The 71,016-nt window shown below is 53.8% G+C and overlaps 1 protein-coding gene across 2 annotated transcripts; it reads right to left on the bottom strand.

The window, feature by feature from the left end:
* Positions 1-23,775: 23,775 nt before the first annotated feature.
* Positions 23,776-56,117, bottom strand: Tent4a (terminal nucleotidyltransferase 4A). Of its 2 annotated transcripts, XM_005000103.4 has the most exons (13): positions 55,261-56,117; positions 38,184-38,307; positions 37,319-37,365; positions 36,004-36,124; positions 34,862-34,969; positions 33,989-34,117; positions 32,546-32,759; positions 30,748-30,874; positions 29,833-29,933; positions 29,029-29,201; positions 28,500-28,658; positions 26,908-27,072; positions 23,776-25,803 (listed from the first exon to the last, which is right to left on the bottom strand). In XM_005000103.4, exons 1-13 carry the CDS (start codon positions 55,968-55,970, stop codon positions 25,609-25,611), a joined length of 2,373 nt encoding a protein of 790 aa, XP_005000160.2. In that variant the 5' UTR covers positions 55,971-56,117; the 3' UTR covers positions 23,776-25,608. The 2 variants fall into 2 exon arrangements, with proteins under 2 accessions (XP_005000160.2, XP_063114018.1); XM_063257948.1 differs by lacking the exon at positions 26,908-27,072.
* Positions 56,118-71,016: the final 14,899 nt, after the last annotated feature.

Genomic DNA, 71,016 nt, shown 5'->3' with positions numbered 1-71,016 from the left:
CCGCTCAGAATAGATTGTTCTTTATTTGCTTAGTCAGAGTCCTATGAGCTCCACACAAAAGGAGAACAATGTCTTGAGATCATGAAAATCAATGTGTACCAAACAGGTGAGTCCTAGGAGATCTTTTACTGTGAATCCTAAGGATGGACATCAGGGCTCAGAGAAGCCGTCAGGGCTCAGGGCTTCATGGGTGGGGAGCCCTACCTCCCAGGATTCTGTGGTTCTCATTGCATGTAGTCTCCCAGGGCCCACATAGTACCTGGGTCAGTGAAAGCCTGAGGCAGGCATGTGTCCAAAGTCAGGAACTTTCCTATTTTTAAATAAATTAGCTACAGCCACAGGGCTTAGCACAGTGTGACAAGCACACCTTCATTCTGAAGAGTAGCACTGAACACTCTTGCCCAATGCGCTAACAACATCTCAGAACCAACATCAAGATAGTTTCAGCCCCACCACTCACGTGGGCATCCCTAGGAAAAAAGTACAGAGGACTGGAGAGACCTCCCAGAGCAATCGGCAGGGCGCCTGGAGGAGGGCTTCTAGGCCTCCCTAGGGCTGCAAAGCCTCCCAAACCCACCTTGGCTTGCGTCCACTGCAGATGTATGTGAGAGGGCTCACAGGGGAATTTGACACCCAAAGACAGACGTCTCAGGTCCTGAAACCTGGGCAAGGGGTGGCCCAACCAGCTTCCTCAGGACAAAGCACAAGCACGGTGCATGCCCCCATCTCTTCCAGTTTTGACCCCATGTCACTGTGTGATGCATATGTGCTGTGTGAGTGGTCAGTGCCTACAAGAGCTTGTAGGGCCAGGGCAAGGCTCTGAACCAGCAGATTTAATGCAGGACACAGAAAGTCACAAGCTGGCCTCCGGTGGCCCCTCACAGAGTCAAATGTAGATGAGTGCAAAAGATCTGCCTGCTCTGTAAAAAATACCCCATCTTTTTTATCCATTCTGGGGCTGCTGGGCATTTGGGTTTTTTCCAAGATCTGGCTATTACAAACTGTGCTGCTATAAACATGGGTGCACATACATCACTGTGGCATGACATTTTCAGTTTTTCTGGGAAAATAGCCAGAAAGGGAATAGCTGGATTGAATGAGATTTCCAGTCCTACATGCTAGAGATACAAAGAACCTGGCCAAAGGCCTGGCTCCTCTAGCAATGTCCCATATGAGCCCACATCAGGAAGCCAAAGGATCCGTGCTGGAGGTCAAAGGGTCTGCACTCAAAGCTGGACTTGCGTGAATGTGTCATCTCATGTGCCAAACAACTGTTATAACCCCTACCGTCCAGACTGTACGCAGCCCTCGCTGTCATTCTAAGCAATGTTCCCGGCTGTTGAGAAAACAGTTTTAAAAGTCTTGGAGGCAGACTAAGGCAGAAAAAAAAGAATGCAGCTGAAAAATATTTGGCTGACTCGGTACTTAGAGGAATAGCAAGTAGATGATAGGGATAGGAGAGGAAGAGAGATGAACAGAAAAAACTTAATTCTGTTCAGCACACTTCTTGAGAAGGGAGTCATTTAACGTTTTAAGAAAATGACCAATAAACCATTCTGATAGATGGAGATATGGTGGAGGGAAAATTAATATTCCCAATTACAGTATCCATTTCCCCCTAGTAATGAATGGACTTGTGGTTGCCCAAAATAATTTTTCAAGTCCCCTTAAAACTATTGTGGGGTGACGTGAACATTACTTGGCAAATAGAGTTAAGTAGATACAGCCGCTGTGTTCTGTCCTGCCTGTGGCCAGGCTCGTGCTGCAGGGTGCACGGCTTTCCCTACTTTTACTTCTCTTACTTTAAAAACGTTGCTATTGTTTAAAGAGAGAGCGAGAAAGAGAGAGACAGAGAGAGAGAGAGAGACAGAGAGACAGACAGAGACAGAGAGACAGAGAGACAGAGTACATGCTGGCAGGTGGAAGGCTGGTGCTGAAAACTGAGGAATCTGCACCCAAAGCCAGAAGACAATGCCCAGGGCAAAGGGGAAAGCCAGAGCTCCTCCAAAGAGAGCAGTGAGAATCATCTCCGAGGAAAATCAGCTGAATCCTTCCTGCCCGCTCTCCTTTAATACCATCCCAACCACCACTGCCCTGAAGGTGGGTCTTCCACACCACACCCAAGCTGACAATAGATTGCCCATCACAGGCGCTCTCTGGCTCTGCCCTGCTCTGCACACAGGTGTGCAGCAGCTTTCATGTTCCCCCCCAAGCAGCCAACAGCCCCCGACACTGGGAAGAGCATGTGCGAGAAGGGAGACCCTGGGCCCCTCGGATTCTGGGGAGCTGACCTATGATTGCGCGGCTCCAGCTGCTCTTTCCGTGCACTGTGGTTTGCCATCACCCCCTGTCTCGAATATTGTGCTCTGCCTCACTCCTTTGCTGACATCTCTGCTTAAGTTACACCGCCGAGAAATTGCAATAACTCCAGCATCAAGGGAGACAAAGGAAGTGAGAAACTACCATGCATTTTTTTGGTTCCAGGAATCGAACTCAGGACCTCACGCTGGCCAGACAGGCACTGCGTTGCTGAGCTATATCCCAGGCCTATCGCGTATTTTTAAATGATCTGCAAACCAAAAGTCACCCATACATTCATAGAATGGGTCTAAATTAGTGAAGTCGCTCGTCATGGGAAGAGACCTGGAGGAATTTTACTTGAGCCTGATTTCATCCCGATACCTCTGACATTTGCTTTCTTTATTTAATAAATAGGGTGAGTTATGAATTCGAGCCAGAAATGTTGACAAAAGATTAAAAGTTCAAGCATCTGTGCATAATTTCCCCCCCAAAAATAATTAAATCATCGTAATTAAAATCTGGCCTTTCTTGTCGCCATTTTTAATCCTTACCGGTTTGTGTATCTCTCCAGAACAATTTTACTAGTTCCAAAAATAGTCTTTCATAGGACAAAAAAACTAGTTAATAAATTCTTGCCTATGAAAGAGCCTGGCATCTTATACATATTTTATGAATGTTTGCCAGTTTATTTGTTTTTCCAGAGGAGTTTTTAATTATTTCTTTGTTTAAAAAGTGCTGAACTGTGAACACATTGTATCCTGCACTACAAGATAAGAGTGTGTTCTTTGTCTTTAGTCTCACAGCTCCATGAGTGGTTTGCTCTCCACGACGTTCAAGTCTTTAGGCTGCAGGAACACTGGCTCCAGCCAGCTGCTCTGAGCAGATTGCATCTGACCACCCAAGGCTCGGCCTCCAGCCCTTTGGACACAGTTCTCTGTGGAACTGGTCAACAGAGAAGTCTACAGTGTGATGGACAGGGAGGCAGCACCCTAAAGAGTTAGGTCCATTTCAAAGAAGTGAGTGGAAGGCAGCGCCCCCACCCCTGGTTTGCAGCGGGAGGGGGTCCAGGCAAGGGCATCTCCTAAGAGCCTGAGGCAGCCTGGCTGCCTGGCTCATCCTAAGAGGATCCCTGGGCTCCTACACATGGATCTGCAGCCGGGGTCCGGCAAGGTGCCAACCAGCAAAGTGACAGCACCCAGCATGACACACACAGACTGTAAGTGAGACCTGGAGCCATCGCCATTAACACTAATGTCATGGCACCATTCACGAAGTCCCCCTTGATGTTGTCCCGTCCACTAACTAAGTGCCCAGGGCTCTCTCTAAATGCCACAACAGCATCCTGGGCTGTGAAAAGGACCCAGCTCCCACGGCCAGAGCTGACAGTCTCATCAGAAAGCTGCACTGTTTCGGCAAAGTATAGCACATTCCAAGGCCTGTGTGTGCTGAGTAAACTAATTAAACTAGTGACGTAAAAGCAGCTAGCATTAGTGTGCTGGAAGTGCTTTGTATGTGGTAATCAAATCTAACAACTTGTTCTATCTTCTGGAAGCTCATGGAGCTGTTAGCAAAATCTCGGTTTCACAGATGGGAAAAGAACTTTTCTCCGGATATCACTCATGAAACGAATTTGGGATTTTGGGGCTGAAGGAATCCAAATCCAGAGCCCACAGCCATTGCTAACTAATTGTCCTCTTGAAACTGTAACTCACATGCCCAGTTTGTTTCTCTAATGAATTTTTTATTTCTGTGAACACCTACAGGTACCCTAACAGCTAGAGCAACGTCCAAATGCCGTCCTGTACTTGAACCACACAGAGGCCAGACACCTTGCTCCTGGCAGAGGTGCAGAGGGGGTTTTATGACATGGGCCCTGTGCACCAAGCTACGTGCAACAGTAGTCCTGATGGCAGGCAGTGCGTGCAGGGCACTGTCACTCCCGGGCAGATGGCAGCCACTGCACCTCCTGCTCCAACCTCCACCCACTGCAGCCCACAGCATCCACCTGGGTTTCTTTGCCTTCTCTCCCACAGGGACAGCACGCTTCCCCTTTCCAAAAATGAAGCCACTTTTCCATGCCTTCCTGGGGCCACCACAACCATCAGAGAGCAGGCGTGATCAAGACACAGGGTGAGTCTTTAATTATTTTACAATTATTACCATGAAAGACATGGCCAGGAATGCCCCTCAAAACACTCCCCTCCCCTTGCTTTAAACACACCTGTATCCTATCGTATCTGCCACTTTCCAAGTCAGTCCTGCAAGTCCTCTTTTGCGATTATCTTTTGTCGTGCTGTCATGGCAGCCTTGACGTCTTAAATACATTCATGACATTTCCAACCTAGCCCAGGAACTCAGATTAGCGGAATTTTGGCAACAGAGAAGCCTAAAGCATGACAGACAAGAAGGAAATATACTAAACAGTCAAAATCCAATTGGGGAAGCGGGAAGAAAGGCATGGTCTAAGAGATTCCTGACCCCCTGGTCTGGGATTTAGGTACCCGTGCAGGAAGCGAAGTCCCATTATTGGCCAGGATTGCAGTCTAACACCTACTGATGGGGAGAAATCAGTATCACCAAGACATCCCTGAATATCACTGAGGGAAACACTAGCAAAAACAAAACCACCAAAACCCACCTCTCAGTAATTCCAGATTTCAGGAAACACACAGGATAGAAGAACAAGTTAAGGAACCCAATGAAGGAACAAGAAAAATTCAGAATATGGGACATTCTACAAGATAACTAACTGTACTGGTCTCCTAAGAAAAGAATTGTCATTAAGAAGTAGGGCAACTGATCTACGTCGCAGAGACTAAAAACATCATCACAACTCAGGAAGTTAATTGGATCTTGATTCCAAATACAGTGCCATCAAAGGAAGCTTCATTAGGATATGGAATCTGAATACAGCCTCGATATTATATAAGATCTCCAACCATCACCTGCATGAAATCTGTGACTGCACTTGGATTATGCAATCATGGTATCTCCAGTTTTCTCGATGTGACCACACTCCTAGAGAAACTTAGAGAATATAATAATTAGCTTTCACTAGGCAGTTCTCAAAACTCACCTGTGCAAACTCATTATTTCAAAGAGAAAGAACTGCTCTGAGCCAGAATCACTGTCCAGGATCTGGGGCAGGAGCTTTGCCATTAGGGGGCACAGGTGCTCAGTCCATGAGATGTCCAGGTGAGGAATGCACTTCAGCTCGCATCCCATCTACATGTGGCCATTCCTCCATCCCCCCCCCCATCTCCTGGGACGTGAGGGAAGAGAACAAGGCCAGTCAATGCCTCCGCTTCTCCTGCCCAGCACAAACTCTTTGTGTCTAGCTTTAGAGAATTCAATGGTCACCAAGCATATTTTTAAGACCTAACAGCATATTTAAATATGAGTGCAATGATCATGTTTTGTTCTGCATGTTGCATCAAAACCCAATAGATTTCCCGTGGGACCACTCCCTCTACAATGTCCATGATGTTTGCTATAAACTGGAGATGAGCAAACGAATGTTTCTAGCAGCTTTCAACTAGAAATGACCTGAATTTACATCAGCAACAGGACAGCTCTATTGATTTTGATGTATTCACGCAAGAGAGTGTGACCCAGTGTCCTGGTTTGGGCTGCTGCAGTAGAATGTCCTCAACTGCATGGCTGAAATAACCAACATTTGTCCATCATGGTTCCACACACAAGGAAGTCTGAAGTGGCAGAAAAGCTGGTGTCCAGTGTGTGCACACTTCCTGGGTTGCAGATGGCATCTTCTCCATGTGTCCCCACAGGATAGAAAGCAGAGTGAGTTTGGGGGGCCCTATTGGATAAGGGCACTAACCCCACCCAGGAGGGATCCACCCTCCTGACCTTTTCATGACCTCCCAGATGTCCCACCTCCAGAATCATGCATGGAAGAGTTAGCCTTCAACATCCGGATCCAGAGAGACACAAGTATTACCCAAAAGAGAAAGAAATGCACTATGGACAGCAATGAGGAGAGTGAGTTTCAAAGACACGATACCGTACAAAAAGAACAGACTCTGCAAGATGCAGTTATGTCAAGTTCAATGTCAACCAAAGCCCTGTGGTGCCGGAGGTCAGAACAGACAATGCCCTGGGCACCAGGGGGTGGGAATGGAAAAGCAGCATGAGGAGGACATGAGAGGCTGGTAAAGGGTCGTGTCCTGAAGATGTGTGGTACTGGAAACTGTGTGGTGCTTATGCCCGATAAATAGGTAAATAAGGAAGCAAATAAATGAGCTCAGCGGGAATTTGGAATTTCCCTTGCCAGAGTGTTGCTTAGATGCAGATATAACACAACCAAAATCGCAACATCATTCTAGAAGCGTCTATGATTTGGGGAATGGTTAGGAACTCTGCAACCTGAAAAAAGTGGGCTCAAAGCCTTTGAACACCAGGACCATGAAAAATTGGGACCAGTGGATTTTAGAGCTCATGGAAGCCAAGCCGCTCGATTTGCAGATTCACATATGAGGCCGCTTGGTTCATGGTCACCAGCAGTGTCACCTGGGACCACAATGCTTTTGATCAGTAGTGCTCAGCCCTGGTTGCTCAGCCAAGCTGCCAAAAGCGCTCTGGGCATGGTGCTGCCCAGGCTGCGTGCGCAGCCTAATGGAACCCTAATCCCTGGAAGGCGCCCCCACAGCAGAATTTCTACAGTGAATCCGACAAGCAGCCAGGGCTGGAAGACGAGTGCAGCAAATCCTCGCTGTGCTCGCGTGTGAAATTTGTTCCATATGCAGCAAGGGGTCCGGCAGGGCTGCGTGTGCTGCACCCCAAGAAGGCTGAGAAGAAACAAAGCCCACATGCAAGCCCCAGCCTCCAGGATGAGGGTGTGCCACCCTCTCCCCCACCTTGCCTGGCAGTCGCCAGCACCACCTGCCTTGGAGCAGGAAAAACTGCTTTTCCGTTCTTTTTGCACGATTTCCTGTGGCTTCCTCCCGGCTCACATTCACAGTGGTGCCAGTTACATAACTCGGGGAGCCGTTTTCATAAAGTTCAAAGTCAGATTGGATCTGGCACGGCAGCAGCAGGATAAATTTAGCCAGGCACTTGGCTCTGGCAGCAGAGCAGGCTCTGGGCCCCAACATTCATGTATGGCCACACCTGCCTACCAGCTACACCACCCCAGCCAGAGACAGGCCTGCTGCGTCTGGGCCACCTGCTCCCAGGAAGGGGTACACAGCTGCTGCAGGCATCGCCAAGCAATGTAGCCAACAGAATGGAGGATTTGCCATCGAGTATGCAAATGACAGTCCCCTGGGAGGGAGGCAGAAGAAATACCTCAGGCCCCTCTGCATGTCACCTGAACCCTTGTATGTAGAACTTGCAAGTCACCTGCTAGGATGTTACCGTCTCCACACCCTGGGCTGACCTTACCCTCCAGGGACACTGCCCAGGAGGCTGGTGATGATGGCTACTGGGCTCCCGAGACTGTGTATCCTCGTGGCCTTCTGGGCGGTCTTTCACCAGCACCTTGCAAGCTTCAGGAGTGAACTGAAGATTGTTTTATTTGACTCACTGACTCTTTTCAGCCAGCTTTCTGTGAGAACCTGCCATGCACGCATGCCACACAGTCAGGAGCTGTGACTGACAGTGCCAGATGTGAAAGCTGAAGGCCCTGCTTTGAAACTGAATGGATCCGCAAATCAGCAAACTGCCCTTTAGGGAAACATCTGCCCTACTTTGTGAAAAAGCAAGCATGAAAGTGATGGCTCCCTGCAGCCCGAGTGTGGGTGAGACATCTGGAAGAGGCTCATTCAGAGACTGGAAGAGCTTTGAGGTTGTCAAAAGGAGGGAGGAGGAACAAACAGGAAGTTGTGGCCTGTAGAGTAGAGCCTCAGCTTGGGACAAGGAAAAGGTTTTGGGTACAGCAGCGAAGGCTGATTACCCAATACTGTGAGTGTATTTGTTATGAATGAATTGGCAATTAAAATAGCAAACTTTATATGCTTTTTACCATAATGAGAAGTTTCCTCACAAGGGTGTAGTGGTGCAAGGTCATCACACCAGCACCGAAGATGCTGAGGCTGTTCAAGTTCTCCTTACTTGGCCACAAGTTTAAGGCCAGCCGAACCACATAGTGAGAGCCATAAAACATAGTAATAATCTCAAGGGAAATAGTCTGCAGCCACTCCTTCGCCCAGGCAACTGATGTAATTCTTTCAATAACAATAGAGCTGCCAGGTGTCTGAAAGGGTGACAACAATCTGCCTTCTCAACCAGATCAGAGATCCTTTGCTCCCAACACTGGAACCACAGGGCCAAGAGCACAAGGCAGGGTGCTGGGGATGCTGAGCAGAAAGGACAGGGTAGCCTACTGCTAACCCTAACCCTAACCCTAACCCTAACCCTAACCCTAACCCTAACCCTAACCCTAACTCTACGCTACCCTAACCCTAACCCTGTAAAGTGACAATTGCCCAGCTCCGGAGACCATTAGCTCTCAAAAGCCATGGTAACAACAACACAAACTGGGGAAGGAAGAGCTGCCTGAGCTCCCTCACTGTTCTGGAGGCCAAATCAGAGATCAAGGTGTCTGCAGAGCTGGTCCCTTCTGGAGGCTCCTCGGGATGACCATGCCAGGTCTCTCGTCCAGCTCATGGTGGCTGCTGCAATCCTAGCATCGTGAGCTCAAGGTCAGGTCCCCAGGCTCTGCCTCCACTGTCATAGAGCGCACCTCCTGCATCTCTGTGTCACTGCATGTGTGACCCCTGAATCCAGCCTGACCTCTTACCTGGAGACATCCGCAAAGAGCTGCCTTATTTCCAAACAGTTGTGCCCACAGGAGCAGAGGTGGCACAGCCTACCCTTTGGGGACACAATCCCATGTGTGACAGATCAGAGATGACATCAAGAGAATCCCAAGAAGAAAAACAAAACTATTTCCAGCCAGAGCATCAAAGAAATCTTAGAGGCACTTGAGGGGCAGATGGGCCCTGAACACCCACATCATCCTCAGTCTCATAGCACAGCCATGGCACACTTTCTTTCCCACAGGATCCCTCATCAATGAAAACCAAGGGACACACATATAAGCAGGGTTGGAGGCACAAGCACCCCTGCCTGCTTCAAATCTTAATATTTTACTTCCTGCTGATGTGACTTTGGGGAGTTAGCTAACTTCTGGTGCCTCAATGTTAGTGGGAGTAAAATTTCCTATTTGAAGGTAAAAGTGTTCTGTCAAGATGGAATTCCAAGAAGAAACTGCTATGAACCATTGGACTCACCAAGAACTATTGGATCCACCATGAACTATAGAATAAACCATGAACTATAGAATCCACCATGAACTACACAATCCACCGTGAACTATTGGATCCACCATGAACTACTGGATCTACCATGAATTATTGGATCCATCATAAACTATAGAATAAACCATGAACTATAGAATCCACCGTGAACTACTGGATCCACCATGAGCTATTGGGTCTATCATGAACTATACGATCCACTGTGCACTGTAAGATCCACCATAAGCTGCAGGATTCACTAAGAAATGCTGCTCCACTTAGCAGGCAGAGACACTGTGAGCATGGCTCCTGGCCTCTCAGCAAAACAGTGTACTAGCAGGGCAGATTGCCCATAATAGTCATGGTGAGGGGCTGCGCGATGACCTAGAAGACTCATGTCCCTCGTCACTGTGGTGGACCCCAGCTGCCTCGGCCGCAATGGAGGGAAATGAAGATGTGCTTGATAAATGAGCTTTAAGGACTTTCTTTTCTCCTAGCCAGGGAGCCTTGAAGACTACAGGGTGAAGTCACACCTGTGACAGGGAGGAGTGGTGTGTTCCACGGCACATTGTTTTCCATTTTTTGCTGAAAATGAGACCATTGCTGTAGACATCACTGACCTCAAAATCATTATTTGTCCATTTGTGCACTATAGCAGAATGCCCAAGACTAGATAGTTTATAAACATCAGGAATGCCAAAAAAAAAAAAAAAAAAAAAAAAAAACATCAGGAATGCCTGTCCTGTGGTCCTAAGGCTGGGGACAGCTTGGTTGACTGATGGTATCTTCCCTGGTAGCATCACCTCCAGGAGAAAGCAGAAAAGCAAAATGGATGTGAATGCTGTGCCCTCTTTCAGTGGAAAACGGGGCGATCCGAAAACCATCCCTGGCAGGCATCAGGACTCGCCCCACTTGTAAGAGACTCGTCCCCTCAGACTCGGTCACCTCCCAAAAATCTCACCTTTAATGGCAATTCAGTGTCACATACAAATTTTGGAGGGGACACAGTCAAGCCACAACAAGTCTCAGCTAAACCCTGGTTTGGTTCACCCACCGGACAGTGGTCACTCAACAGCAGAGAAAGTAAGGTCATCCTGGACAAGTTAGTGTCACACTGGTGAGTGCTGGGGGAGGTGTTTCCCCTGATGGAAGAGCCTGTCAAGAGGACCCCTCTTGGGCCAGACAGCTGTCATTTGCTTCTTCTCCTGTGGTCTGATGTGGGCAACATGTAGACTGGTTGCTGGATAATTTCTAGGACAGCAATTTTAACTTCAGATATGGGGGTGCATATGACGCAGGAGAAAAACACTGGCTTCTCCAAGAACCAAGGACAGGGGGAGAGACCCCATGTGGTCTTGAACCAGACCAGATGATGGAAGCAAAGAGAAATGGGGAGGCTCTGGGTGGCCCCAGAGTCCTCGTGGCTTCTGCTGCATGGAGCCCCTCCAGGTCACTCCCAAGCTACCACCCAACTGCACCCCAGCATTGCCATCTCCTGACGCCAGGTGGCCCAGCACAGATGTTTTCGTAAAGCATCATTACAAGGGAACAGGGACCTGGTGAGGTGGCTGGGCCCAGCCCCACGCCCAGCTCACGCTGCTCCCTGAAGGAAACGGGGACACTCTTTTACTGCTCCAACACCTCCGTGAGGTCCCTGGGGACAAAGACAGGGTGGTTCTCCTCACCCGGCCCCAGCAACCCTGTCAGTGTGAAGCCAGCACATACACCAAGTCCTGTTCGCTGTGTGATTAACATTAGAAATGGGCTCTTGTTGGTGGCATTAAGGTACCACCTCAGGGTCTCTGTCAAACCCCCTGCCTCTCCCATTTCCCACGGCCCTCTTGGGTTAGGAGATACTGGACTCACACGCACATTCTTCCTTTCGGCAAAAGACACCCTAAAGAAATCCTCCTTGGCCAGGGTGGAGCTGGGAGTCATAAGGAAAGGCTCCACTTAAGCCAAAAAAACTGCAAACCCAGTGAGAAATCACACAGCTACCTGATCAGGTGGCCCCAAAATATGTAACATTCAAAACACTAGTTTATTGGAAACGGAAAATTTTCATTTCCATTACATTCTGAAGTAGGTGATTCCCTGTGCTTTTTAATAGCAAGCACTTACTACTTTGATTTTAAGGTACTTAATATGTGCATTTCTTTAAGCCAATCTACATCTGAAAATAAAATTCCCACAAAACTGGGTCACCATTTTTGACATTTTAAAATGATCATATTCTAATTTCTTTGCCCAGGGTGTATGATTCTGTATAACAAAATATGGATGTTATGATATGTGCAGTGAGGCAAAAATATCCTACACATAGACTGATCAATAAAACCTTACTAAAATTTCTTGTACACAACAAGCAGCGTCCTTATTCAAAAAAGACCCATGAATCATTGATGAGACTCCCCTTTACTCTTAAAAGGTGGAGATGAAAATGTCCTGATAACCAACGTTACCAAATCCAGCACTTTTCAAAATGATTGATCCAGGCCAGGGATACAGCTCAGCAGCACAAGTGTCTGCCCAGCAAGCACGAGGTCGTGAGTTCGATTCCTGGTACCAAAATAAAATAAAATAAAATGATATAACTGAACACAGGCCAGTGAGAGCTATCTTCCGGGTGGACTTCCATGCACAAGAGCACGAAATTGTTTGCCCACTCACAAATCCCGTGGTTCTCCTACTGCTTCCTGCGCTGGCCCAGCCCCACCTGGTGGTATCCCACATCCAGTGTGGTGAGCATGTGTGACCACACACCCAGGTCGCTGCCCACTGCCAGCTTTCAGATCCCGTGGGCTCTCCCCCGTTTGCTCCGAGGTCCTCTCTGAGGTTCAGCAGCTGCCTGCCCCGCGTCACTCACGCACCCCGACCTGCACCTTCAGGCACATCCGTGGCTCCTCCGTCACCGCTCTACCTCCACCCGGCCCCTGGCTGATGCTGAGTGTGGCCACACAGGCCTCAGGGCCCTGGAGAATTAGAAACTTGCTCTTGCTAGAGTCCCCTCAAGAAGCCTAGACTGTCAGTCAGCGACATGGATCTGGCATCTGTGCACATGCACACAAACACAGTCATACTCATACTCAAGCACACACTCAAACACTGCCGGGACCCATGCAGCCCTTGAGGTTCTTAGAGTGAAGAACCCCAAGAGGATGAGAAAATACAGAAGAGACAAAGCTGGGGTGGGGTGGAGCCCTAACCCTCCTGAGGGGAGGAAAGGACCTGGCCCTCACTAGGGGCAGGTGTATTTACACCTTTAAACAACTTGGTGTCACAGGGCACCCCGCTGTCCCGGCAACCCACTTTTCCATCAGGGCTGAAGCAGCTTCTTCACCTGGCTGCCCGGGTGCTCTTTGTTCTTGGGACAGCCATGTCCTGGCCCTGCACGTGGGGTCAATTTCCAGCTTCAGTGGCTCCCAACAACACACACACTCAAGCACACACATACACATGCATATATATATATATATATATATATATATATATACACACTCATGCACACACTCATACACACATGCACATACCAACATACACTCTCATATACGCAACGATCTTCCTGGAGAAGTGGGCATTTTCTCCAGGACAAGGCCACGAATCAGAAGGAAACCAAGTTTATTTTCTGTGCCACCTGCTGGGGCAGAATGGAAACAGGAAGCAAATGCCTCCCCCACCCCCACCCTGGGCAGCCGTGGGGTGCTTGGCACCAGGAAACCCCACAGGCTGACAGGACCAGTGGCGCCGTGGGGAGGACCAGCCCTCCTGGGTACCCTGTGCAGGCCTGGGAGAATTGATTCAGTGTTAATCAGGATTCGACTTTCTCTTTTTTGTCTTCATTATCAACAAATTATACCCTGCAGTGTAACTGGTTTCACACAAAAAGTTTAAACAAATCTTGTTTGAACCCAGAGCCCTCAAACTGAATTGCATCCCTAGTGTTTTTTTTTTTCCAACTCTTTATTTTAAGACAGGGTCTTATGAAGTGACCCAGGCTGGCTAGTGGTGCACACCTATAATCCCAGCACTCTAGGAGGCTGAGGCAGGAGGACTGCAAATTCCAGCCCAGCTTGGGCAGCCTAGAGACTTAGATCCTGCCTCAAAATTTTAAAAATGCAAGAAGAGATGGAGACATAGTACAGTGTGAAAGCCCTGGGTTCACCCCCAGTACTGCATAAAAGAAAAAAAAAAAGTAAAACACGATGAGATCTCAGGTTTCTATTGTCCGAGTGGCTGACAAGTACGTAGACGTTGCAGGAAGTGGCTCTTCTCCTATACTGAGGGGACACTCCCCGCCCCTAAGGACTGTTCAGCATACCCACTGCGGTCTCAACATGCATCTCGATGCTCTCAACCATCCCAATGGTGCTCAGCAGGTGGGGAAGGCGACCATGCCCTCAGGCACACGGTTGGCCGGGGCTGGAGACTCTGGGTTAGGTTCAGGGGCAGGGAATACTGACATCTAGTGGGCAGAGCCCAAAGATGCTGCTAGACATCCCGCAGTGCAGACACCCCAAAGGGCTGTCTCCTGAAGAATGTCAGCAGGGCCAAAGTAGGGCCAAAATAGAAGGCCTGGATTCTGCAGACATCCTCCCACATGCAGATGCTGAGCGCAAGGATGTCATTCAGGTTCAACTCCTAAACATCCTTCAGGGAAAAAAGAAAGAGCTACAGAAAAGGATACCCATGCAGAAAAGAGGACAGGACATGGCACCTGGTCCTGGAGGATTCAGAACGATGCTCAGCGTTGACAAACCCAGCCTCCCCCTGCAAGGACCACCCAAGAACTGGAATTGCTGAAGAGGAGAACCCTGTACCCAGGACTGCCCCCCAGTAGTCCAAAGGGCCAGTTTCCACCTGGATGAGGACTGTCAGCACTTGCTCTGCCTCTGAGGTGCCAGCGCCCCCTGAGGAAGCGGATGGGACTTCCTGCCCAGGCACAGGAAGGCCCGCTGGACAGGGCCAGTTCTCGTGAGGCCAAGTCGGCCTCTCCATGGACTTCGGCATTAAATTGGTCACATTGCTCTGTCACAAGCTACAATGACCAAAGAGCTGAGAGGAGGCCGCGGTGCAGTGCTGAGCATCCCAGAAGATGCCTGCAGTGTCTAGGGCTCATGTACTCAAACGCCAGTTCAGGAAAGGCTACTGCTTCAGAGACGACTGTGCCACACGTACAACCAGCTGGTGCCAGCGCTAGCCCTGGAGCACCCCAGAATGACCCCATCTCTCAGGCCTGGCTCTCGAAATCTGAATTAATTTCCAAGGATGTGGCCTAAAAGCATAGAGGCTCATCCCCTCACATCTGTGAAGGCTCAGGCCCTAAGTCAGGACGTCACTGGGCTGGTCCCCCTGGCAGCCTGGGGGGGGGGACCCCGTCCATGTTTGTCCCAAGTTCCTGATGCCAATGAGTCACTGCAGACACAGAGGCCCAAGTCCTCCAGGCTCTGTCTCCGGCTTTGTCAGCATTCCACTTGCTGGACCTCCGTACCTACGCGTCCCTTCACAGAAGGACATCAGTCGCTGGATTACAGTCCACTGTGATTCAGTGTGACCTTGTGTCACCTGGAGCCTATCTCCAAAGGCTAATTTCCAACCAAGGTCACCTTCACAGATCCTGAGGCTCAGGACGCATCTCCCAAGGAAACACAGTTCGACATGTAAGTCTCGCTGGCCACAGTGACTTCCGCTGAGAACTCACTGGTCCTGCGGGCAAACAGAGCCCCTGAGGCAGCTCCACTTTGCAGCCCTAAAGGTTCTGCGTGGACTAAAAGAGACGCAGCTGTGCTCTGCCTCCCCGTCCATTCACGCTGCTGTGACAAATAGCACACACCGAGTGGCTTCCAAACACAGAGCGCTGCCCCACAGTGCCAGGTGCCTGGAAGCCCCCATCCGGGTGTGGCAGATTCCGTGTCAGGTGGGCCCGTTTCCTGATTCACAGCCCCTGCCTTCCAGCCGCAGTCCTCACAGGAGAGAATGAGAAAGACCTTCTTGGGTCTTTTCACTAAGACACCAACCCCTTCACAAAGGCCCCAACTATGGATTTGGGGAGATGCATCTTTCTGTTTCCAGGAAAGCTGGGCATCCGACTTACCCCAGTGTGTGGACTGAGCAGCCGTCTAAGAAACCACGTGGTCACAAACTCAGGCACCACCTGTGTTTCCCGCACAGAGCCACCCTCACAGGACTCTGCAGCTCCGTGCTTTGCATTTTTAAACCCCTCCTTCCTCGAGCCCCTGTTCCAGCCCGAGTCATCAGTTCTCACGGGAGTGTTAGCTGGTGCTTGGCACGGTGCTCTTGGGACTAAAGTGTATCAGGGATGCAAACAACACAGTCACAAGAAGACAGCACTATTCACAATGAACAGAAGACCTGAATAGGCACTGCTCCAAAGAAGACAGATCAGTGCTATGCTAGGCGCTTTTGTCCCTGGGTCAATACTCCTCCACACCCAGGATTTAAAGGAGAGGTTTAGGCTCATGGTTTCAGAGGGCTCAATCCATCTGTGGCCAGCTGGCTCCAAGGCAGGAATGGTGGGTGGAGAGAAGCTGTTCGATCCATGGGGGCCTGGAAGGGAGCAGGGAAGAGGGAGGAGATACACCCTCCCGGCCACCATCCCGTGACCATCCCTCCTGCAGCACATTCAGCTCCAAACGTATCCATGGATGACTCCGCTGAGGAGCAGAGCAGCCTATGAGTCAGTCACTTTCTGAAAGCCTCAGCTCTGAATTCATGAGAACTTGGCGAACATTCTAGAACTGAGTCACCAACAGACATCTAGGAAATGCTCACTGTCACTAATGCCAAAAAAGTGCACATTCAAACCACAATGAGTTGGCGCCTCATTCCAGTTAGAATGGCTGCTGTCACCAGAGGGGTGGACAATAACAAGTACTGTAGGCCAAGCTTGGCCCAGAGACCCCACTCCTAGGTCTCAGCCACAGGATACACTCAGGGTAGTGAAGGGACATCTGGACTCCAGGTCCATTGCAACATGACAGCTGAGGGACGGAATCAACCCACTCCGCCACAGGATGGATGCGTGAAGAAATGTTCCAGGTACATACACAGCGGAGTACACTCAGCCTTGGAAAGAAAGGAAACCTTGTCAACTGCGACATGGATGAACCTGGAGCCCATGACATTAAGTGAGATCAGTCGGGCCCTGAAAGGCAGATTGCATGACCTCACTTACATGTAGAATCTAAAAATGACAAACCCACAGAAGCAGAGTGGGCCAGGAGTTACCTAGGAATTGGACTGAACAGGGTACACAATCCAGTTAGACAGGAGGGGTGGGTCAAGAGATCTCCTGGAAGGATGGTGACTCATTCATAACAATTCACGTATTACCTGAAAACTGCTAAGAGCGCACATTTTAAGCATTCTTACCACAAATGAACATGAAGTACATAGTATTATGTTAATATATGTTAATATATTAATGCATGTTAAATGGCTCCACTTACCCATCCCACGGTGTGTGCGTACATCAAGAAATCATGTCGGCTAGCAAGTTCAAGGGCTTGAGTTCAATCCAGGTACACAAAGAAAAATCATGTCAGGCCAGGCATTTAGCTCAGAGGCACAGTGCCTTCCTGGCAAGTGTGAGGTTGTGAGTTCAATCCTGGTACCCAAAAAGAAGAGAAAAGCAATCATGCCACCCACCATAAGCATATGCAAATGAAGAGTGGAATGCATGTTCTCGGCCAGTGCTGACCAGGACATAAACAAAGTGGCCTTTCACAGGCGTAAGAAAAAGCAATAGACCCTGAATTGAAAAACTCAGACTATGGAGATGGTTTAAAAGAAACCTCTTGTGTGAGAAACGCAAAGGACAAATTATTTAAAGAATAAGAAAAAGGGTAGATAACAGGCACCAGAGGATGGATTTTACAAATGGAAAGGGGTTCACAGGGCCAAGCAGGAGGGAAGGGAGACACGGTGCATTGATGCCCCGACTCTCCACGAGGACGGGCTCGTGTCAGGCATAGGGGCCGCATGAGCACCCCGTAAACACCCTCACCCGAGTTCCAGGAGCTTCCAGGTCGGGCAGCTCTGCACACACCTGAGGAGCCGTAGCACGTCCAGTGCAGCCCACAAGGCTGGGGGAAGCAGCCCTCTGCCTTCCCAGGACTGCTGATCTTGGGTCCCCCATGCAGCCCATGATTTCAGCAAATCCCAATGCAAGAATCAGGCGTGGGGGCCACGCGGGCTGAGAAGCCAGTTTCAGCTCATGCTTGTGGGAGTGAGGCTCAGCTCCACCAGGCTGGTGGGAGACTCAGCTCCTCCTCTCAGGTCCTTATCCTCAGCCTCCCAACAGGCGGTGCTGGCACCTGCCAGACAACAAAACAAGACAGCTTTTTCTCTTTTTCCTTTTCTGTAATTTTTTTTTTCAAGACAAAGTCTAGTTATATAGTTCAGGCTGAACTATGTAGCCCAGGCTGGCCTCTAATGTATGGCAACACTCCTGTCTCAGCCTCCTGAGTGTTGGGATCACAGGGGCACACACCGTGCATCCCCAGTCAAGGTGGCCTTTTCCCAGCTGGGCATTGAAGGGACAAGGGGACTGTGGTTACCAGTACACATGTTGGGAAATGCTGACGGCACCAGACAAGCCAATGGCTGCCACGCTGGGATGGCACGGGGTTTCTGAGGCTGCACGAGGAGTCGTCCAGTAAGCAGGAGTCAGGCCCGGCAGGCACCTGGCCTCTCCCTGCTCCTCGGGAATCAGCCTGCCTGCAAAAGCCTCGAGGCCTGGACTGAGAGGGCCCCACAGGGGCGGGAGCTCGTGGCTCCTGGAGCAGGGCTGTTGCAGGCTTGGAGGAAACACAGCCTCACCGCCCACGCCATCCTGCTGAACAGCTGGCCAAGGGGGTGAGCTGCAGGTGGGTTCTGTGGGATGCAAAGAGCAGCCACGGAGGACGTGGTTTTCCAGCCCCCCACGGTGTGACACAATTTTGCAGCGAGCCTCTCTCCTGTACCCTCACTGCACCTCAGGGGCGGCTCTGGGGGCCCCGTATACCCCACCGAAGAAAAACTAGTGTAAAGGCTGGGGGAACCTCCCTGGGGATTCCCCCCCCCCGGGGGCTGTAGGGCACCGGGCTGGACCTCATCCCAGTGCCCAGACATCCCCAGGCAAAGGGAATGTGTGTTCCCTGCACCCTCACCTTCTCAGCCAAGGGGGTGACAAGGCTTAAATCGGCACAGCTCAGGCAGGGGCCCGGCTGCACGGGCTCCCCAGCACTTGTGTGGGGTCCAGGTACTTAGAACTCAGCACCTCCTGTGCTAATTGTGATCACCTCCCATTTTCCTAGCACCCAGTACCAAAGAAAGCCCAGTCTTTGGTCCAAGCAGAGCCTTCGCCCTGCTCTTCCCTTGGTTTCAGTGACGTCTGTTTAGAGGCCACTGTGCCCCTGCCCCAAGCCAGGTGCCCGCTCAGAACCTACTGGGGTCTCTCCTGCCAGCCTTTCTCAGCTGTCCCCGCTCCCTGCCCCAGGATCCCAACACACGCCCAAACTGCCTTCCTGGCTCCTGGCTGTCCCTGCGGCCCTTGGTGCATGGCCTGTGCCTCTTCTTTGGTGACATCGCCCCCATGTGGTCACTCAGCATCTGCTGGTGACCGTGGAGTGCTCCCTCTTCCCCTGCCCTCAGATGCTGCGGTGCAGGCCCAGGATCCCACCCTGAGGCTCAGCGGAGCAGGCCCTGCGGGACTTGTGACCTGATAATGTCACCCACTGCTGGACCCTGAGGACTTCCTGTAGCTTTCGTGGCCATGGTTCAGCCCTCAGAGATGCAGAATGCTCCAGGCTGGGCTTCCATGGGAGAAGCTGCAGGTACAGAATCCAGGGCAGAGGAGCCCGGGTTGAGTGGGGAAGGACCAGTGAGGGCAGCCGGAAGCAGGTGGCCAGGGTGCTTGGCAGGAAGAAGGGTCCCCAGGGTGCCCCAGGTTGGCCCAAGAAGAGCAGGGGCAGCTCTGACTGCCAAGACCCATGGACACCCCAGAGCCCAGAGGACAGCAGAAACCAGTGGAGCAGAGAAGAGACCGTGGGGCTTTGTTTGCTGATAAAATAAAAACCTCACCACCAAGGGAGGCTTTGAGTGCCTGTTTATGGGGTGCTCACCCAGTGGCTATTCTCTGAGTGTGACTAGGAGCCTAATGACCCTCACAGCCAGCCCCGGGAACTGCTCCGCCCAGGCTGTGAGGGGCTGCCTGGGCCTGGGCCAAGGCCCAGCTCATTGCCCCCCACCTCTTATGCCCAGTGGACTGTGCAGTGGGAAAGGCTTTGCTCTGACCACAGAGCCCTGCTCCTGAGGAATTGGGTGCTGTTCACTGCTCCTCCCTGAGGACACTGATCCGAGATCCCCAGGACAGACTCCCCAGCCCCCCATCCCAAGTGTTCGGAGCAGGTGTGTAGAGCTCAGGCCCTGAGCACTGTGGAGTTCAGAGCAGGTGTGCGGAGCCCAGGCCGGACACCCAGGGTCATTGCTTGTGTGCTTGTCCAGGTGAAGGGGTGGAAGTTGAGTGCCACCTGCCTGACTCACAAATGACCACAGTACAGAGGAGCATGGAGCTGGGACTGGGTCTTCACTCACCTGCAGCTCCCTGGGGGGTCACTCGACCCCTGGGCCCGAGTCTGAGAGGAGCAGGATAAGGCAGAACAGCAGGTAGATCCCCACAGCACATCAGGGGACTCCAGACAAAAGGGCCACCAACCCTACGTCCGCACCAGGACAGGGGAGGGGGGGGCAGAGAGTAACTAGCATGTCGCACACTGAGTGATTATCTCCTGGTTAGGGACTGGTGGTCGGCTGTGATGTGTGACCTTCACCCCTTGGGGGTTCCGTCTCTTTCTCAAGGCTTAATCACTGGGCCTGTTGGGAGCCACAGGCAGACAGGTTCTGCAGAGTGGGTGAGCCTGACCTCAGACACCTCCCAGTGAGTGGGTGTCCAGGCCTTTGTGAGCCATCGTTCTAGCTGGAGTTAGGGACCCCTTGGCTCCCCATAACTGCCCGTGTGCCTCAGCGTCTTTCTTCTCACCACTGGAATTCCAATAACGTTTTCCTGGGATTACACATGTGGGCTCCTCCTGACCATCACAAGGCCCAGAAGGGCTTTCCCTACCATTGGTGCTGCTACAGTTTACAGATACTGGATTTCCTTTCACTGGGGAGAAATGCTGCAGCTTCACTCCCCAGGACATTTGGAAGCTGAGCACCCGTGGTACCTGGTTTCCTCTAGAGTCCTGACTTAATCCCAGCTTACCACAGGGAGCCCCTGCCTGGGGGTGAAGGGTCCCCCAGCAGCCAGGGAAGACAGCTCCCAAGGGTTCTGCAGGAGAGCATCTCTCAGGCCGAAGCCCGAGTACCCTCTCTTATGCAGAGACAGCTGTGCAGCAAGACTTCTGGAGGGTATGCGAAGGGGACAGGGGACCTCAAGGCCCGCCCAGACCTGGGATCACGGTACAACACTCCTCTCACTGTGCAGGAGCAGATGACTGCCCAGCTCTCCTGAGAGGTGAAAGCAACACCACAGTAAACCGGCCCAGTGAGACTCAAACCAGAAACGCAGGAGTCTAACGTCAGCAAAGACTCATCTCTGGGGGCTCCAGCCTGTCACTGTCCCTTGCTGATGCTGGGAGGCACAGATGACAGGAGTAGGAGGGTTGCTCTGGCCACCTACACTGACTTGAACTTTGCTTGATTCGGGCCATCAACTGAACAGGGTGCTGCTTTCGTGAGAAAAGAGGTGCGGATCTGGGTAGAACAGGTTGAGAGTGACCTGGGACAAGGCATGACATCGTGAAGGTGACCAGGCTGGGACACTGACCAGGACCAAGGGTCTGGAGGGCAGAGGCAGGATATACTGCTCTGTGGAGGCCAGGTTGACGGGCTGCAAGCTGGGGGGCAGGGGGGCGCCTGGGGTCTGAGTGTGGCATGGGCAGCACAGTGAGCCTGGAGCAGTTGGGACACAGAACAGATACCCTGAGACACTGAAGATGTGACACCAGCAGATGTGGGGAGACCAGAGGAGCCCCAAACGCTCAGTGGATAACTGGGGTTCTAGGGTTCAAGTCACCCCTAGGTTGATCAGCTTTCAGTAGATGCTCCAGGCAGAGGGAGTGAGAGGTGGGTTTGTGGGAGACGCCCGCTGGGGCCCAGCTGCTGTGAGGGCTCAGGAGCCACAAGTGCTCACCGGACCTGTGGCAGGGCTGAGAGCTCAGAGGGACAGATGAAGTCAGGAGGTGGGGCTTGGGAGCTCGGGAGCCCTGCTGGGCACCCAGCACTGTGGATGTGAGTGGGTGGGGAAGGGAGGGACAGATGCAAGGACTGCTGGGAGACAGGAAAGAGGAGCAGGGGAGGGTCCTGCAGAGAGGAGGCTTGCCTGGACAAGAGCAGACTGAGTGGGTTTCAGGGCTGTCGAGGAGATGGACTGCATGTATGTGTATGCATGTGTTACATGTGTGCATGTGTCCGTGTGTGCATGTATGTGCATGCATGCACGTGTGCATGCTTGTGTATGGGTGTGCACATGTGCATGTGTACACCTGTGTATGAGTGTGCATGTGCATGTACACATGTGCGTGTGCGCATGCATGCATGTTGGTCTGCAGGTGCCCAGGGGAGGCAAGGTCAGGCATTCGGCAGATCCCAGGCTGTCTCATCGCCCACCTGGGAAGCAGCAGCTGGGACTGGGCAGAGGTTTTCTGTCAACCCCTTGGGCTCACCACCCAGGGCAGAGGGCTGGCTCCCCGTCACCACTGCCAGCATAGCCTGATCCACCTGGGTCCTAAAGCTGGCAGCTCCATAGGCACAACAGGCAAAGTCTCCCGAGCACATGGCCACTCCTCCAGCTGCCACTGGCTACCTGAGAGCCAGGCCAGCTATGCAGCTGGGTCCTCCCTCTCCTGGCCCCTAGGATTCTCCCAGCCCAGCACCATCCAGGTAACGGTTCAGGATCCAAATCAGCCAGACTTGGGAGGGGAAAGCCACCAGTCCTCAGCGACATTCTGCCTCCGATGTGGATCTCGGGGCCCCAAGCTCAGCGGAGGAGTGGCCTTGGTGGGAGCCTCAAGTGTCTGTGCCCACGGCCCAGTGTCCCCTGGGGTCACTCAGCAACCCCCAGATGATACCCCCAAATCCCCTTCCTTTTCGAGAAGCACCTGAACATTAGGGTGCCTTGCTCTGCACCCCAGCAGCCTGAAGATCAACAACTGGTCCTGTGGTCACATCCAGTGAGGCTGTAGTGGAAAACAGTGCCAGCCAGGTTCTCTGGTCCCGTCCTCCACCGGCCACAGAGACACAGGCAGTCACACACTCGGGAGCTGGTCTCAGGCAAGCACAGTGGGCGAGGTGGGTGTCGGAAACAGCAGCCACCACCACCTCTAGGTCACCACCTCTGGGCCGCCCCAGGCTCCTGAGGCTGCCAGCCCAGCACCGCACCTGCTCCTCGCTGAAACCATCCTGGGCATCTGGTTAGCACTGAGTGCGGCTGTACATACCTCAGGGTCACACAAGTGACCACATCATGGCCACCACCCTTCTCCCTAGGGCATGGGGCCGCCCAGAGCAGGGCTTTACTGAGAACCATGGGTTGGAGCCAACTGTGTCCCAAGGGAGTGGTGATCTTCTCCCGGGGTGGGGCAGAGTGGACACAGTGAAGCCTTGGTGGCCGCAGGGGAACAGATGGCACAGGCTCCACTGGGATGGGCCAGACACTGCCGCTCGCCCTGGGAAGCCTCACTTTCAGCAAGGCCAAGGTACAGGCATGCGCCGGCTTCCCTGCCTCCCAGGGTGGCCAGGCCTCCAGCTCCCGCAGGCTGCAGGCATCATGGAGCTGGTGTGGCCACCCTGCTATGCCAGTCAGTCCAGGGCTGCTGGACTGAGGTGGCCGCGCCTCCCCGCTGGGCTCACTCAGACCTGCGGAGCTCCTCTCCCTCGCTGCTGAGGAGCCTGCTGTAGTCTCCAGCCCCTGACGTGTCTTCCCATCATGGTTCAGACCTACATGGTCCCCCTGTCAGACGCAGGCCCAAGCAGCACCTCGAGCTCGGTGGCTGGAAGCACGGGTGACGCTCAGCACCCAGCATCTGCCTGGCTTGTCTGCTGGAGCCCACGGAAGCAAGCACGCAGGCCACACTGCCCTGGACCAGGACAGCGCTGTCAGGGAATGCCCAGGCAGAGCCACCTCCCTGTGAGAGGAATGCATCGACCCACACAGCACTGCTTTCCAAAGTTTATTAAAAATCAAAGAATAGAAAACTTTACATAAAAATACGTCAATTTTAGCTTCCACATCGTTGTCTGCGCACCAGAAAATCTAAACGCGGTGTCTCTTTGCTAACCCTGTGGCGGACGCCCACGGAGACTGCCAGGCCAGCACATTGCTCACCTCGGGGACGGCAGCACCTGCACTCGCTGGTCAGGCTGGGCTGGGCAGGGCAGGGCCGGGCCGAACCGGACCGGAGCGGAGCTCGCACCTGCCGGCCCCGTCCTCTCAGTGGGGCCCTTATGTAGGTTCAGTCAGTATTGCTAACGTGTAGAGATTAGTACGTGCCTACAGATCGGTGCTCATAAATACTCTTTATCAACAGGTTCATAATTTAAATATTTTAAATATTTTGAGATTCCAATCGCCACAGACTGCAGACACCTGTGCCGTGATGCCCTGGCCACCCCTCGCCCACACACGGTCCGCAGCCTGCCCATGGCCCGCTTGTGCATCTGACATGGGAGCGTGTCCTCACCCGTCCATCACCCACAGACACCGGCCTGGGACTCATCACCCAAGGGCGGCATGGTGTGCTTCTCACCAGACAGTCCCCACACGGGCTTCAGGCTGGGCCTGACCCAAAGTCCCTGCAAATCGAGGAGTCAGGCTGACATGACACAGCCAACTCTCCAATAGCTGCCGCATTCTGCAAACTCAGGTGGGCAGGGCGGAGATATTCTCGATCAAGAAAGGTAACAGAGACAGTGGTGGTGGTGGCAGGCCACACCTGTGCAGCACACCTGTGTGTTCCACCTGGACGCTCGGAGATGCTTCCATGCCGGGCATCAGGGCAGGCGCTGGCAGCCAGGCGCTTCTCGTATCCGCTCTTACAGAACGAATGCATACTGCTATGCAGATTCCTCCACGGAATCAACGAATTCCTTTCTCCACATTCCCGAAACTGGGGGCCATTGTCTGTAACGATGCCGCAGCCGTCACTACAGGCCATGCCACCGAGACTGACGAGGCCTCCCCAGGGTCACACTGCTCTGAAGGGTTTCTGATGTGACCGCCTCTTCCCCTAGAAAGTGATACTTCTGGCACTTTAAATGCTGGATTTGTTGTCTAAAGAACCAAAACCAAAACGCTAAAACTTGTGGTTAGAGCGGGCCGATGGCTTGCGGCCCAAGGCAGGACTGGTGGGCAGGGGCCCCAGGCCCAATGAACCCCACCCAGCACTGCCAGGAACACGGCCCCTCTTGCTGGCCTCTGACCAAAACAAAAGACAGCAAATGAAACCCCAACCCCTCGCGTCACGGTGTTCATGATGCTCATGGGACAGCCAGCAACACAGTGAACCCAACTTAGAAAATGCAGCTTGGGAAAGGATCTAAGCTTGTTTAAAAAAAATCCCTCCTCCCTTAAATATAACTTATGTGAAAATATGAAATTAAATAAAAATATCTGATTATTGCACAAATCATAAGTTTTCGATATTTACATAGAAAAACAGTTCTGAAGTCTCAAACAAAATGCAAGGGCAGTAACACGACGGCCTCCACTCCTGCCTCCTCTGACCACAGGAAATACAGACTCCTGCCGACGAGGAGCAGCCAGGAGGGCTGCAGCAAACCAGCAGGCGACCACGTTCCTGTCTTCGGCAGGGCCGCCCACCCAGGAACACAGACTCCAGGAGGCCAGGCTTGTCCACGGCGTAAGGCTTCACAGATGAGCACGAGGAGCTGCTTGCTGGAGATGGACGCGACCACCACAGAGGAGCATGCAGAGTGACCGGCGGGCGCTATGGCCACGGGTGCTGAGTGCTGGTCTCGGGCGCGGGCGCCATCACCTGCTGAGACTCACGGGCAGGCTGTCCCTGGAGTGTGCGTGTTTCTTCCTCCGCCAGCCAGTGCGATTGTACTGCTGGTGGCCCCGGCTGCCCACAGGGGGCCGCACACCTCCACTGCCCACCGAACTGTAGCTGCCGCCCTGTGTGTGGCCATGGGATCCTTTCATGGACAGCTTCATGCCATTGTGCTGCTGCAGAGACAGAAACAGCGACACTGGGCATGGCACGCAGACTCTGCCCCGTGCCACCCACAGGAGCAATGCCACCAAGCCCGTCCCCAGCTGAGAGCTGCTTCCCACAGGAGAAAGCTGGAGGCACTAGAGCACAAGACATGCCGACAGGACCCAGGTGACCGGAGTGACGGAAACCACAGGCCAGAGCAGGCCACCAGACTCAGGGCCAGCTTGCTCTGCCGGTCTGCAGGGTAAGATGCCCTGTCCACCGGCCCTCATGCCTCCCCACCCTACTACATGACCACCCGCTTCAGGCTCCCTGCACTGCCAGGTGGAGCCGGGGAAATCGGCTGCCTCACGAGCAGGTGAACAGGAAAGCCACAGCCGAGAGGCAAAGGTCGCTTTCCCTAGCGCAAAGCGGCAGCTCTGACGGGTCAGCACAGCGACGTGACAGAGCAACGCTGTCACAGGCTGGGAAGCTCCAGGAAGGCAAGCCAGTACGCCACCACCAAGGGGACTAAGAAGCATGGTACGGGGCCCAAGAATAAAGCAGGGTGCAACTGACGGGTGAGGAGCATTAGTGCCACACACACACACACACACACACACACACACACACACACACACAGAGGCATGTCGCAAATGTGGGCTCCGCAGTGAGCTGCTTTCACATGCCACTTCTGCTGCACCAGACAGAGCAGAGACAAGCCAGGGCTGGAGGAAGCACCCTAGGTCTTCCTGAGACCGGGGACGGGGGTGTCACCCCAAAGCAGCCCACCACCCTCCACGTCCCCTGGGGCGGTGCAGGAACAGCAGCCGAGAGACACAGCACTTCACACAGGTACAGCAAGACTCACTCCTGTGTTAGCTTTTGCTTCTTGAAAGCTACGTTACTTATAAAAAACCAACTATTTAGCACAAATGAACTTAAATAAGGAAGCAAAATGGCCCTCATTTTGACTTTCACCTTTTTAAAGTTTCATTTGCATGCTAACCAGTTTAGCAAAGGCACGAAGAGGAGCTTCTGGTGGGTAAGGAAACTTCTCCCTGAGCTGCCCGAACACCAGGAGAACCGCGCGGTGGCGGGGCACCTCAGGGTGCAGCCGGGGAGGGCATACGCACCTTATGGTACAGGTGAGGGCTGGACAGTGGGTTGGGGGACGCTGAGGGGATGGCAGGGGAGGACATGTGATGCACAGCTTTCAAGGTCGAAGTTCCTTCCACACCAGGCTGTCTGCAAGGGACAGGGGCGACCCCGAGGGTGGGAGGAGGGATGGTGAACCTGGTCTGGGAGCAAACAGAGACAGGCACGGTACAGCACGTGAGGGCACAGCCAAGGAAGCGCGCCTACTTCCACCAAGCCCATGGAAACAGCTTCTGTCCCCAATACACCAGGAGCCCAGTCCCGTGGGCTTAAAGCTGACACCAGCAGACCACAACCCTGAGCAACCAGTCCCCAGCAAGCTGCCGCCTGCGTCCCTTGGAGGAACCCTAGGGAGACCCGCCTCTGCCCCCTCGCCCCACAGCAGGGGTGAGGCAAGGGTCCTCTGCTCTCTCCGAATCTCCCTGTGGGGAGGCTCCCCAGACACGAGGACAGGCAGCTGCCAGGGCAGAGTCCACCATGACCCCTGTGTCTCAACTGGTCCCTGCTGGCGCACTGTCTGCCCACTAAGTCTGACTTCCCCCCACAGGAGGCACAAGCCAGGCTGGATGTGGCGACCGCTCTGTGAGCTGACAGCAGGAACACACAGCTCCAGGCGGGGCACAGGTCCTTTTGCTTGGCAGCACTGTAAGCAACAGCTCTCAGCCGGTGGCAGCCAGGGGACCTGCACTGTGCTTGCTCACAGCCAATACCCAGCATACTCCTGAACCCGAGCGTCCGCCCAAGCCACGCATAGCTCCTCTGTCCCGCCGCGGTCCTAGCCCACATGCCATGCTGGAAGCTGCAGCCTGAGCCACCAGTCTGCATACGTCTAGGTCAATTCAAACTCAAAACAGAACCCACATCTCAAAAACCAATTTAAGTGAATGGCCACGCTGGATTTATACATACTCAATTAAGCCACAAAATTGTGGAAGTTTATTCTTCCAGAAAAAATTAGAAGTTTCTTCTAATTTTATCTAAATATCAAAACTAGCATATTGGCCAGGCATGGTGCCACACTCCTACAAGCCCAGCACTTGGGCGCCTGAGGCAGGAATTTGAGACCAGTGTGGGCTACAAAGTGAGTCAAAAGCCAGCCTGAACTCCATAGCAAGACCCTGTCTGAGAAAGACCAAACAAACAAACAAACAAACAAGAAAACCCCAGCACATTCTAACAAAGTCCCCTCCACGATTCCCGAGTTGAGGACATGGAAGAGCCTGGGACAAGGTCCAGGACAGGCTGAGCAACCAATATCAGCACCCCTCACCAAGAGTCTGGGTGCAGCCTCAGGCTGGTCACAGAGCTGCTATGGAGACAGCTGAAGTGGCTCCTGCTAAAGCCACCTGGGCCTCCAGAAGCAAGAGTCACCCCCCCACGCAAAAGCCAGACAGACTTTTTTTTAGAACAATGGGAATCATACTGTATCCACAGAAAAAGACAGAGAACTTCTACAATAAAACAGAACTATAAACCCACTGAAGATTCGGAAAGTTTCTCTTCTAAGTCTAGAGCAGCCCCAGACCCCCCAGCACCCTCACAGCGTGGAGCACACGGCACAGACTTGTACCTGATTGTTGGTCGTCATGATCAGTGTGCGGGAGGGAGTGGACTGAGGCTTGCTGCTGGCCAAGGGCAGGGCGGCAGGCAGGCTGGCCACCAGAGTCGCGGGTGCCTGCAGGCTGAACTGATACACGCTGGGCGTGGTGCAGGGTGCTGTGTCCGAATCCTGCAGTCCAGCACAAAAACAAGAGCCGACATGGGGCACAGGGGACGCTGCTTCCAAAGAGAGCACCTCACTGAGCCCCCCTGCTCCACAGCGAGAGGCTGCCCTGGTGACACTGCTTCCCAGACCTCGTCGGCTCTTCGGAAGATGACACCAAAGGAAATACGAAGAGTCATCCCACTAAAGGCCCCATTTCGAGACAGTCCCCTGGCTCATGTGGGTGGTACCATGGCCTGGGCCCTGGGCCCATGGGCCACACTGCCCGTCTGCTCGGGCTCAGGCAGAAGCAGATACAGGGCAGACAGGAGCCACAGCCCCCCACTGGGCTGTCCCTGGAGCACAACCCCTGGGGCAGAGCGGCAGGCACACTCACGATGTCACTTCCAGACAGTGAAGACACAGAGGATGCAGACGAGCCAGAAGAGAGCAGCTGGGGACTGGACAGGGACAAGGTCAGGCGCTCGCTGTAGGGTGACCCAGGCTCCCGGCTCTGCGGCTGCTCTCCATCACACGGGGACACGCGCTCTTTGATCTTAATCCTATTGTCTGGTGGGACACAGGAAGGAGGTCACAGCAAGGAGGTCACAGCACATGTAGACGCGTTGGCCCGACAGACCTCTACTCCGAAGCTCGGCTGTGCCTCGGAGGCTGCTGACAAACCCACTTTTCCATTTCAGTTTATCTAACTGTGAAGGCCGTGCCAATTCAAACACACCTGAAACACGGTGGGTATGCAAACCACCTCCCACTACAGCGCACAAAACCCAAATACAGACCAGGTTACTCCCAAGGAATGCTCAGCAACAACCAGGATGCGCCCTAAATATAAACACCACCGGATTTCCAGGACTGGTACAAACCCGGAGTGCCAGATGTCTCAATGACAGTTACCCGGTGAAACACTAAAATTAAACTGCCTTGGGTAAAATATATTAAGGTGAACTTCACCGACTGCTTTTTGTGTTTCTAATGCAGCCACTGGACTCCCTAGAATCCCACACGTGGCACAGGCTGTTTCTATGAGGCAGTGCGGGCCCGGGCTTGCAGTTTCTCATTAAATGCTGACCAGGAAAAGCTAGACTTTTTCCTAGGCCACACAGCCTGCCACAAGGGGCCAAGGCAGCACTCCGGGCATTGACGGCAAACAGGACAGCGAGGGAGAGGAGGGGGCCCTCACCCAGATCCGGCAGCGGGTGGACTCTGTTGCCCCACTTCTCCTTGATCCACCTCCGGTAGTCAATCACTTCCTGAGTCACCTTGATGATTCTTCCTAAAGTACTACAAGGGTAACACCAGCCATCAGCCCGGCCCACTCACACTGGCGCCATGCCAGAGGAGCAGGGGCAGGGTGAACAGACTTCACAAAGTATCTCCAGCATCGTACTCTGAGCTCAAACGCAGTGTGAGATCACAGTACCCACTTCGGTGTCTGCACAGTCTGTCTACACAGACTGCTTCAGTCCAGTTCACAGGTGGGACAGCCCAGCCTCCCGCACAGGTGCCACACCTGACAGCTCCTTCTCCCACTGCTCAGCCAGAAATGGAGGCAGCACCCCGTGCTAGCGGGGCCCAGGGCTGAACTGAAAACACGCCTCTACCACCACAAGCACCGTGAGGGACCTCGAGAGCGACACACTCCAGCCATCGTGCAGGCCAGGACAGAACACCTGTCCACAGTCTCCGTCCACCCACTCCGGCCAGGACAGAACACCTGTCCACAGTGGCCGTCCACCCACTCCGCACTGCCGCTCTCTCCTCCTGCCTGCCTCCACCTCCTCACACCCTCACCCCAGGCCACAGCAGCACACAGGGTCGGAGTGAGCATTTCTGATTACCTAAGGACGCCACACTGCAGCATGCGGGGCGCTGACAGGAAGAGAAAGGTGGTGCCACATGCATGCGGAGGCTGCCTGGAGGGACAGCAGCACCCCGAAGCTTCCCTCCACCAACAGAGCACACCCTGACCAAATGTCAATGCCCTGAAGAAGAAACCTCTTCCTGCCAACACCTGCAAGTCCTGCATGGGGCCAGGCGGGTGTGGCTGCGCCCCACAGCAACTGAGGGCCCAGAGCAGGACCCAGGCCCTCGTTACCTTTCCGAGTCTCTGTTTGGGTAGGACCTGGCAAGCGGGGACACGGCGTGGCTGAGAACAATGTAGGCATAGTCGAACACCTGCTTCACTTGCATGGCCCCGTAGGAGCTCCGGCCAACGTCGTTTCCTGCAACGGGAAGGCACTGTCACTGTCAGACACCACTGCAGGCTCATACCTCCTTCCAGGTGTTTCCAAGCTTCTCCCTCCAGTCACTGTGCAGCAGGCCCTCAGCCCGACACCCCAGACCTCACCAGCATCAGCAGGGCCGCCCGCCCCAGGCCAGAACCATGGCCACCATCACAGGGAGTCACCCCATGTGGCCTGCACCTCTGTCAGCCAAAAGGGACACTGCGGAGGGGAAGCCTGGAGGACAATGCCTGTGTGAGCTCTGGCCCTAAGAACTGGACAAGCAGCAAACCAAAGCAAGCCCAGCAAAGACACCGAGTAAAGCATCGGGGTTTGTCTGCATAAGACAGAGCATCAATTGGCAGCATGTATACAAAGCACCCACACAATTCGGTTAGGTGTGGATTGCACGGAGGTGCATTCTAAGAGCTGGAATTTCATCTCCTCTAATTTCAGTGCGACCCAGTGATCATGAAGATCTTCAGCTTTCAAGAACACGCAAGCAGACACCCAAAGACAGTGGATATCCTCAGTTTTTCAGGCGCAGGGTGGGTAACACCCTGTGAACCACACCATCAGCAAAACCATGGCATAAAGCGTGCCCTTTAAAAGTCACAATAAAGGGGCTGGGGGTATAGCTCAGCGGCATAAGCGCCTGCCTTGAAAGCAGGCAGTTGTGAGTTCGATCCCCGGTACCGATAAAAAGGAAAAAGACAAAAAAAAAAAAAAAAAAAAAAAGTCACAACAAAGCAGGCAATCTGCTGTCAAAAAACTTTAGGAAATAGATCTCATACCCTAGAAACCAACAAACAAAATAATTAAATTTGTATTAATTTTTAAAAAGTGGAATAATAAAAATATCAAACACGAATGAAAGACAAAAATCAGAGGAAAGCAAGTATGGTACATGTGGCAAGAGGTCTCTTTAGCACACACCATGGAGACAGGGCAGCAGACAGGCAGGCGCAGGTCACCTGACACCATCAGGTGAGGATGCAGAGGCAAAGCCCCTGATCTGGCCTTCTCAGCCACCTCCCTGTGCCCAACAGTGAGCACAGGGTCTCGGCTATCAGGTGCTCAGCAAATGCATGTAGAATTGATAAGCAACAATGTGCTAAACCCCATGATCATTAAACAAATGTAAATGAAATTTACACAGCATGGTTTCATCAGCTGGGTAAAGGTTCCAAGACTGCTGCCCAAGGTACAGAGTCCTAAGCTTCTCCATCAGTGCGCCTAACCCTGGAGCCCAGCCTGGGGTTGCCATGGGCCACCCTTCGGGGGCATGGACCCTGTGCCCTCAGCAGGTGGGCTCAAGACACACTGTACAGTCCCAACCCCAGCTGCAGGCTTGCGTGTGTCCAGCCGTATCACCCAAGGGCCAGCATCGATAGCAGCGCCACAGCAGAAACCGGCAGCCTTGTACAGAGAGCAGGATGGGTGTGCACACTCCGCCCTCTAGGCTGCCCACACTCGGGAAGCACAGGGTTCACAGCCAGCGTGTGACACCTGCAGTATGAAGACCACACACCTCTTCCCATGTCTGGCTGATTAAATAATCCCCCAGCAGAGAACTGAACAGGAATTCAGACAGTGTCCCCGGAGCAGAGGCTCCAGCCAGGCACCTGCTTTGGGCTCACAGCCAAGCCAGGCAGAGCCGGACACCCTTACCAGGCAGCAGCGGATCTTCGATGCACAACATGGACGGTCTGTACCCGCTGGTCATGGCTTTCATGATCTCTTCTTTGGCGATATAGGCACCTCCTTCTTTTATTCTAATACCAGTTTTCAAGTAATTAAAATTTCTTCCATATAGTTCAAAAAATTCTACAAGAAGCATCCCAAGGTTTTCATCAGCTCTCCGGGCATCAATTCTTGGGTGCAACTGTAAAAGCAATGCAGCCATAGTTTGCACAGGGTCAAGTCTTGACCTCAGGGGACACACACGATGGCACCAGTCACCCCTTTCAGGGACCGCCATTCAGTGACAGGCCCGAGGGAGTCTCAGCTGGCAGCGCATAGGTGCCTAGACTGTGCTCCAAAGAAACAAAGCACCCAAATGGCTTTCTTCAGTTTTAAAACTGGTAATGTATACAGCAGCTCCCTACAAACAGATGTGGCTGGCCCACGCTGCCAAACGTGCTACGTTAAGTGAACCACACTTCTGCACACTTCAGTCACCTGGGAGGTAGAGGTGACCTTAGAGGGTGGTCATTCTACCGTATGACCGGTAGGTGGCAGTACTAGACTAGCTCCCCACACGCAGGGCCGAAGTGCCAGGGCTGGACCCTGAGCCTGGAGTCCACAGCAAGCGCACACCCTGCCCAGCTAAGAGGATGCTTCCTTCAAGCAGGGCTGACCAACCCTGGGCCCCAGCCACAGGGGCTGACAACAAGCATCGCTCTTAGCGCGCAGACCTCGCAGTCGCATGCAGCTTTTCGATCTAACCGGACTGAAACCAGCTCCTCAGTGTGCAGCGTCCAGGTCCCAACTCACAGGGCGAGGGCGCCATGTGGGTCCTGACCAGCCTGCCCCGGGGACGCGGAGACAGGACTCCTCAACTGAGCACTGAGAACCTTGGCTCCAGAGGACTCACAGATTAACCCACAGTGAGCACAGTGCCTGCTCATGTCTGCCTCACCTTTATCCCTTAGTCCCTGCCTTTCCATCAAAGCCAACACTGAGGCCAGCCCGGCACAAGGTCCAGCCCCTTCCCTCCTGTGTGTGACACCATGGGCCAGCTGGCCTGAGCTGAGGGATGAGGGATGAAGGATGGTCACCCTGCGCCCTAGATGGTTGCAGGCCCCATCAGGAAGCCCCACAGCTGGCCCTGCAGCCCAGCTGGCGGTCCCTGAAGGAGTGAGCACCACCTCAATGCGGAGGAGCCCACATGGGTGTCACTTACTCCCAGAGCCCAGCAGGCGCCCTGCAGCCAGGCAGTAAATAAGTGACAGAAACAGTTGCACAGGGCAACAGGAAAGGGGAGACCCACAGAGGCAGAGCACCTCCCCGGCAGGCAGAGCAGGTACAGCAAGACTGGCTCCACCCCAAGAAGCAGCCGGCCACCCTCCAACCCGCCTTCTTACAAGCCAGCCCCAGAGATGGTGAACATACCTGGAGAAAGCTGATGGCCATTAAAATGAGGCTGTATGAGCTAATTCCACCTGTAAAAACCTCATTCAGGTCCCTCTGCAGAAGGAACTGTTTCAATACTAAAATCAAGTACGGCAGCAGTGAATATTTCTGTAAATCCCAAAAGAAAAAGACGCGCTGATTAGTTAGACTAATCACTAATCACGGACACTCAGAGCCATGTCCAGTGGCACACTGGGGCGGAGCAGCTTTCCCTGTCTGCATGCCCATCAAAGGGCTCCAGGTCACTCAGCGGAACCAAACCTCTGAGGGCCAAAGCACCCACTTCCTAGGAAGCTGGTAAAAGTCCACCCAGGTGCCTGGCCAGGCACAGCATCAGGGGGCTGAGACGGGCTCTGCGCACAGGTGTTACCTGTGAGAGGAGCAGGAGGGTGGTGGCTGGGCTCGGCAGGCTCCTTTTCGCTGCCGAGTGGGCTGGGGACAGAAACGCTCGCCCAGCCCAGGTCTTGGGCATGGGAGATAGGTCCAGTCCGCAGGCGGGCGGTCCAGAGGGTACACCACCTACTAGGGCAGCCTGCACCCCAGCGGGAGCCAGGGCCCGATCCCAGTTACATGGTGACGACTCCCCCTCCCAGGGCCCCGCAGGCCTGGTGGATGGAGCACACGAAGCTGGGAGCAGTCACTGTGATGTAACTACAGAGAGCACCCACAGTGCCCCACTGAGAGGCTCAGCCTCAGGAAAAGGCTACTCGAGAAAAGCAAACGGCAGCACCGGCAAGGTCCTTTCCAAGTGTCCATGGAAATTGCACTGGGGATAAAGGTGTCAGTGTGTGGTCTGGTCATTAACAACTCCCACACGCAGGCCAGCACACAAGGCCCCATCCATGTGATTACCTTCATATAGTTCTTGATGAACTCCGCCGCCCGGACGCCAGTCTCCATGTTAAAGCTGATATCGACTTTAACTTCAGTCTCCTGATCTGTGAGCTTTATGATGGGGACCTGTGAAGGTGTCATTTAAACACTGTGCTTCAGTATGCAACGGCCTTCAGTCAGGCACCAGGACATTTCCAGAACCGTGCACGGAGCTGCGAGGGTGCAGCATGCCCAGACCTCGGGACACAGAGGCTGTCCCGGAGCCAACGTGTGGTCTGCAGCGCCTGTCCTCACACGGCAGTGCGTACTCTCTGCCCACCCATAGGCCGCTCTGCTGGACAGAAGGGACGGGCGTCCAGAAAGAGGATCAGGCAGCTCGGAGAAGCCACTCTGCCTGTGCTTGGTGACAGTCCCCAAGCTTCCATTTGGTAGAATGTTTTCTACTGGAACTGGGCAGCAACACCGCAGGACCTGGTCTGGGGCGGCTGCGGAGAGGAGCCCTCACCAGGGGCAAGCCATCGAGGTGGGAGGGTGCCCCATGAGAAGAGGACTCCGCGCCACAGCAGCAAGGCCACTTCGACCAACAACTGCTACAGCAGCCATGCAGGGTGGTTCTGAAACTCAGCCAGTCAGGTCCCTGTCCAGTCCCCATCTACGGGAGGAAACCTGCAGTAACCCCTGCCCAGCGCTCTGCTGTCCAGAAGCCTCACTTCCATCCACTTGTTTCAAACAGGAACGGGCAAGAGACAGCAGAGCCAGAGGGCTGAGACCCCAGCTCCCTGTGGGCAGCAAGGACATGACTGCGTCTGCCAGGACAGCAGCAGTGAAGACCCACACCACATGGCCGAAGGACTGGGCGGGACTTCCTCCCGAGAAAGCCTTAGCCAGCAGAGCCCTTCTCGGGCCCTCAGCACCCGGTGTTCACTGAGCCACACACTGAGCAGTGACACCAAGCACAGGTGGCCCCTCCAGGTCTCCCTCGCCTCGCCTCCCTCATCTCCATGGGTGGACACTCGTAGGGTACCCTGCAGACTGTCACCAGAGTGCCAGGAACCTGGTGTGAGGCGCAGTGACTATGTTTTGCAGTGGCAGCAGCAGTCGGTGACTGCCACCAGCCAGGGCCACCTGGTCACCAGGGAGGGCCAGGAGGCAGCACTCACCGTGGCCTTGTCAAGGACTTTGATGGAGCACGGCTCTGCCACGTTGTGCTTGCGCAGAGCTTGCTCCAGCAGCTGCAGAGGAGGCCGCTCCCATTTTCCAAAGACCACCAGATCTATGTCACTGGGCAGAACAAAGGGACCGGGTCAACCACTGCTCACTGCTCTTCTCTCTCTCCCCATGTGACCCGTGTGTGGGAGGCACCTGGGTGTGGCCTGTGGGCTCCAGCGGCAGGCCGGCCACATCGCCTCATCGAGGTGCAGTGCAGCTTATGGACTCCTTACAGAGCTGGGCAGTGACCAGCCCAGCAGCACTGGGGGAGGGGGTGCGTCTAAAATAAAAAGGCCGCCCTGCAAATCAAGTTCCTGCACAGCTCACCAGACGTCCCAAGCCCGGCTGTCCTCGTACCAACACCACCAGTCACCAAGCCCTGCCTCCCGGCCTCCCAGCCTTCCCGCCTTCCCGACCCCCAAGGCAAAGGCAGGGGTCGGTGGGGACACGGATGACGTGATTCACGTGCAGCCCGCGTGGCTATCCAGAGCCCTCCACGAGGAAACCTAGGACACTAACTGTAGACTACAAACGGGATACTTTTCTCATATAAGAATTCTTAAAAACAACTGAAAGAGAATTTTCTTTAATCTTTGTTAAAACTTTAGAAAATCAAATTTTCAAAAATGTCCCAGCGCCAGCAGCACCTTCTCCACTGCGTTACCCTGTGTGGTCCTGGCCGCTCTGAGGGACCCCGCCGAGGTTCACGGGGAGGGAGGACTGCATGCCTCGGGCTGAGCACCAGGCCGCAGTGGCCGACTGCACAGCGATGGAGGCCGTTCTGCAGGAGCAGGGGAGGGTACGGAGCGGACTCTGCCCCTCTCCTCCTCCCCCTCTCTCCCCTGCTCCCTTACCATGGCAGGGTGCAGCAGCAGGGCCACTCCTGGGCCTCGATCTCACACTTTACTGCCTTAAGAGCCTGGGCCAACTTAGCTTCTGTGCACAATCTACCCAGGCTGCGGCACTTTACCACAGCAGCAGGACATGGACTAAGACAGTCCTTTCATCTGCCATCTCCTGCTCCAGTGTCCACATTTCTGTGCCCCAACAAAGTGAGAGCATGAGGCAGAATGTAAGGCAATCAAATTACTTCCGCAGGACTAAGGTAAAACTTTCTGCCAAATTCCCCTGTGCTCCCAGTCTTTTCTTCTAGCTGGCCGCTGCACTCAGACTGGACTGCATAGCATCTGCTCCCAGTACAGGGCGTACACACACCCCGCCTGCTCCGGTCAGCAGCAGCCACCTGGGCAGGGAGCCGGCACTCACCTGGTGGGAAGGTAGAGACCTGTGCTGAAGCTGCCGAATATCTGCACCTGGAAGAAGCACGGCTGTCTGAGAACATGGCCACAGTTCAAGCACGCAGTCCCACTGTCTTACCACAGAGGCCCCGCTGCACCCTCAGGTGACAGGAAAGCCCCCTGGACACTGACAGAGGCATGGAGATCGAGGAAACACTCCCTTCAGTGCTGAAAACCAGCCCCACAAAGTAGAGTTTGCAACGCAGGTGAAACCACTGCTGTGCCCCACCCCAGCCCAGAGCGGGCGTCCCTCAGCCAGAGCCAGGCTGTCCTCCCATCATCTCTCCAACAGACGCAGTGCAGAACAGGGCTCTGTCCTAAGTGTGGAGGATTCCGGGGAGGCCTGCGTCCCTGGGACCCAAGAATGGAAGCTGGGCTTCTGTCCAGCCTAAGGGCACACGCGCCCTCCACAGTGTGCAGATCAGATCAGCCCAGATCTCCTGGGTAGAGGGCATGGTTCATGCTACCCACGCCATATGTTCCAAGTGCCCACGGTCACCAGCTCAACCAACACTCAGGACTCAGAGCTAGGAGGAAACCTTTCTGGTTACTGCCACACATCACGAGCTGGAGGCATGGGGTGAGAACAGTGGGCATAAAACAAGACTAGCCACACCTCAGGCCTAGAGCCCTGGCAAGGAAGCTCAAGGTGCTGGTCAGCTCCACGGCCCGGGGCCTACCAGGGCCTGCTGTTCAGCAGAGGCCGTGCGAGGCCCGGGACTGAGCATTCCTGAGCGGTCGAACCACGCCTCAGGCTATGCAGAAAGCCCAGCGTGTGCGGACCAGAGGCAGGCACAGGGCAGCAGGCGGCACAGGGCGCAGCAGACACTCACGTCAGCCGTAGGCCACAGGTCCTTCACCACGGTCTCGATCCGCGTCACCACCTCCCTCCTCATGGCTGCTTCCTCAGGACAGGGGGACATGAAGTTATAAAAGTCAATGATCTCCTCGTGAAGGCTGATGGACAGAAGGAGACCCTGAGTTACACCCCAACGGGCTTTCCAACCTGGGAGTCCATGCGGCCACTCACAATCCCGCGTCTGCCCCACCAGAAATACGGGGTGGTGGGTGGCACTGCACATGGCCTGGCACCACGGACACAGTGAGTGAAGAGTCATTTCCGTGGCTTACATTAAGAAAATGAGATAAGTGCGACCTTGAGTGGGAAAGATGCTATCCGCCACGTGCAAAGCAGGATAGAGGGTCACCGAGGCCAGGCCTGTCAGCTCCACAGCTGTAACGGCTGAGTAACAGTTTGCAGAATGGAGGGAAGGTTTGGTTTTTTTTGTTTTGGTTTGGTTTTTTTTTTTTTTTTTTTTTTTTTTTGGTCTTTTTCGTTTTTATCGGTACCAAGGATCGAACTCACGACGGCCTGCTTGCAAGGCAGGCGCTTATGCCGCTGAGCTAAATCCCCAGCCCGGTTTGGTTTTTTTGGTCTGTTTGAGATAGGAACTCAGTATGCAGTTCGGGCTGGCCTTCAGCTCAGTTCGTAGCCCAGGCTGGTCTCAAACTCACAATAATTCTCCTGCCTCAGCCTCCCTAGTGCTGAGATTACAGACGTGCGCCCCCACACCTGGCTCAAAGGGAAGGCTTTTTAATGAAGATATTAACGTGAGGTTTAAAAGTAAATGACTACAATAGTGCATTGCTTTACAGTTTGTCTCGTCTAAGGTTAACACCAACAGTCTCTCAATGGAAGTCTCAGCCACTCCCCAGAGCACCCACCTGGAGCAGCCACCTTGAGCATCTCGTCAAGGCTGCACACACACACACACACACACACACGCCAGCCTTGCCCAGAAAAACCCAACACCAAACACCCTTGCCTACTGTCTGCCTGCAGCTCCAGGCCATCACTGGGAACTAATTTTATAAAACTTAATTTTTTAACTATAAAAGTTCACCCCAAACATATGCCCAGTGCAGACAGCCACAAGTTGTTTTTAATGGATCCGGGAAGGTAATAACTCGTGCAACATTAAAATGAAGCACTTTTTCCAAAACACATCACACCACAGGTCTTGAGGTGGAGCGTCTATCCTTCTAACACTTCCCAGGCATTGCCACACCGCAGGCCCCTGCCGTCCTTCCTGTCAGCTCCACTGGTCAGGCTGCGGTCGCGGTCATGGGTGTCACTACGCTCCAGGATCGGCCAGCAGGCTTCTCCCAGGAGGTCACGGCAGCCTTGCTCTGTGGGCAAGGCCATCACTGTCACTGCAGAGCTCTCCGTGGGACCGGCATGTGGGGCCAGCCTCCTGCAGCACTAGCGGCCACCGCCCCTGCACCCACAGTGCTGCACTACAGACAGCAGGACACAGGGATCTAGAGACCTGCTAAGACATAACTGCCCAAAGCCACAGAAGGACGCTGCAGCTAGCATGCTAACAAACTCAACTGACGACAGCCCCATAAATTTAGCCCATTAAAATGTCTAAAAGCAGAGTGCCGCAATCTGCCGAAAACATCACTCCAGGGCTCCCCTGCAGTCCACTGCCGACCTCTCCTCCTCAGGACTGCGCATGAGACCTTCCAGTGGCAGCAGCCTCTCTGCCACCTGCCCCTGTACTCCCTGCAGCAGGACTCAAGAGAGCTGCGGTGACACACCCTGCAGTCCACACACACAGACACTGCCCGCCCACGCCGTCTGCTCAGATGTCTGCTCTACATGCAGGGCCAACAGGCACCTCTGACTTCAGCCCTGCTGTGTGCTGGGCAGCAGGCCCTCCTGACTTCAGCACGCGTCCCCACTGTCAGTCCTGTCTGAAGCTGCTGATGGATGGCACCTATGTGTTAGCAACTGGTGTTAACAAGACCCTGGGAACAGGGTAGAGGATGTCCTCACAACAGGACAGACACGGCCCAGACGGCTGGCAGCACTGCTTGGGAGACGGCACTGGTAAGCGGGTTCTGGGCAAACCCCACCGCCCCACCTCAGGCAAGGCATCCTCCCACACACAGGATCATCTCTGCGTGACCCGAAGACATCTAACCGGCCCGCCTTGGGCAAGTTAGGCTACCAAGGCACTACAGAACCCCAAAAGCTACCAAGGACCCCAGAGTATGCCTGATGATGGCCCTGTGGACAGGGCTGGGCATGGGACATCTAACCGCCACCACTGTCAAGCTGGGCAGTCCTGAAGGGCCACGGCTACCTCTAGCTCCAACTCTGTGGACTTGGCCAGGCATGGAGGCCGACCCCGGGACAAGTTGAAAACTGTGGACCAGAAGCCATCCGTGGAGGGCACAGCCCCTCTGGCCCAGGCCTCTACCACCCTGCAACCCTCGATGCCTGGAGGACCCAGCTGCACCCCAAAAGATGCCACAGGGAGGAAAGGACACAGGACTCGCTGCACAAGGACACCACCTAGACAGTGCTGGCTCACGGTTCATGACCAGCCTTATGCAGAGTACACCAGGCAGACTCTCTGGGGGTCTCCTGGCACCTGCTGATCTACATTCCCTAAACACAACAGGCTCCGCCCCACCCTGGCCATCCTGCTGTCAGCAGAAGCAAAGTACCATTTCCTGAAAAATGTAAACAGCACGAAATACTTGGGATTATTTTACCAGTCACCAACAGCCTGTTATCCTAGGGAACTGCATGTAAGGTCCTGTAGCATTCAATCACCCCATCTCAGTGAGGAAAGGCTCTGGGATCCTGGCCGCCCTCTGGTGGGGCTGTCTGGCACTTGCAGACAGCCTCCCACACACTGGCTCATCTTACCCTACCTGTGACGCCCACCACAAAGCTATGCAAGCTGCTTTACACCGTCAGAGAATGACAGCAAGAGAAAGTGTGCATACCGTCAGGAAGGACACTTCTTTCCTGAGCATCTTCTACCTGCATGGGGTGGGCAACCGGCCCACAGTACTCAGTACCGTCAGCCACCAGGACCGAGGAGTCAACACCCTGCCCTCCAGTGCTGGGGCGGCCACACCATTCAGTTCTCCAAAGGTGTTCCATAGAATCACAGCAAGGAAAGCATTTAGTGATTTAGGTCTTGCCATACAGGGGAGTTGTAGTACAGAAAAAGGAGCCTGCAAGCCATGGGCTATCGGAGGCAGCAAGATCTCGGGACATCGGCGGTGCCCGTGGCCCACACAGACCATGCTGGCTCCTCCCCATCCCTACCAACTACACTTTTCTGTGAGGCTAAAGATGACTTCTTTATACACAACCAGAGGACAGGCAGGCAGCAGCACTGCAACAGTAAAGGAGGCAGATACTGGAGACCTGGGGCAGCGCCCATAGCCATAGGGTGGTGTGCAGGATGGGGGTGGCAGGGAAACCACGGGAGGGGAGCAGTCGCTGGTCCTCAATGGAGCCCACAGCAGCGCTGCCTGTGCAGTACTTCCCCTCGGCCCAGGCCCAGGGGTTCCCTGAGGAGCAAGGTCAGCTTTCACTTAGCAGCGCCAACAGGAAGACACGCCAGGGAGAAGGAGCCACCTTCCCGGGAGTGGGCCGCAGGCACTCAGCATCCAAGCCCCAAACACCAGAATACCAGGGGACAGGCTACCAAGCAGCCGTCGCTCCCCGCTGGCCATACACCACAATCAGCCCAGGCCCGCTGCTCAGACTGACCACTTGCCTCAGTTTACCTGTAATGCTCTGCCCATGAACCCTGTGGATTTCAAATGCTACGAAAAGTGATCTTATGAACTATGTATGACTTTGGTCCCTGGTCTTTTCCACTGTACGGTAAAATGGAACAGAAAGTATTGGAAACTGTCATCAACTTATTCTCTCCTCTCCCTGCTCCTCCAACTCTTCCTTCAGAAGCATCAGCAGTGTCTCACAAATCAGAGCCCCTCTTTCCAGCTCAGTGTTTGCTGTCTGTACTTTTGCAAAAAACCAGCACTTTGCTAAAAACACCTGGCATTAACTACTGTATTCTTAGGTTATATATCATGTTTTGCTGTGCAATTCTAGTGAAATAACCATCGCACACAGGGTAAACAATGCTAATCAGACTGGAATAGCAGCTGCTAAGCAAATGACAGCACCAGTATCCACCACTCTGAGGGGTGAGCGAGCCTCTTAAAGCATCCATTAAATGATGAGTTAATGAACTAATTATATTTTTATCTTTAATCATCTTGCAAGGCAACTAATACCAGCACAAATTAGAAAACCTAGTAGCATGCCTCCAAACTTGCATTTTTTTAAAAAATCTAGGCTCAACACAAGTGAAAGGAACCCACTCAGAAGTGAACTGCCGGGGCTGGGGATTTAGCTCAGTGGCATAAGTGCCTGCCTTGTAAGCAGGTAGTCGTGAGTTCGAACCCTGGTACCGATAAAAAGGAAAAAGACAAAAAAAAAAAAAAAAGAAGTGAACTGCCAACTGAGCAACCTCGGCAGCCCGTGCTTCTGGCTGGGGGAGGGAGGACGGGCCTCATCCCAGCTCCTCCCCCCGGCATGTACAGGGTTCTGAATGGAGCTGCCAGCCAGGCTGCTTCTCAGGAGTGAATGGAGCGGAGGAGGCCCCAGGAGAGTCCCCCTGTGGGCAGAGGGCTGACAGCTAGGTCAGGAGAGAAGACTGCGGCCTGGAGAGGAGCAGCAAGACCTGGGCTTGCAGACTCGCTGGGGCCCCAAGGCTGGGCAGCAGCAGCCACACAAGCAGCCAGCACAGAAGAACCCCAGGCCCGCTTGGTCTTCTTCATGAGTCTGTCTCTACAATCACCCCCAAAAGCCAGCCCATATGGCTTCCTCTCCTGACCTGGCCCCACGTCCCACAGTCCCCACCACAGAGCCCAGTTCTCCAGATCTGCGCTCTGCTCCTGGCCCAGAAAACCAAAGGCCCCTTCCCTCCATGGTTCTGGTTCCGGCACCACCTTGAGTCACCAATCTAAGAGTCATCCAGATGGGAGCCCTTAAGGTTTGTGTCTAGATGACCCCCCAGAGCCTCATGCAGTCACTGGGCTTTTTCAGAGGTGGCCGAGTCTAGAGTGTGTGATGCTGCGATGCAGGTGTATGGGTGGGTTAGTAAGTCAGCGCACTGTTTGCGTTGGCACAGTCAGCCGGGATTAGGGGTGTGAGCACTATACCTGCCTAGGGCGAGCGGCGGGCACAATGTAAGAGACAGACACAGGCTTGTGCCCCGCCCCATGCTGTCTTTGCTATCTTCCACTGCTATGAGCAGTCACCCCCTGCCATGTGCCACACTGCCTTGGAGTCAGCTGATGATGGGCTGAAACCTCTACAAAGCTGTCCCCCTTTAACTTCAGGTGTCAGGTATTTTGCCTCAGCAATGAAAAGAGTAAGACAAGAGCAGAGAGCCCCTACCCCACCCCGCAACAATGCCAAAGGCCGAACACCACCCCATATTGTTCAAGGAGATAGAAGACAAGAGGGGAGGAAGGGGCACTGGTCCCAGCAACACAGCATGCCCCAGAACCTGGTAGGTGCTCTCAGCGGAGGCACCAGGCCACGCTGTGCTGAGGATCGAGGCTGCACCAGACTCCTGGGGAAGGAGCACTAAATGCAGCTGACAGCACAGCGACACTTCACCCAACACACACATATGCACGCAGTACGCACACACATATGTCTGCCTGCCCCGTGTGGCCCTCCCTGCACGACCCACACCCCCCATACACTCCACAGGAGATCAGCCAGGGGGGAGCAGCACCCCTACCACTCCTCCTGAGACCACACTAAATGGCAGAAAGGAAATGAAGAAAAGGGACAGCCCAGCAGACTGAGAAATTAACACACACAGAAAGTGGGTGGGGGAGAAGAGGGAGGGGAATAAATAAAGCCAGAACAAGAAAAGCCCGAAGGTTCACATCACACTGAGGTAAAAAGCAGGTGTGACTTGATCATTGAGCTGTTCATGGCAAACCTGCCATGCAGCAGGCAACATCCTGAGATGTGAGCAGGAGAGCAGCACGAAATCCCTGCCCACAGGGAGCCTCTTCCCGAGGGAATCACCCCTGGAGGGGACACAGGAAACAACAAAACAAAGCAAACACATGCAGGGAGAAGATGCAAAAGGGCAGCCACCATTCCAAGGTGACCTGAGGTGAGGTCAGCCTCCTGCAGAGCTGAGTTCTGCTGGCAAGAGGAGCAGCAGTCTGGCAGGAACAGCAGTCCAGTCCCCTCGCTGCGTGGGACCAAGAGGAAGCAGCAGCCACAGAGATCAGGCTGCTGGTCCCCATCCCTAGGAGGCGACCAGTGGCATGAAGGACAGGACCAAGAGAACCGCACCCTCATGGACTGCAGGCTCCTGCGAGGTGGCCCAACTCACGGCCACCTCTGCATGCACACATGCACACAGCCCAGCAAGGGGACCGGCAGAGTCACAGCCAGACCTCAGCCCTGCCCAGAGCGCACCTGGGGGCAAGTGAAGGGATCCCGTGAGGATGTCCTCATGGTGCCTGCCTGTGAGGACAGGCAGCCCCCAAAACCATCTCAGGGCGGCGGGTGGGGGAGCCCAGGGTGCAGCAAGAACACTGCACGCAGCCAAGGGTCAGGATGCAGCCATCCCGGCACCTGACTCTACAGAGAGCCTTGGCGGGACACGCTGGCAACACAGGGCTCAGACAGACAACAAGGCAAGGCGAGGCAGCAGGAAGCCACCATAGTGCCACGAGGCTGGGACAAGCAAAGCAAGTAGAGCCAGGAGCCAGGGAAGCCATCCACACACTGCCCAAATGCAGGTGAGTAGACTCCCACAGCCCATGGTCCCTCCTCAGTCAGCAGTGTGCAGTACTCAGGGCAACGGGCAGCGAGGAGGCAGCCCTGTGGCAGGAGGACCACTTGCGGACGGAGGGGCACCCAGGACAAGAGTGGGGCACCGGGGACTCGGTCCCGCCTGATTCCTCCTCCATCCTGCAGGCCAGAGGAGACATGAAGCACACACACACACACACACACACGGCTTGTGGCAGAGACGTGGGCACCACACAAACCAGGGGACACAGCCTTATCCGCTCCTCTTAAAAACCTGGCCACTGTGCACATACATGTGTGCACATATACATGCATACACGTGCTGATCATAACATTGTGGCATCCTGATCAAGCTGGTGGCCGTGCAGTCCATGACAGAGAACCAAGACCCACGAAATGTACACAGGGCTTCCTCGAGGCGGAAGTGGCTGTCTGGGTGAGAGCTCACCCTACAGAATGCTCGCCCTGAACACACAGGGTCCGTATCTGTGTCCCCTGGTTTGGAACACGGGGACTCAGCATCCCACATGGAGTTGTTCCAGACTTCAGGACACCATGTAGATGAAGGACCATGAGCAGAGGCTGGCACTCAACAAGGGCTCAACAAATGTCAGCAACCATAACTGCAGAACAGAGACAACGGGGAGAGAGGGACAGTGCAGCCAGGAAGGAAGAACACACTGAGGGGCCGACTTCCGCCTCAGGGCAGCAAGCAAACCAAAGCCCCATGAGAACAAGTTCCTGACTTCTCCACTTGAGGTTTTCAACACACTTCGAGCTCTTGGCCTCAGCGGTGTCTCTGGAAACCTTGAGCATCCCCCAGTTTGAAGCACAATTAGTAATTCACCAAGCTTTAAATGCAGGTAACATGGGTGTAATGGAAGTGCTTGTGCCGATCAGCCCGCATGCCGTCTGCATGAGCTGGTGCACTCTCACTGCAGACTGCTGCTGGCACCGTGGTTATTTCTGGTGGTGGGACTGCGTGATTTTTAAAGCTTCCCCCTTTAAAAACAATCAAAAATGCCAGATGTGGTGGCATACACCTGTGATCCCAGCACTCGGATAAGGCAGGAGAATCACTGCGAGTTCAGGGCCACCCTGGGCTACACAGTTCAGCACCAGCTTGAACTACACAGTGAGACTCTCTCTCAAAAAACTAAAAAATCACACATCAGTTTTATAAAGCCAAAGCACTGTCATCCTAAACGTAGTGTAAAGCACACTTAGGGACCGTCTCTGACTTCACTCTCAGACTCAGCTGTAAGCGGTGGTGCAGCCCAGCTCCTGCAGAAGGCCCCACCCTGCCCATGGGAGGCCCCTGGGTCCCCTGGACTGTCTGTGCGAAGCTATGTCAGTCTCCTGCGGGAAGATCAGGTTGTCAGCTCTGCCAAGAGCCCTGTGGCCTGGGAGCCACTGCCGCCTGCTAAGCCTCCTCCCTGGCTGCTCCGGGCAGGGGTGTTCGAACGGCTGCAGGAGCTGCGGTGCCATGGCGTGAGGGTAGAGCCTGGCCTGCAAATGGGCGGAGAGCTGGTGCTGGGGCTCTGGAGCCAGCAGAGGCTTCTACCTGCTCGGGAGGTGCTGTGAGCAGTGAACCGACCTCCCAGCCCCATATGTGCCTCTCTGGCTCTGTGATCTTACTCTAGAAGTGATCCGAGGACGGGCCCTCGAAGTGTGTTGAAAACCTCAAGTGGAGAAGTCAGGAACTTGTTCTCATGAGGCTTTGGTTTGCTTGCTGCCCTGAGGCGGAAGTCGGCCCCTCAGTGTGTTCTTCCTTCCTGGCTGGTCACCCTAAACACACAGGGTCCGTATCTGCGTCCCCTGGTTTGCAACACGGGGACTCAGCATCCCACATGGAGTTGTTCCAGACTTCAGGACACCATGTAGATGAAGGACCATGAGCAGAGGCTGGCACTCAACAAGGGCTCAACAAATGTCAGCAGCTCCTGGGGCTCCGGCCCTCGGCATGCACTCTGAGCAACGGTCACTCTGTACACCCAGCTGTCCTCACAGTATCCCTCAGTCTCCAGTGCACCAGCCCTCACAAAGCCGCAGATAACTTCCGGGGTATGCTGCAGCTGCACTTGGGGTTCACTGCGTTTCCCACGCTATGTAAAGTGTCTCATTTTGGGGGCCATCATTTCACAGTTAACCTTCAGTTTTTAAAAACTCACATTGCCTAAAATGAGAGAAGATGCCCGTAGCTAAGTGCAGCTCGACCTCTGCCCAGTCAGCAAGTTCCCGTGCCCAGCCATCAGCTCCAAGGCTCTGGCTACTCTCTGGAAGACAGGGTGGGGTGCGTGGACAGTCCCGGCAAGGCAGCCAGTGTGGGGCCTCAGTCGGATTACTTTCTGGGGCGCGGATGAGACGCTGGCTTCCCCAGAGGACTACTGGGCTGCTCTTTTAAATGAGATACTACCTAGCGGGGCTGTGAGAAGGCAGGTAAGGGCCAGCGCCAGGCCTGCTTTCCCTGCTGTGCGCTCCCTGCCTCAGCATAGGCCCTCGATTCCCTGATGTAGTTTCTCCAGATACTGCACCCGAAGGGGTCCTGGCCACCCCTCAGGCTGCAGCTCAGTGCACCGAAGCAGAGCGATGGTGAGGGGCAGATGTCCTCTCAGCAGGCCCATGCACACAGCCTCAGACTCTGCTCTCTCTGTGAAGATCAAGGAGCAAGAAACCCAAAGGCCCTTTCTCGACACATGGGACAGGTCCGCCAGGGATGCAAGCAACCACCTCCCCTGACAGAGTCCCCACACTCAGCCCTGGGGCGGCAGCCACGCTGGACCAGTGCACGGGGGCCTGGCTGGCTGGGCTTTCTGTCCTGGGAGCAGAAGCAGCATCACCTCCTTGCCGGCTGCACTCAGGGAACGAAGAGGGAAAGCCCTGCCACTCGCTGGGTGCACGAAAGCCACTGGCACTGGTGACCGAGGAAGCTGCCCAGACAGGGATGGACGGTCGGGCCACAGCCTGCACTAGGGGTCTGCGCCACACATGGGCCACATCTTCCAGGTTGCTCCGTGTTGCTCTGCCTGTGAACCCATCATGTGCTGTGTGCTTTACTGAAATCAGTCTCTGAAAAGAAGCTGCATCAGAAACACGATTTCTAGAGCCTTCCCCATGGTGATGTGCTGAATGACAGTTTTTACTGCTGTCCGAGTTTCAATTTCTGTAGCTGTTAATCAAACAGTGTGTTTCAAATACAATATAAGATTACACCAGCTCAGTGCTGCCCAACTATATGGCTATTTAAATTTTAATTAAAATTAAAATTCAGTGCTTCAGCTGCATGGGTGGGCACCGTGTACTGGGGCAGCACGAATGCAGACCTCACCAAGTGCTACGCACATCCCTCCATGCACCCATGAGTACAGCATAAACAGATTAAACCTCAAACAGCCACCCCAGCAGCATGTGTGCCCCCAAGGAGACACTCTGATTTGGAGGCTGCAGGACAGCGCTCAGATTTTACAAAGCCCCCCAGGTGTCACTCCACGTGGCCGGGAGGGGGCCTCCAGAATGCCCACAGCAGCGCATGGGTCTCTGGTTGTGCCTGTCCCTCCTCTGCCCTCCCAACCCAGAACTTTAGTCTGCAGCAATCTCCGGAGAAAAGCCTTGGCCTGAGCAAGAAACTTCTCTGTATTTTCAAAAGCCAAGAGAAAGGCTTTTCCTGCTGGCAACATGAACAACCCAATTTTTGGTTTCAATTTCCTCAAAGAAGGGAGGAGACAAGAAAAGGCACAGCCTTTTGAGTTCCTCACAGCAAATCCCGAAGAGCTTCCAAGTCTTTTTTTTTTTTTTTTTTTTTTTTTTTTTTGAGAGATGCTCCCTAAGATAGACGCCCAGGGTGGGAAACCTGAGGCTCAAAGGTCAGAACCAAAGTGACCCTGGCTAACACCAGACTCACGAGTGTGTGAGGGCACCGAGTGCTCTGTGCTTCCCAAGACTGGGAAGTGAGTCTGAGGCAAAAACACAAAAATAACTTGACTTTTCATCTTTCTGAAACTACCAAACTCTTGCATCCTTCAGATCAACAAGAGTCCAGAAATGATCTGAGATTCTTCCAATGTGAAGAGACAAAATCTATCTACCGTGCTCACCCAGGACACCCACACCGACCTTCACCCACACAACAGATAGCTGCACACATCTGCGCAACGTGGCCAACTTGGGAAGAAAAAGAACGTGAGCAAACAAGTAACAAGTGTGCTGCTGCGACCCAGCACTCTGGGAAACTGAGGCAGAGGACCACAAATTCGGGCCCAGTTTGGACACGGAGACTCTCCCCACAAGCCTGAGGGTGCAGCGCAGTGGGAAAGTCCTGGTTCACAGCTGCAGCTGGCTGTCAGCAAAGGGCTACCGTGGGCCAGCCCCGAGCAGGCTGCCTGGGCACGACTGGCAGTTCATCAGCACACGTTCCCAGATTTCCCCCTTTTCCTGCTGGTACGACTTCCATAAAGAAAAAGCAGCTAAACTACAGGAGGACGCCGTTCCAAGTGCAGTGAGGATTTCTCTGAATGCCTTCCGATCCGCAGTCCATATTCCTGGGCATGAAACCGTTCCGCCACTCTCGGGGAAGGCAGGCAGATCCTCTGCAGCGGACCAAGCACTTCCAAATCAACCATCAAACCTTCAAAGCACCGAAGGCCAGCCACCCCAGTTCTGCTATGCCTGCGGCTCACAAATACCACGTGGGCCTGCGGAACCCAGGCGGGAGAGGGCACCGAACCCCCTTGAGAAGGGCCCAGCCACGAGGCAGCCAGGTCCAGCACCGCCCTTCTCTGTGCTGTCAGCAGCAGGAACAGTCAGAAGAGTCCCTGAGCTGGCCACGCAGGAGGCACTGCACAAGTCGGACTTCCCAGCTGTTTCCACAGTCATGCGGCTCAGCAGTCACTGTACCCAAAGGAGAATTCACAGAGCTGTCCACGCCCAAATGTACCCTGGAGCAACCACCAGGGCGATCAACACGGAGATTCCTCAAAAAATTTGTAACTAGAAATCCTATCCAACCTAGGTCTCCTACTTCTAGGTCTCTTCCCAAAAGAGTTAAAGACATCATATTAAACCACCTGTGTGTACAGAAGCACCATTCACAAAAGCTACGTCTCGGAAGCAGCCTGTATGCCCCAACAGAAGCAGGGGTAAAGAAAGTATGGTACTTTACACAATGGAGTACTGCTCTGTCGTGAAGAAGGATGCACCCGGAGACCATAATGTTAAACCAGACACACGGCTTCAGTATCACAAGAAAAACGCAAAGTAAATAGAAAAAACCAAAACAAACAACAGGTAACAGGAAACGGGAGAAGGCTCTTTACAAACGAGGAAGAGAGCTGGGCCTGAGAGGGTCAGGAAGGCAATCACTGCGGCTGCAAAACGCACTCATAAACATTTAAACACAAACAGCAGAGCCAAGCCCGGCTGCGAGTGCACAAGCACTCTCACTGCCTCACAGCCATTCTGGCTCCCTGCTTTCGGTGGTAACAATCAAGCGAGAGCTGAGATGGCACGCGAGGGTGACCATGACACGCCAGTCCAGTCGAGGAGGGCCAGGGGCCCGGCTCCGTCTCCTGTGTCCAGGGCAGGCCTCCGCCAGCAGCACTGTGTACGCGGTAGACCCGGGACTGGGTGGCAGCCCTCCCTCTGGGCAAGGCAGGGCACACCTGGTAGGGCTGTGCAATCATGTGCACTGCAGAAGCAGGTGGCTTCCTCCTCCTAACAGGAGGCACCATCAGAGAGATTTGAGGCACCTTGCTGGCTTGAAGATGGAGGGGGCCATGAGCAAAGGAATGCAGGTAGCCTGCAGCAGCTGAGAGCAGCCCCAGCTGGTAGCCAGCAAGAACCTGGGGACCTGGAAGTGCCAGGAAGTGAATCCCGCCAAGAAGAGCACCGTGCCTGTTACAGAGCTGCCCTGGGACCCTAAGGCTGAGATGAGGCTGGGGTGAGGGCCCAGGCTGGCTCACTAGGACATGGGCTCCCACAGAGCAGGTGCTTGGGCACTGCTGCTGCTTCCCAGACCACCTGCCTGCCCTGCCTGGGGGCCTTGTACCCTCCACAGCGGCCTGGCCCCAGAACAGTAAGGAAGCTGGCCAGGGCCTCGGTACAGGGCCCCTCAGCACACGAGCTGTGTGGAACATGTGCCATGCTGGAGCCCTCCTCCTGCTCTCTGGGTACCAGCTACACCATCAAAACCCAATTTATGGATGTAAACATCTCAGTTTTGTAATGACAGTGCTTTCATTCACTCCTGATCCTAAACTTTTTCACCTAAGCAGCAAACTACAAGTACTTGCTTTCCACCGAAGTGAACACTATCCCTCCTCCCACAGTCATTTACTTGAATCCACTCAACATGAAGAGCAAAGTCACATCGGTGACCACAGAGAGGGCCTGAGACTTTCCCTTGAAATACAAAGCTTAAAACTATGTAATTTTTTTTCTTTAATGTTACTTTAAGAAAACTAAGCCACACCCAAGTGCCATGTCCAGCGGCGATGCCTTCCCACCAAATGTTCACCCAGGCAGGAGCAGCAGATCTGCCCTGACCTTCTCCGGAGAGTACTACGATCGGCAAAACCCTTCCCTGGCAAGGGTCAGCCTGTCACTGCTGTCCTAGCCCCGAAGCCCCAGCCTCACAGTGCAGGCCCCAGCCCTCGAAGCCGGGAGTGGCCTGAGCAGCTCTTGGCCAGCTCCTCCGCTACAGCATAACCAGGCTTGCAACTGCCCCGTGCAGAATGGCAGCAGCACAGCGGGCAGAACAGGCGGCCTGGTGATTCAGTGGGTGGGGTGTCCGAGCACGAGCAAATTTCCTCTGCGGTTCGGGTGGCAGGAAATATCTGGGCAGTACAATCACTTGTTCCCTCGCCAACCTGGTACCTTCAGTGTCCTGATGAAACCCAGGAAGCAAGACCCACTTGTGCCACCAGCACCCTTCAAGGAGGACTTCACAGCTCTCCCGTCCACCCTGAAATCCACAAGGGGAAAAGGAGAGAAAGGCAACCAGATGGGCGACAGTGGCACAGGGCAGGCCTAGCCCCGAGCCTCCAGCCCTGCCCACCTGTGGGACCTCATGAGAATGTACTGGAGCAGGACCTGCTGCCCCAACTTGGGTCCCACAATGCAGGCGGGAGCCAAAAACAGGAGGGTCTCCGCTGCCGCACTCCCTCAGGACAAGGGCAGCATGGCAGGGACCCATGGGCCACCACTGGCCACATCCCTCAAACTGACACAGCACAGCTTCTTGCAGACTTCAGGCAGGAGCAGAACCTCCACAGAGGGCACAGGGGACAGTCCCAACACCTGTGAGAAGGAGCTACACACACTGCCACACTGCAGGCAGGCCTGAGGACCACCCTGCACCTGCCAAGCCCACATGTGACACCAGGTGGGGCAGGCTGTGGACACCTGCTGCGAATAGGGCTGTCCTCACCCAATGCACCAGGACAGGTAAGGCCGAGGACCTGAGGTCACCGTCCAGACTCACTCAGGCATGACTTTCTTTGCATCATCTCCAAGCTCAGTGGGAGATTTCCAAAGCCACTGGGACTGCCCAGGGCAAAGTAATGGGTCAGGCAGGATCAGGAGGTCAGGGGTCAGAGGTGTGAACACAGGAAGGTGCAAGCGACCAGAGGCTGCCCACATCTCAGTCAGCAGTGCAGGTAGAGAGCACACCGCACACTGTGCCCATGGCTCCCAAGGTTATGGAGCATTCAGCTAAAACTGGAACAAGAATCAGAGGCAGAGGCAGCGGCAAATCTCCAGCAAGGCAGGCACCAACCAGTTTCCAAAGACAGAAAAATCCCCAGAAAAGCATTAATGGTGCAGGCTGCTATGTGGGCTCCTAGGCAGAGACCCCGTGTTTTCAGGAGGTACAGCTGATCCTCTGCTGAGGACCAACTTCTCGCCAACAAGGTCCTCGCTTCTCTCCTTTCTGCGCAACACAAAAGTGGGGTGCTGGCCTAGCCCGGCCTGATGGGCAAGCTAATGAACAAGGCAGCTTCCAGACAGGGCTCTTCCTTGATGCCGTTTGGTTAGCACACAGGAGACCCAAGGGGCACATGGATGCTGTTCTGGTCACCCCACACCCCAACACTTGCTCGCATGGTCCTGGCTCACTACCTCTTCCCTGCCTCCTCTGAAGGGGAGGCCAGACAGCACACCCCACTCTCCCAGGCACCTGGCAGGCAAAGCCTGCAAGACTCCCCCTTCAGGCAGATGTGGAAGGAAGCAGCTTCACTCGGGGTCTCTGCTGGGCCTGTAGCACATGCTACCTGACACAGACAAGGAAGGCTCACTCAGGAAAGGAAAAGGAGGGTTTGGAGAGCATGAAAACAGCTGCTCTATCCTAGGATGAGGATCCAACCGCGCTGCAGACTTTCAGAGTGCCCCTCTAGTCCTAGGATACTGCCTCTGAAATGAACCGAACAGGCGGGGTGTGGGCTCACAGAGGGGTGCAGGTCGGGGAACGAAGCAGAAATCGGGGGGGAGGACTGGTGGGAGATCACTGAGCTCAGGCCTCAGTCTTTGGCTGGGGTGAGGGTGAGCTGAGCAAACAGGGAGATGTCAGGGAGGGTTAGAAGGTGATGGCACCTGATGGAATGCCTGGCAGAGGTGGCAGAGTGGTCCATCCTGCTGGCTGTTGGGAAAGGGCCCTAGCATGGTCAGAAGGCACCTAGATACCAGTCAGTTTGAGAGCAAAGTGGCTGAGGAGTGGAGGCAGAAGGGTGGCATCTGATCAATGCGTGCTGTGGGTCTGCACACCTGGATGGCCAGTGTTCACACACGCTAGATGGGGCCCTCAGACGAGCCCCAAGTTTCAGGGTCAAAATCAAGTCTATGTATTTTCCATGCCAACCCTACCCAGGACCCAGCCACAGCACTTGACCTGCTGTGGTTCCCATGCCAATGAAAATAACAAGAATGCTGCAAATGAGGCTGACTGGAAGTCTTCGCATTATGGAAACTTCAAGAGCCCCAGCAGCACGCACAGGGCAGGATGGGGGGTGCTGTGGAGACACAAGTACAATTCTGGGCAGTCAGAGACTGAAACACAGGCTTGGAGCCCAGACCGGATCTCTGGGGTTCTTCCTACTGCCAAGAGATCCGAGTCCACCATGGTCACCTAACACACTGGAATTCTCGAGTGGCCCAAGAGGTGCCCTAGCATTGCCCCCCTGTCTCAGACAGCCTGACCAGCACCAGCCAGGGGTGACAGCCAAGAAGGGGGGCAGCCCCAGCTCACGATCTGGGAATTAAGAAAAGTAACACTCTACTCCAGCAGGTGAAGGAGTTGCAGAGCGGCTAAGGCCCTGTCACACACACTTTAAGGTAGTATCAACTTGGGTGTTTCCACACACTTCAAAGAGGAAATCAACGGGGCTGGAAGCAAGCAGAGCTTCCTTTGAGAGGACTCCCAACGCACAGCCAACGGGAGTGCGTGGAGGATTCCAGGAACTGTGATAGCCCTACAACCCCAGGAAATCCTTCCACCCCATTTAAATCGCAACAAAATTGAGCAAGCAAAGCTCACAACTTCAGTCCCGACGTTAGGGGCACAACCTGTACACGATTACTCTGTTTTGCAAACTCAAGAACACAGGAAAGGCGAAGACGACGCTGGGTTAGCGCATCACACCTGGGCAGCCCCACCTGGGACCACCGCAGCCCCCGCCCTCCTCCCCACTTCTCTGCGCTCCTTGCGGTCTCTAGGACACCAAACCCGCACAGACTCTCAAAGGCCCTCTGGGCTGATGGGTAAATATGTTAAGATAAACTTGCACGTACTTATGTCTTATCAGATGTAACAAATAAAGTCTTAATTTTGGGAGTGCTCTTATTAGTCAGCCTTTTAACTACTGCAAAACCATGTGTTTTACCTTCATTTCTGCCCAGAATTTAAACTTACTACGTAACTCCACTCCATTCACAAATCACTGCTCGCTACAGTATCACTGATGGTTAAACTGTATCAGTGACGAAACTCTACTCGTCTTTAAAGGGGTTTTGTAGCAAAGAAAAAAAGTTACTATTTTACCATCAACCTGATTGACGTTCCTGGCAACACTTAAAAATGCTGCAGTTGGGTCTTCGTGAGACCACACCCTGCGCGCCCCGCTCTGACAAGAGGCCCCTAACTTTCCTGGAGGGAGCAGAGGGTGCGCCTGGCAAGTGCCCTTTCCGGTCCCAGGCGGAGGAGGAGGAAGGGCGCGGGCAGGAATCAGGCCCCGGCCGGCGGGCGCACTCACCCCTGGATGCCCGGGCTGTACGCGCGGCTCTTCCACGGCGTGCCGGGCCGCGGCGCCTGGGCCTCGGGGCCCCCTCCGTCCAGAGTGGCAGCGCGGCTGCCGGACAGCAGGTAGTTGAGGCCGTAGGTGCTGGCCTTGTTCTCGCGTTTCCGCCGGCCAGGGTGGAACTGGTGCTGCAGCGGGGGCGTCGGCGGGGAGCCGGCGGGCGCGGGGGCGCGCGGCCCGGGGATGCCGTCGGCGAAGCTGAAGAAGGCGCTGCTGCTGCCGCCGCCGCCGCCGCCTCCGGCCCGGCCGTTCGAGGCGCCGCTGGACGACGACGAGGAGCAGCCAGGGCTCTCGGTACCCGACTCGGCGTTGGACGAGGACGACGAGGACGACGACGACAGCGACGGCGACTTGTGCAGGCGGCGCGCGCCCTCGGCCGCGGGCCCGAGCGCGGAGAGCAGCACGGGAGGCGGCGCGGCGGGGCCGGGCGGCGCGGGCCCGGACCCGGCCCCCGGGCCTCCGCGCTCCGCTCCGCGCCCCGCTCCCGCGCGCCGCCCGGCCGAGCCCGCAGCCGCCGGGTCCAGCGCCGGCGAGTTGAGGCAGAAGTAGGACGCGAAGCCCGCGCCGCCGCGGCCCACGCCCTGCGAGGTCTCCCAGATCTGCATCCACAGCGCATTGGCCGGGCCCTTCTGCTCGGGCTGGATCCAGGCCACGCGCGGATCCATGCACGCGCGCCCGCGCTCCGCCCCGCCGCGCGCGGACGGACGGGCTGACGGGCCGACGGGCGGACTGGCGGGCGGGGAGCGGCCTCGGCGCGTGCAGTGCGCTCCGGTCCTCACGCGGCGCGGGGCGGGCACGGGGCCGGCGGCGGCGTTGCACTCGGGCCGCGGGCAGAGGCCATGGATGGGCGGGGACGGCGAGGGGGCGGGGACCGCGGAGGCGCCGCCGCCTCAGTCACGCCCGCGCCGCCGCTCCGTGCTCCCGCGGCAGCGAACACACACCCGCGGCGGCGGCGGCGGCGGAGCGCGGGGCTGGGGGCGGAGGGCGCCGCCGCCTCCGCTCCTGTGAGGGGCGGGAGCTGCGGGACCGCGCGGCGGCGGCGGCGGCGGCGGCGGCGGCGGGGAGCACGGCCTCCCTCGCGGGCCGCGGCGCAGTGCGCACGCGCGGCCGATTTCAAATCCTCACTAGACAGCGCCGCCTTGGTTACCGCGCTTGCGCGCTGTGCGGCTCGGAAAGCGGCGCGACTGGGCGGGGCTAAGGAAGACCGTGGCGGCCGCTCAGCCCCAGGCTGGACTGCTGGGTTTGGGAGCGGGAGGGGGGACGCCGCAGCGCGCAGGCTGGATGTGCGCACATGCGCGCTCCCAAACGCGGGGGGCTGGAGTCCCGGCAGCTGCGGGGCAGAAGTGCGCATGCGCAGAGCCGTGGCTCTCGCCAATGGAAGTTTCCCGTATCCAGATGCTGACCTCTGTGCTGGGCTGCGAGATGGTTGCTTTCCCCGAGTGCTGAGGATCTGGTTCCAGGGGAGGAGGTGTAGCCAGCACTGTAAAAGACAACTTTGAAAGTGTGTGTGTGTGTGTGTAGATAAGCAATTTCTCCTTTCTCCTACAGCTCACATCCACAACTCCCTCCTCTCCTCAGCCCAGGAGAGACAGAACAGGCAGACACCAGCCTCAGGAGCTAGAGCCCGGGTTCCGCTCCACAAGAAAGGGCTCAGCGAGTTTAAGGTGGCTAGAAATGATGAAGCGAGCTTGGGGATTTGCATTGTTATTCTGTGTTCTCCCCCAACACACACACACCCCATTTCTCACTATGAAAGACCCTTGTCCCATCTGGACCAGCAGAGATGGTGATTTAAAACGAATAGTTCCTTTCAGCACCCAGAGCTAGCTTTGCACATAAACGCTTTTTCCTTTTTACCAAAGTATATGACCTCCTCTGATTTGGTCAGCCGCCAGTAAAAGAATCTAATAGGCAAGTAATAGTTTTGATGAGCCAGCCAGAAAGGAAACCCTGCCGTCTGTCTGGTCTGTCCGAGAGCCGTTCATCTCAGCAGCCACTCTGGAAATGGACTGACAGATACCTTAGCCAGCTGGCTCTAGGGATGCCCCAGTGACATGGGGGAGACAGTGTAAGTCCCAGGCTGCTGGATGTCACATACACGAGTTTCTGCTTCCCAAAATCAGGAAATGCATTCAAAGAAACAATGGAGGTTAACAGTCAGAAAAACTTATCAAAAGAGAGAGCTCCTTGGGCCGGGGATTTAGCTCAGTGGCATATGCACCTGCCTGGCAAACTCGAGGTCCTGAGTGGGATCCCCAGTAACTCAGGAAAAAAGAGAGAGAGAGAGAGCTCCTGAGGGACAAGAAGGGTCCTGAAAATGAGTTACCTGAGAGCCCACTTCTTAATGGAAGTTTTATGGAGCAAATCACAAGCTGGGTACAACATGGTTCTAAACTACAATCAACCAATAAGATTGCAAGTATAGCCACTTAGGAAATACTTATCTAACGGGGAAGCAGGTCACATAGCAAGTGCACATGGAAAGAACAAAGCACCTTTTAGAAAGGGATGGATCAGGAGGCCCTGGTCACCCACCTGGGGAACTGACATCTATCTAGACTTTATTGGACCGGGTGATACCAGTTGCAGTATAATCTTTAAGTTATTGTTTATCCTGCAGGGAAGCCTGTAGGCCTGGTCGTTCTATCTTTCTCTTGAGGCCTCCAGCCACAGTTGTGCTGTGTTCCAGTCTGTACTGACTCCCTCAAGGATCTAGACCTGTCTCACTACCTCTAGTATTTCTCCTTAACTTAGCAATCTGTAATACCAGCAACTGTCAGGGACACTTTTGTATCCCAGAGTCTCTTACCGCTTCTGTTTATGGCATCAGCTGCCCATAAACATTTTCAGTGGTGAAAGGGAAAAGGTTGTCTGGAGAAGTGAAGAGTTCAGCCTGGTTTCCCGCCAGCGAGGGCACTCCAGGAACCCACTCCCTCCCTGGATCCTCTTAGGTTGCTCGTTTGGGTGGGGAACAGACGTCCACCTTTGGAGGGGCCATCTTGGGGCACTGACTGCCTGGCAGTGCCATTGGGGCGGGGGTGAGGCAAGCTCCTTCAGCATTTGTGGGCATTTGAACTTAGTCCAGGTCATTACGGATAGGAACAAGTTTCCAGGCATTTGCTTTGTTGGTTTGGAGACTTGATGTCGTTGGTTTGCTTCCGTTCACTTGTTTCTTCTTTGACCTCTTACATCTTTATTCTAGGACAGACAGTAGGGTTTCAGTACTTTCTAGAATTATATGAATCAGTTGGGGCTTCAAGCCATTCTGAGGCTTGTTCATAAATCAGTATAGCGTTCAAAGTTCTTGAACTATTTGTTGACAAAAAAAAAGTTTGAATTAAGAAAATAGAGACACTGGTGTTGTGTCCAAACAGCTCTGTGATGAATTGTCCAGGAATAAAAGTGTGTGTCCTGGTTGGCAGCTCCCTAGAAAGTTTTAGCAACGTGTGACTTAGATAAAAGTGATTTTTATCACAATACTACATGATCTGTATAATTGAAACTGTGGTTTGATTTCACTCTGCTGTCCTTAAGGAGATTCTCTGGAGTAACTTTGGTCAGGAAGACACCCATTGCTGCTTCCTGTGCCCTTTTCTGGATTAGTGAGAGGCACAAATAAATTCCTTTTTTATCCACTGAGCACAGCTTCTTATGTTGGTGAGTGCATTTGCATTTAAATTTCCCCTTCTCTGAGGGTAAGTCTTTGGTTCCTTTTAAACTGGTTAGGTTTCAAAATGTTTACCAAAAGTTGCTTGTTGGAAATTGACTTTTGTCCCCTGTCACTTCCATTCTACAACTAGCAAAATGAAGACTTTTGACTACAGGTGACTTTCCTCTGTTTTTCTTGGTGGGGAATGTTTTTAAACTGGATTTTGTTTTGTTTGGCTCTTTGCTTTGTTTTTGCATATTAGAGATCTTGAGCAATAAAGCCAGGATACATAAACTTATGACCAGCTATGTCTCAATTATAACACAATGAAAAATGCCTTAAGATCTAGGGCAAAAAACTTTTAGGCCTATAATAAGTTATGACAGAAAAAAGAAAAACTCTGCAAAAATTCAAAGGCAGATTAACTGGGCAGGCAGTGTCCTTTGAGATGTATATTTCTCATCTTGCTAACTAGGAGTTCTACCTCTAGACATCCATACTTAGGATTGAATAATGTCTAGTACTATAAAAAGAAAAATCATGCCTATAGTATAACTTTTTAAAATCTGGTAAATGGGGCTGGGGATTTAGCTCAGCGGCATAAGCGCCTGCCTTGCAAGCAGGCAGTCGTGAGTTCGATCCCTGGTACCGATAAAAACGAAAAAGATCAAAAAAATAGATAAAATAAAATAAAATCTGATAAATGATATTTAAGACTTTGTTTTATATGTGTAGGTCGGTGCACATGTATGTATTGTATGGAATATTGAATATCATCAGTGTTGTCACAGGTTGGGAGGAGAACAATTAAAACCAGGACAGGGAATTTATAATATTATTTATGATGGTCAACCAGAGTTAACACAAGAAAGTGCAGGAAATCTGTCCACAACACTAAAGACCCGGAATATTTAGCCAAGGGCCTGAATCCCACAGCAATGTCCTGCATGAGTCCAAATGAAAACCTAGAGCTCATGAGTGCCTCCCACGAGTCCAGCTGGAGGTCTAGAGCCCACGAGAAGGACTCATGCCAGTCCATTTCATGGGTCTGTGCTGGGAAGGCCCAAAGGTCAGCGGTGAAAGCTAGAAAGTCTATGCCAGCAGGATGAAGGAGCTGTACTAATAAGTTGAGGGTTCTATGCTGGAGCCGAGAAGTCATGTTCATAATAAAGACCAGGGCTGTCCTGTCCTGGCAAGCATGAGGTCGTGAGTTTGATCTGTGGAACCAAATATATATATATATAAATTTTTACATAATATTATGTATATTATATATTATATTTATTTTATATATATTTATTTTGTATATTTTAATGTTTCAATAATAATTCCTTATGTTGGCTACTGATTTGTTATAGTTAAATGTTTAGGAAAATAAACTCTTAGGAAGTTCATATTTACTTGGATATCTGTGTAAAGTTTTGTTTTATAATTCTGGTTATATAAACTACTATCATATGATTTTCCTTAGCTTAAAAGTGTAATTATCCTGGCATAACGCAGCCTTGATTATTGTGTTAATATGTTATAAAGATGCATTGTTTTGGCTACATTATGGTCATAGTCATGTAACTGACAGAAGGCATTTCCACTTGGTAGATAAAGAGACCACCTTGCTCAGACATGCATGTTCTTCATTGGTAAACTGGGAGTTGGGTTTTGCATACTGTGTTCAAGCCTGTCTACAGAACCCTAAAGGTGTTGCTAAACTGTTCTTCTTGGTCCTTTGCACCAGAAGTTGAACCCAGGGCCTGAGGCTTGCCAGGCAGGCACTATGCCACTGAGCCACCTCCCCAGCCCCATACTTGGTCTTGACATGAGCAAGTTGTGTGTGTTTTTCAAATGCTAATTTTCCCTTCACTGTTTGCTCCATCTACCTTTCTGGCAGTGCTAAGCTCCTTTCACTGAAATACTAGCTTTAGTGCAAGTCTGCTGTACAGACCTGATTTACTTTGCTCTTTCGCTTGTTTAATGGCTGCATGTAAGCTTTGTAACTCAAAGTTCAAGTGTTTTGTCAGATGTGATAGCATATTCCTGTAATCACAGTACTCGGGAGGCTGAAACAGGAGCATTGCCACGAGTTCAAGTCCAGCCTGGACTCTACAGTAAGACCCTGTCTCAGGAAAACAAAAAAACAAACCAAAACAGAAGTTCAAATGTATTAGGATGCTGACTACAAAGTACAGATTAAACTTCATGGTGGCTCTAGACCGGTGATGGTGACCGCTTCTGAGCATCCAGTGATGCAGGGTCTCTGTAGCAACAGGCCGTAGGTCAGCACTGCTCTGAACTTGGCCCGAAAGCCTCTGTCTTCCTTCCCTTTTTTTCTTGTTATGTTTTAAATCCTTGACATTACTCAAATTTGGTGACAAGGGCTCATGACACTAACTCCACCCCCGTCACACCCCTTCCCACATGGGCCGTGCTCCCGCGTGCCATCACCTGAGAAAGCCACCTTGGCACCCGGGGACAAGGCCACAAATGGCCAAAGCTTCAGAAAGGAGGCAAATGCATCCCACTGAGTGGGGTGCTGTGCCCAGAGAATCGCCAGTGTGTCACCTGCACCAGAGTGAGAACAGCAGCGCTGTGCAGAGGGCTCTGTGTGGTGGTCTAAGGCAGCAGTGTCCTGCCCACAGGCGTCAGGGTGGCCGTCTCCTGGCTGCGGCTGTGTTTTGTATTTCACGCCGTGGTTTTTAGTGATGCTTTTTCAGGCACAAGCATCCAGCTTCCCTCTTTGCTGTGCTCTGGATGCCCTTGATGGACTCAATGTCCAGCCCCACACAGGCCAGTCAGCCCAATGATGAGGCACCTTGAGGCCCTTGAGATTGAGGACAGAGAAAATCGAGGGTGGCACAGGCATAAGCCCCACGACACGCAGTCTTGAAAGTTAGATTTTCTTTTCTTGTAGAGATAAGCAAGTTCTCTGGAATTCCTCCTACTCAGTACATAACAAACACCCCAGCCTCTCCTCAGCCCGGGAGAAGTGACAGATGCCGCAGGAGGCTGGAGCAAGACAAAGGGGAACAACCAAAGAGAGCTGGAGGGAGGAAGCAAGCAGGGATGTCTGAGATCGCCTCCCTGTGTCACCCTCCCAGCCGTTCCTCACAGTGAAGGGCCCTTACCCACCTGCGCAGAGTGAGAGGGTGATTTGAGGCAGATGGGGCCTGCCCTCTCCGCAGAGCCAGCTTTGCAAAAAAATGGCCTTTTCCTCTTCACCAAAGAATCTGGCCTCTTTCTGTCTGGTCAGCAGCAAAAGCAAATGAAACTAAGCCTACAAATCTAAATGGGCAGTGACAGTTCAGGACAGTGGCTCAGTCTCCTTCCAGGCAGGCCTTCTGTATCCTCTTTCCACGCAAAAGCAAGCTGAGCTTCGCCGTGAACACCAGCCAGCGACCAACCCAGAGGACCAGTTTGTGAACCCATGAGGCTGCAGGGCCCCAGAGCTGCCACCCACACGGCTGCAAGGTCCACACAGACACAGGTTCCCTGAGTGCATCTGCCCGCCTGTAGCTCGCTCTGTGCCCAGCCCCTGTTCCTTGGGGCCCAGCTCTGAGCAAGGCCTTGATGGTGGTGATTCTCAACGCTGTCCTGCTGGTCTGCATCTCAGATGAGCCCAGCTGTCCCGAGTACTTGACATATTGAGTCCAGGACAAATTCACGTATTGCATGCTAAGGCCTTTGGGCCTTATTTAAAAACATCAAATGTTTCAGCACAGACTTTTTAAAGCACCTATGTATTGTACTTACGGAAATTATGACCAAGGATTGGAACATGTGTGTTCAATAAACCGCGGAAAATCACAAACAAGTTAAAGAGCCATTGCTCTGGAACGCTCTTCCAGCAGCTCAAGCCAAAATCCTTGAAGTCATACCTGGCTGCCCTGCTGGAAACACTCAGCACCAAAACGCTGCCTTCTCCGCTGTCCCCTCTCCCCCACCCACCCCCCACCTTGTTTTAAGCCAGCACCTCCCAGCCTGGCAGAATTCCGCATGCTGTGTTCCACCCTGCACCTGTGCCCCACTCAGCAGCCTGAGTGAACTCACAAAGAGGAAGGCGCAGCGCCCTGAAAGGCAGATCGCACCAGCCCTTGCTCAGCTCTTCCCACAGTGGCTTCCCTTGGAAGATAGCGACAGCCTCTCTGTGAGTTGCAAGTTCTGAGGGTGATGCCTCCTTCCTCCTCCCTGCACTTCCCCACTGAGAGCAAGTGAGCCAGGCGGCACACCAGAGCATCGGCCTCGGCACACGCCTGCTGTGCTCTTTCTCTGTACATCCACGTGGCCCCTTCCCTCCTCTTTTCCACATCTTGGTGGCTGCCAAATGGTTCCACATAAACTGCACACTCTACTCTCCAATCCCTGCACACTGCACTCGTCTGTACTTTCCTCTTAGCTGCTGAGGTTGCTGGCAGATCACAGCATCCCTTGGCTTCTAGGTGCATCACACAGCTTTGCTCCTGACACCCGTGGTGTCCTCCCTGTATGTGGCTCTCTTCTGGTAAGGACACAGTGGTGTCAGTTTAGGACACAGCCTGATGACTGTCTTAATCAGGGAACACCTGCAAAGACCTTGTTTCAAATCAGGTCATGTTCACAGGCACCTGGGGTGAGGACTTCAACGTGTCTTTCAGAGGGAACGTCTGCACCCACTGCACCCTCTCATATTTATCGTGGGTGTTTCCCCACCGCATGGGACATCCCCCAAGGAGAGGCACCTTTTCTCCACTGTGTATCTGGCACAGGGAATTGGGTCTTCTGCTGATGACGACCAGCTGATTAGCCCACGGGTGTGAACGGGGTCACCCTTGCTGCATGCAGGGTCTGCTGTGCAGGCGGTCATGGCTGATGCCTTCCAACACTTGACCTTTTACCTGTTGCCTCATCCTCTGTCTGTGCTGATTGCTTTTCGCTAATCCCCTTAACGTGATTCCCAAGCCTCAGACGGCCGCGTGTTGTGATTAGAAACTGGTTCTGTGTAAATTAAATGCAATGTACTTAGTGCAGATCAGGAAACAATAGTGGGAGTAAAATGTAGTCTTGGAGACCCTGGGCAAGGAAGGTCTTCCTCTTTGCTTTGTGTTTTCTACAAGGAAGCCTAGCACTTTCCCTTTATAGTTTCTGTCTGTCTTTCTGTCTCTCTGTATCTTTCTCTGTCTCTCTGTCTCTCGATATTGGAGAAGGCGTCATGTTAGAGATTATCCTATGGTTGCAGTGATTCCTTCCCAAAAAAGACTGTTTATAAAGGATATTCAAGGGAGAACACGTGCCAGAATCAGTAATACTGACCAAATTACAAACACCTGGAGCTTCCTCAGGTTTGTACTGAAACTCTAGGAATAAACCCAGAAATCTCTATTTTAAGCAAATCCCCTGAGCAATTCTTAAGCACAGTGAGGGTTGGAGGCCTCCACATACCAAGGTTCCCAAACTCAGTTGTCTGCAGGTGCTGGGTAGGGAATAAAAGTAACCGGAAATATCAAAGTGTGCATGTGTCCGTCAGCTACTGCTGCTAACAGTCGCCCCAGACTCCCCCTTGTGGTTCCTGGTCAGACACAGCCAGTCTTGCCACAGGCAGCAGGTGGGTCAGTGCAGTGGGCTGCCTGGATGTTCACAAGGCAGATGGCTAGCATCTAGGGGGGTGGGCTCAGCATCCACTGGCCTACGGGTCAGCCCCAGCTTGTTCTCAGCGTGGCCGAACAGGGCCTCAAGAAACAAGTAACCTGCATGGGTGCAGAACTGGAGTGCTGTATCTTCTCCACCATGCGGTGAGCCAAGTGAGAGGCAGGGCTTGGACAAGAGCCCAGCTGTGGGAATCACTTCCATCTCTGTTGGAAGCAGTTGCAAAGGCCCTGTGCAGGCCTGGCTCTCCTGGTCTTCACGCTGGGCTTCTGCATGTGTCTCCCAGCATCCCTGTCTCATGAGGGCCAGGGTCATTGGCTTGCAGGCACATCCTCCAACCAGAGGGCTCCTCTTGAGATCCTTGACTAATCACACCTGTGAAGACTGTGCTTCCAAACAAGGTCATATGCTGAGGTTCTGGGCACTGTGAAATTTGGGAAGACACTGCTTGTGCTCTATAAAATCATGTTTAACCAGAAACAGGGGCTTACTTTGCTCCAGTTATAAGACATCCAGAGACATCAGCATGATAGTTTGGACCTCTGGGATACCCAGGCCGAGCCGTGGGGAATTCCCTGGTGACGGCCCCATGTCCACACTCAAGGCAGGAGAAGAGGCAGGAGGAGCAATGTCTGCTCTGGATGACTGACCCTTTTCAGCAGAGAAGCAAGAATCCAGGAAACTCCCACACTGGATTTCTCCTTCTATCTTACTGAGTAAGACTTGTTCTAAGACCACCCCTAAGTGCAAGCGAAGGCTGGGAAGTCAAGATGGATGTCACTGCAAGCCACTGCCGCCCTGGACATGGGCAAAAGGTCATACCGAACACCTGGGGGCTGTCAGCATAGAAGAAACCCAGGGTGGGGGTCACTACACCTGAGGCTGCCACACCAGTGTCTTAGGAATTTGGTGTGTCTTTCTGGAGTCCGTTCTGCCAAGTTCAGTGTTCTGGTCCACCTGAAACTCACTGTCGAGTTGCCAGTGTGAGTCTGCAGTGTTAGGCTAAAGAAACTGGAGACCAATGTCCAAAGAAAATGGTGATGACCAAAGCGCTCCCAGAAGGGGACACTTCCTCTTCCTCTCCCTTTCACTCCATCCAAGCTACAAGTCTACTGGTCAGAGCCACCCTCATCTCGGGTGGTCGTCCCCCCATATGCTGGCCTGCACGTCGGCCATCCAGAAACATGCTGCACTCACCTGCCATGAGGCTCCCAGCCCAGTCAAGCTGACTTCTGTCCTCATGGGGATGCTTGAAATGTCTGGAGACATTTTTCACCCGCAGGACTGGAGGTGGTTGTGTCCTAGCCATATATGAGGTGCACACACAGTGATCAACACGAGGTTGGTGGAGAAAACACAGAGGACAATGTGGGAGCACCTGGAAGGGACCCAGGAGGTGCTGTCCACTGATCCTGGAAGAGGCAGAGAGTGTGCCGAACAGAGGAAGAGTATTCCAAGCAGAGGCGGAGTGAAGCAGAACAGCATAAGTGCCTCGGATCCTCAGTGACTGGAACCCATGTGTGGCAGCAAAATCTCACCAGGTGGAGACATTGGCCAGACTGGGAAGACTGGGTGTCACATTACAGCACTTCAGTGGCTCCATTTTTAAAGATTGACACTGAGAGGTGTGTCTTTGGAGCTGTGTGGTTAGGGCAGAACGTATGCTTGATTGGCTTTGAGATCCTCCTAGAGCAGTGATGGTGAACCTTTTAGAGTTTTCAGTGATAACAAACACCGGACTCCGGCACGTGTGTCACAGGTTCACCGCCACTGGAGAGGATTGGTAGAGCTTGCCGAGGTAGTTCTCGGAGATGAGGCTTTCATCTCTGTCCTTTCCTCTCTGGCACTGTTCCCTGCTTTGCTCCCCAGTCACCATTAACGAAGGGACTTTTCTCTACCGTGTCCCTCTGCTGTGTCTGCCTTGGGCCAGCCAACCATGGACTACACTCCTTGAAACCATGATCCTAGTTAAATTTCTCTAAATCGTGGGTGTAGATATTACTGCAACAGAGAAGCTGACTGATACATGAGCCCAGAATTGGAAGCAGCAGGAATGAAGGTGCAGCTGAAGGCTGGGGGCTCAAAGCCTCTTGTCTGAAGTAGAAAATCAGGCAGTGGTCGGTGTGGAAAGGAGGAGGGAGAAGATAATCAGGGTCAGCAGCGGCAGCTGCTCTTAGCAATGATCTCATGCCAGCATGTGTGACACATTAAGCATTTGTTTCTTATCCCAGCCCAGGCCAGAGTGGGTCTGTGACGGGCCTGGGGTGGGCAGGAGTTCCACTGCTCCCTAGGGCCCGGGAGACCCCTGCACGCACTCTGCAGAGGCCATTCAGGAGGAAGGAGCAGGATGGGGGCCCTGCGGGAGGTTGGAGGCCAGGTCTGGGGTGGCCAGTGTGTCGCTGGCCCTCAGAGCGGAGCCCTGGGGCCCCACCTAACCTGGGGGAGGCCGCCAAACAGTCCAGCTGAGAGCTGGACAAACAGGAACTGGGCCTGGCTAACACATGGCCCTGCTCTGCCACAAAATGTTTAAAGTAAAATTATCGGTGCTCTGTAATTGATTCAACATGAAGGAGGGAAAGAGGGGAGACAGCTCCTGGAGTCCACCCAGGAGGCTGGGGCAGGATGGCTCTGAGAACCAAGTGGAAGCTGCCCCCTGCTCGAGGCCATGGGCCATCTCATAGAAGCACTGTGAAAGCTCTCAACGCTGACTGCATGAACTGTGCTCCAGTTATGAGAGATATGCTTTCTTCTGTTTATATTCGAAAAGTAGATAGATATTGCCAGGCCTGGTGCCGCACACCTATAATCCCCCCGCCACTTGGAAGGCTGAGGCAGGAGGATCTCTCTGAGTTTAAGGCCATCCTGGAGTGCACAGTGAGTTTAAGGCCAGCCTAAACTACACAGTAACACCATCTCAAAAAATAAAATCAAATCATAGACAATTGTAATCCATGTAAAAGAACAAAGAACTTCAAAGCAAATTAAAAAAAAACTCATTTTTCAGTATTTGTCCCTCACTCCCTTAAGACTCCTCCCTTCTTATCTGCCCTGGCTGTCTGGTTTTGGTCTGAGCTCACAGTGGGGAGCAATTCATGCCGCTTCCCTTCAGAAGCTGCCACCACCAGACAGCAGCAGAGCCGCCCAGCAGAGTTCACTGTCCGCCCAGCTGAGGTCAGCGTCTGGGTGACAGCCCCTGAGGTGGGAGGACTGAGCCAGCTGTGACTCACACAGGTGAGCGGCCGGTGGTGGATAAATGCGGGGTGTCTGTCTCAGGAAATCCTGCAGAATGTGCCCTCTGTTCTTAGTCTGTACTGAGGACACACAGTCTGTTCTTAGTCTGTACTGAGGACACACAGCACCTCAGTGGAGCCAGTTGGCCTGACCACCATCCCTGGGTGTCCTGGCTGTGCAGCCTCAGACAAAATGGCCAACTTCTCTGGCTTCCTCTTCCTTATCAACAGGATGTGGGTCATCTCTGGGATTCTGGAAAGATTAAAGGTCTACAGGTGGCCGCCTCTCAGGGGTACCTGTCCTTCTGGAGTGCTACTGACTGGTACTTCTCTGTGGTCCTAAAGAAGCCTGAAAGCCTGAATTTTCCCGAAGTATCTCAGGGCTCCACACACATATTTTCCTCTAACAGAGGTGGGAAAGTAATCGTTGGATCACTTTCTGTTCCCAGGTCAGGCTCCTGAAGCCCAGGAACAGAAGGGAATCACGCTTTCTCGGGAACTAATTTCTAGGTTTTCTGTGTGTCTGACACTTCTCTCCTGTCCTGTCCCTTGGATGTTACATTGCTCAAGCCAGGACTTGATGGGAGGAGGGGCTAGGGACATCTCGGTTTCCAGTCCTTGTTAAGCAATCACTTGTGTTATTAGCTTCTGTATGTGACATTTAACAACCAGAGCCCTGAGCAGCCTGCTGAGCCCCGAGGGCTGTTTGTATCTTTGAAATCTCTAAAAGTTCTGAGGTCTGTTGCTGCCTGGGGGAAGCAGTCCTGGCTTTGCCTAAGGGAAGAGGAGGTTCACTGCACAAGGGTGAATTTGGCACCCTCTAGTGAATGGTTCTGCATGCCCCAGGGCGGTAAGAGAGGCATGGAGGGGGAGGAGGCCTGGTGCCCTACCCTGGGGGGAGGCAGTCCTCAGAGGGGCCATTATGTCACAGAAGAACCGTGGAAGGGAGGGCAGGGAGCAAAGGGCCTGCCCCGCTCTGCGGAGTGTAGGTCTTCTGTCCTGATTTGTTAGGGGACCCCAGGCAGAGCCCCTCAGGGGGTGAAGGAAGGGCTGGGGACAGACGGAAGCACTGCTCAGGCTGACCCAGGGGCAGCCCTGGGAGCAGTGGATGGCTGGGCAGGCTGGCTGGGTAAAGGCTGCCTGGCTGGCTATTCATGGCACAGTCTCAGGCTCTGGATGAGGACCAGGACTGCAGGAGATGGCTTGGGCCTGGGCGGTGGGGAGACACAGAGAGGCTGGCCATTCAGCTCTGTGAATCAGCCTCACAGCATTTTAATCCTGCCTTGAGATCAGCAGAAACTGGAGGCAGAGTTTGGTAAGATCTCAAGGCCCGTTCAATAGACGACTTGGGCCTTGCTACACTCAGGAAACTGGCTCCGGTCTCCCGAGTGCTAAAAATAGCAAGTTTACAGACCTGCAGATTCTTTCCTGGTGACGCTGGCCTGCACCACTGGCCGCCCTCGAGGCAGACAGAGCAGGCTGGACATGGATGTCACTGGCCGGAGGTTCCAGCGGGCCCTGTGCCACCAGACGCAGATCACTAGGGACTGTCGGAGGCAGCGAGCACCCTTTCCTTCTGCATCTTTCCTGCTGAGTTTCAGTCATTTCAAGCACAGTGGCTGGAGACACCCATCCACAGCTGCAGCTGCAAGACAAAAGGCAGGTGGGACAGTATAGAATGAAGACACTCCGAACGCTCCTTTTGTAAAGGGGCGACGAGAAACCACCAGGTTCCCACTGCGAGGACCTGAATCATGATAACGTCGCCCCGGGGCACCGACTCATTGCCCTCTGGGAAATGCCCATGGTCGGGCACAGCATTGACCTGGCTGCTGCCATCACTCAAGTCCCTGGAGTTAGAGTACAACAGGGACCGCTGAGACAGGGTACACCTACTGAGCCAGCACCACACTGAGGCCTCCCGCAGCCCACGTCCGCCCGCGCTCAGTCACAGGTGCTGGAGCTTTTGCCTGCACTGGGAGGCACCAAGGTGAGCGGTGGGAGCTCTTCGGCTTTCCCCAAACGGTTTCTGCTGCCTAACTGGAAAGCTTGCTCCCAAGCCTTCTCGGACCACTAAGAGGCCCCAGATGGTAACAGGAAGAGAGTCAGACCCCGGCTGCAGGAGACTCAGGCACCTGGGACTCGGGGGAACAGTTAGAGGGCTGCTGCTGTGGATGTGGGCTCTGCCTGACAGGTACATTCCAAGATCTGGATTCCAGAAAAGCAAACTCCCTCCCAAAGGGGAGTGCAGGAAATCCATCACTGCTGGCACTCTGTGGCCCTCTGGACTCTATATAGACCCCCGAGGGAAGACACATCTTCTTGGGCCTTGGACACTGAAGGAGGCCACCCCAGCCTTTCCCATCCAGGTCATGCTTTGCTCAGCCTGCACTATGCTGCTGAAACACCCTAAATCCATCCCTTTATAAGTCACAGACCTCAGCTCTTGTCCCTGGCACCACTCCACAGCTGGACCCTGGCTGGAGAAGCAGCCTGCATCGGTCATGGGGGAGCAAGAGGGAGACACCCTGGCCTCTGGGGCACTGTGTGTCCGTCCCAGCTCCGACCCAGCCATACACAGCTGGCCTGAGCCACAGCACGTGAGCCAAACAAGAGTGTGGACTCTCACCTCAGGCTGGCTAACTTCAGAAACAGCTGCTAACAAGTCTGTTGCTTTTCATTTCAATTACAATACCTGTGTCAGCGTGTGCTTATGGTACACAGGGACACATGCAGCACGGGGCCCAGATGCACGCACACATCGCGTCTGCAGCCTTTTAACCTGCCCTCCTCCCTCCTGCCTCCTAGTGTCTCCTGCCCCCGAACCCAGTCCTGGCCTCAAAGTCCACCTCCCTGCTCCTCATCAGCCTCTTATCACAAACACACTCAGGAAGTGTGGATGCCCCGACTTCAAGATGTCTGGAAACAAGAAGAGAATCAAAAGTGTCAGATTCGTGCTGTGTCTTTGCAGTGGATTCTCTTGGTTCTTGAATAAATCCCTCCACTCGTGAATTCATTTTTCACTCCACAAATCTGCACGGTGTTCATGTGACATGTGCAGAACATCTGTAACAAAGAGCAAGGACCTATCCCTGTGGAATGTCCCAACAGAGGGTCAGAAGCAGATACAGAGCATGTGCTGTGGTCCCCAGCACCATCTCTGTCCCTGTGCACAGGTTCCAAGGCTGAGCCGCCAGTGCTGTGATAAATTTCAGT

The sequence above is a fragment of the Cavia porcellus genome, unplaced genomic scaffold (assembly GCF_034190915.1).
Source record: "Cavia porcellus strain 051 isolate PalLab524CR breed Dunkin Hartley unplaced genomic scaffold, mCavPor4.1 scaffold_11, whole genome shotgun sequence".
NCBI classification, from domain to species: domain Eukaryota; kingdom Metazoa; phylum Chordata; class Mammalia; order Rodentia; family Caviidae; genus Cavia; species Cavia porcellus.
This window is presented reverse-complemented; position numbering and strand designations above follow the sequence as displayed.

Coding starts and splice junctions, on each gene's coding strand:
- Tent4a (XM_005000103.4), bottom strand. CDS start 55,970: ATGGATCCGCGCGTGGCCTGGATCCAGCCCGAGCAGAAGGGCCCGGCC. Junction 29,934..30,747: donor CCAAACAGAGACTCGGAAAG/GTAACGAGGGCC, acceptor TTACCCTTGTAG/TACTTTAGGAAGAATCATCA. Junction 25,804..26,907: donor GCCCTCACCTGTACCATAAG/GTGCGTATGCCC, acceptor CTGTCTCTGCAG/CAGCACAATGGCATGAAGCT.